Raw genomic sequence first — 72,089 nt, forward strand, 5'->3', positions numbered from 1 at the left:
ATGTATAGCTAGAGAGTACAGGATGTGTTGAATCAGAAGAGATGATATCCACACACACACAAAAGAATAAACAAATAAAATAAAAATTAAGGGGTGAAGGAGGAAAATACCGAGAAGAGAAAGGGAGAAATGGAATGGGGCAGGCTATAACTCATAAAAGAGATAATAAAAGTCTTGTTCAATGGAGGAGAAAAGGGAGAAGAGGAGAGGGGAAAAGAAGAGCAATGGGAATTTTTTTTTAAGTCCTTGCATTGCTACTAAGTTCCAAGTCTACCAGAAAAAACTGTTGCACACAGTAGTCATTGCTGCACACAAAGTTCTCCTGGTTCTGCTCTTTTCACTCAGCATCAGATCATATAAGTCTTTCCAGGCCTCTCTGAAGTCTTCCTGTTCATCATTTCTTACAGTGCAATAGTATTCCAGCAATGATTTCTTAATTGCCAAATTCAGTGGCCTTATTTCATCCCCAGATTAAATGATGAAATCCCCATAGAAGTTGATTTTTCACTGAGAAGTATCTGATACTATTGAACATCCTCTCCTCCTAGATACTCTTTGTTTTCTGTTTTTATTTGTTTGTCTATTTGTGACACTTCTTTTTCCTGGTTCTTCTACCTCTCCAGCCAGTCCTCAGATTCCTTTACCGGATTATCAATGATCCATTTTCTAAATGGGTATCTATCTGAAGGTCCTCTTCTCTTCTATCCTTATATATTTCCCATTCTATTGACTTCAACTAGTATTTCTATAAAGATGATTACCAATTCTATATGTCCAGCCATAGTCTCTTTCTTGAGTTCCAATCTTCGATCAGCAGTTGAGCATTTCAAACTGAGTATCTAAGAAGCAATTCCTACTCAACATGTTCAATACATCATCTTTCTACCCAAAATTACTCTCCTCCTAACTTCTCTATCTTTGTTACTAAACTTCAAGTTTGTCATCTTAGAGTCATCATCAACTCTATACTTAACCCTCATCCTTCTTATCCAGTCAAGATCTAAGTCTTGTAGATTTTATATCCACAACATCTTTTATATTTGTCCCCTTCTGTTTACTTACACAGTCACCACTCTAGTTAGGACTATTGCAATAACCTGGTTGTTTTCTCTAGCTTTGTTTGCTCCACTCTCTAATCAGCTCTCCATAAAGCTGGCAAATTAAATGTGCCTTAAACACATTTCTTACCAAATTGTTTTTGTCCTTCATTTGCAAAATGGAGATGATAAGAGCTCCTATCTCCAAGATTGTTATGAGGCTACAATGAGATAATATTCACAAAGTGCTTTCAAAGACGTCATAGGGTGAAGTGTTGACTGGCAAGTGAATTGAATTTAAGTGAGTAGAGCCCCAGGTGAGAGTTGAGGGACAAGTGGGCACCGAAGGTGGATGAACAGCCCTAAAGAGGGGCTGGCAAGCCCTCACATCAGAGTCCCTTAAACAAAAAGTTCCAGTTGCTTCTTCTTGACTCTAAAATGAAATATAAATGCCCAAGTTTGTCAAAAGCACTTCATAATCCAGATCCAGTCTACCTTTCCAAGTTTAATGTGCACAGGTCTCTTTATCACATTCTATGGTCCAACCAAAATGTCACCTTGCTGTTCCCTATATATGAGCATCTAGCTCTCAGCTCTCTGCCTTTGTACAGACTGTATTCAGACCTTAAATGCACTTTTCCTTCAATCCTGCTTCTTAGAATCTCCAGCATCCTTCAAGGCTCAAATCAAGCTCCATCTCCTGTTCAAAGTCTACCCTGATACTTGTCAGTGCTCTCTCTCCCCAAAACTGTTTTGTATTTATTTTTTATTATGTTTTTCATTTACTTATTTATGTTTGTGTTGCGGGGTTTCTCCTCGACTCTCCCTGCAAGGTTAGCTCCTTGATGGTAAGGGTGAGAAGAGAGAGGAAGTTCACATAGGGAATTCACAGTTTTTATTTTGTAAAATTGATCTTTTGAACTCAAAGATGAGGCTTTACATTTATACCTACTAAATTTATAATTAATTTAATTTATATCTATTTATAATTTTACTGAATTTGGCCCATCCTTCTAGACTGTCCAGATCTTTGTATATAAATAAATTCTCTTTCTCCCTATGTGTATGTATGTAGGTAGGTATGTAGGTATACACACACACATATATGTATATACATATGTATATGCACATATATGTATGTGTACATATGCATGCATAGATGTATGTATAGCATAACTTTCTAATCACATGTATTAACTATTCCTCCCAGCTTCACATCATCTACAAACAAAATAAACATTCCATCTATGTTTCATCTAAAAGATTGCTTTTAGAAAAAAGTGTTGAAAGTATATATCTGTGGGGCAGCTAGGTGGCACAGTGAATAGAGCACCAGCTCTGGATTTAGGAGGACCTGAGTTCAGATTTGACCTCAGATGCTTTCTGTGTGAACCTAATTGTCACCAAAAAAAAAAAAAGCATAGATCCAAGGACAGATCCCTGTGGCACTCCACTAGAAACCTCCCTTCAAGTTCATCTTGATCTGTTAATGACTATTTTTCATGTTCTACAAATTCAAAAATAACTCATTATCTTATGATCTAATTTACATCTCTCTACCTGATCTTTTAAAATAGCAGGGGAGGCAGAATACAAGGAAACAACCTGAATTGTTTTGTATTGTCCTAATGAATTGCTGTATGATATTGGAAGAGGTGTGCAGACCTCTCTGCTTTATTCCGCTTTTCCTTCTGAAGACCAAGAACAACGTTTAGCCCCTGCCTGTCTGGTACAATTGGTACAGGTGTATGAGATGTTAGAATTTGCAAATTGTAGAACTTGAAATGTTCTCAGAATTATAAGAAGTGATATGACATAATGAATGTAGTTGGTTTGGGTTGGTTTCTAGTTCTGGTTCTACCACTAACTTTCTGGATAATTCGGGGCAAGTTATTTTGCTCTTCTGGACATCCCTTTCCTAATTTGTAAAATTAAGAGTTTGGACAAGATGGTTAGTCGATCAACAAGTTTTCTTTTATATTAGAGAAGCTAGGTGGTAGCTAGCTAAAGAGCTGGAGCTGGGGAGAACTGAGGTTCTCTTTGGCCTCAGATACTATCAGTGTGACCTTGAACAAGTCACTTAACATTTGTCTGCCTCAATTTCCTTATGTGTAAAGTGGAGATGATAAAAACACCTGCCTCCAAGGATTGTTATGAAAATAAAACAAGATAATATTCACAAAGTGCTTTGTAAAACCTTAAAATGCTATAGACATACTAGCTATTATTATAGTTCCTATAGTTCTCTCTCATATATAATATAACAACATATATATTATATACAATTTGGATTTATAAATTTACCTACCCAAAAATTTACATGTGCAATGGATGTCTTAGGGTTGGAATCAAAAGATTCTGATCTTGCCTATGCCACTTACTTGGGCTCAGATGGCTCAGAATGAATATAAATAGCAATTGTTTCTGTTTCAGTCAAAAATCCTGAGGGCCTTTCCCCTCCTCCCCATTTATTTTTTTTAAAAGAGCTATTCTTTGCTTCATTTCTTATTAAACTTAAATCAGTGAATTGGTGTTGCCTCAGTCAAATGGAAACCTGTTAAAGACCCTAGCACAAAAAGGCCAAGGTTCCCCATTGCATCCTGGGTCATCTCCAGTTGTCCTGATCTGTATGTTGTCTGTATGTTGCCACTGGACCCAGATGGCTCTGGAGGTGAAAGTGAGGCTGGTGATTTTGCACAGCCCCCTCCCTCACTTAAATCCAATTCACTTTGTATGTCATGGAATGACATCCCTGATGTCATAGTCCTCTTCAAGAACAAAGGATAAACAGCAACAATATATACATATGTATATACATTTATGTATACAGACAGACAGGCAGACAGATAGACTGGAAGATAGGTGGGTTGATAGGCAGAGCGATAGAACAATAGAGAGAGTGATAGACAGACAGACAGATAGATGATAGATAGATAGATAGATAGATAGATAGATAGATAGATAGATAGATAGATAGATAGATGAGAAAGAGAGACAGGCAGAAAGAGAGAGAGTGAGAGCACCTGTATGGCATACATGGTGCTAGGCACTGGGGATACAAAGACAAAAGACTCTTCTCTCATGTAGTTCACATTTTTAGATAATCTCTAAGGTCCCAATCAGGTTAAAAATCCTACATGGAAATTGATCAAGATATGTTATGTGACTGGCTATTTGAGTGATAGAGTGAGAACTAGGAGTGAGTTGTCTGGAGCAGCTCTTTCAGACACCTTAAGCTTCCTCCTTTCCCAAGTGCTATGTGATGGTGGGGAAAGAAATGAGTTGCTGCAAATGCAGTGTGAGTAACCCTGCCCACGCCCACCATTGGGTCCTCTCTCTGCCAGACTCATTGGTCTGTAATTCGTTTTGTTTATGGCGGCTCCTTTTATAGTCTCTCCTTGCAGCTCAGTTGCTAGGGCCATAATAAAATATGGCACAGAAAGGGAGAGATGAGAGTGGGAAGTTAGCAGCATCCACACTACCATTTGCAGTTGATCCTAGTGGTGAGAAGAGAGAGGAAATGCATGTAGGAAATTCACAGTTCTCATTCTGCTATCCCTAAACCATCTAATTGTAAGAGTGGTTACTCTGGCCCTCATAGCCTAAAGGCCAGATATACCTTACATTTCACCTTCCCCCCTCCCCAGGTTCTCAAGTATTCTCAAAGTGGCTGGGAGGTATCTAGGCTTTATCTTAAGTTCAAATCTCAGCTGCGTTCTCCCAGTTATAGGAGGCCATAAGTAACTCAGATGCATTTAACCACTTAATGGTCAGATTTGCTTTTACAAAGGAATATTTACTTCAAAGGTATAGCAAGAAGCACCATACATACACAAACATGCTCTACCCCCAATACTTGGGATCATAACTCTCCCTCAAGATCACAATTAAACTCAGTACTAACATAGCACTGCAAAGACCACTCCCTCATCCACCCCCATCCCTTATTTCTCTGCACTCTGGTTTCTCAGGGGTTCATTGCTGGCTGGCAGCAATATCTGGCCTGGAATCCTGGTTTGAGCTCCTGGGTCTGGAGATTTAACCACCTACACCTAGAATGGAAAATGACAAAAGAAACAGGTCAAACTCCCAAGTCTTGAAGTTTCTCTGGGCCACAAGGCCTAAAGGGAGAGGGGAAAGGTAGTCTCTAACCTTAATTCATGGTACTGGTGCTGTGAGTGAACAAGACCTTCACCCCATGGATGGAGAGAGACAGAGACAGAGGAGACAGACAGAGAGAGACATAGAGGGGAGAGAGAGACAGAAACAGGGGGGAGAGAGAGAGGGAGAGAGAGAAAAGAAGAGAGAGGGGGGACAGAGATGGGATGGGAGAGGGAGAGGAGAGGGAAATATGGAAAAGACAGAGAAAGAGAGAGACAAACAGAGACAGAGAAACAGAGGTACAGAGAATACACAGAGAGAGAAGGAGGCAGAGACAGAGAAGACAGACAGAGACAGAAAGAGACATAGAGGGAGAGAAACAGAAAGGGGAGGGAGAGAGATGGGAGAGACAGAGTGTGAGGGAGAGAGGAGGAGAGGGAGATGGGGGAGAGAGAGAGAGAGAGAGAGAGAGAGAGAGAGAGAGAGAGAGAGAGAGAGAGAGAGAGAGAGTGTTAGTTCCTAATCTGGCAGTTTTAAATATGCAGCCTTATCAACCCCACAATCAATGGAAAAAGGTGCTCCCACCTATATGACATGGGAGTGCAGGTTGACATCTGTCACATGGGTTTCTCCATCTTAGATGATTTGGACATGGGCAAAGCCCCATTGTACAATACAAATATGGACTACAAAGACTCAAAAGAGTCAACTATTTTTAATAAGGAGGGGAGGAGCTTAGACTCCAAAAGGAAGCTGAAAATAATGAAATGCTCTGGGTTATAAATAAATACTTGATTTGACCCTTAAGAATTTTTCCACAATGTTAGTCATCTAAAAGGCAATGTTATATGAATGACAGAACTTTGTATCAGGAGTCAGCAAAATCAGAGTCTGGATCCTCCTTCAATCACTTACCAGACTGTGCCACTCTAAGTCAGTTAACCTCGGAATCTCATTTTCTTCATCTGTAAAACAGGGGAAATCATGACGCCTACTTCAAGGCTGCTATGAGATACTTGGTTATCACTCAACCTCCCTCACATGATCATTGTTCATGTTTCAAGAGAGTGAATGTAAAATATTTCATGAACCTTAAAGCCTGTATAAATGTTAATTATTATCATCCTTTCTTCACTGTAGTTTGTTCATCCCTCCCTGACATCTCCCCATAACCACCTCTTTAGAGAAATCTCACAACCTCTTGGCTTCAATAAATGGGTCTCTCCCTGATGGCATGGCCATGGTAACCTTCCTCACTCACCTCTCTCTCCACGTTCCTTGCCTGGCTCTTCAAATATTCCCATGTAGAGATTTCATCTTTTCTCAAGTGCTCTCAGACTCACCTGTCTGTTGTCATGGCAGCCGACTAGCTACTGAACAGTTGAGTTCTGTTAATCCCACATTTCCTTTTCTCTCTGTCAAGTTGTCTGACTCAAGGTTTTCTGGGCAACAGCATGAGGTATGTGAAGTCTGGGTCAAGCTCTCCTCACTCACACTTACCCCTTCACTGGTGATGTTCTGTCCTAGGCCTCCGATGTATTTGTACTTTCTCCACTCTCCCCAATCAGATAATGTTCTAGAGAAAGCTTCTGATAAATTCTTTCTTCACACTAAGGTATAAATGACTCACTAGGAGGTTTTCCCAAATCGAGAGTCTGACTGACTCTTCACCCAACCCTGACTCAATAAACTTTATTATAAACCCTGTTGGCTATAGGATCAAATAGAAAATGTTGACCCCTTACTACTTAAACTGTTCTCCTTAAATTTCACCAACCCTCCACATGCTCTATGAGCCAACTAGTCTTCCTTGCCATTCCTTGACCATAAAATTCCATCTCTTGTCTCTTTCCCTTTGCATTGACTGAATGTCATGCCTGGGCAGCTCTCCCTTCTCACCTCCATTTTCTGACTCCCCTGGACTCATTCAAGACTCAATTCAAATCATTCTGGAAGAAGCCTTTCCTGATCTCTCCCACTGCTGGTGCCTTTCCTCTGAGAGCTCAGTTGTGTCCAACTCTTCATAACCCAATTTGGGGCTTTCTTGGCAAAGATACTGGAGTGGTTTGCCATTTCCTTCTCTAGCTCATTTGATAGATGAAGAAACTGAGGCAAACAGGGTTAAGTGACTTGCCCAGGATCACTCAGCTAGTAAATATCTGAGGTTATATTTGAACTCAGGAAGGTGAGTCTTCCTGACTCTAGGTCCAGCATGCTAGCTACTGCACCACCTGACTGCCCTTAAAACACTTTACATGTTACGTAATTATTTGCATGTTCGCTCCCCAATTAGTATGGGATCTCCCTGAGCACAGCGACCATGTCCTTTCATTGTATTCTCAGCTGTACACTGTACTGTACACAGTGCTGGCACATGATAAGGGTTTGATAAATGTTAGTTAAATGGCTGATTGGCTGAAAATGACACAACCCAGGAGTTTTTGCATTTTAAAGGGAGACAAGTCAAAAAAAGGAAGATCATAGAGTTTCAAGTATGGGAGTTGTTGTAGAGAGAATTGCTTATTGTGAGGCTCAAGAGAGTGAAGTAAAACGTTTCAAAAACTTTAAATCTCTATATGCTTTTATAATGGCCTCTCTCCCCCTCCCTCTCTGACATCCATTTATAACACCTCTTCAAGGAAACATGCTTACAGTCTCTTGGCTTCAGTAAAGTAGTCCATCCTTGTTGATGTGGCTATTGGACCTTCCTCACTCACTTCGCTGGGACGGGTAGTGAAGCCTTTTTTATGCTGCTAAAATAATACCCAGAGTAGGAAGTATCTACTTCAATTTCTGACAAAGCCAAGTCTAATCTGCCCAGAATCCTCTGTAAGCAAATTCAATTAAATTAGCCTTTATCCAGGCACTGTGTGGAGTTATGAAGATACAAAGTCTAAAATGAAACTGTTCCTGCCCTCAAAGGGCTTACATTCTACTGGGAAAAAAAAGTACATAAGTATATTTAAAAAAATATAGAATATATACAAAGTAATTTGGGAGAAGGGAAGGTAATTACTAAATAGTAACTGTTCCTCTTTTACCCAGGAACCCTGAAGGTCTTCCCCGCCCAGTTTGATTTTTGGTTATTTTTTTTCTTTTATTAAAAGGGGCCTTCCTGTGAGAAACTACTTAAAGAGGCCTATTCATGGAATGAGTATTTCTGAATTGTATGATAAAACTCTTCATTAATATATATGAACCTCTCTATAATATTCTTTGGTCTAGACTGAGGGAAGACCCATAGGCTAAGTCATCTGTGACTAACAAAGTTAACAAATTATCAATTAAATAATTATTAAATTGTTAATTAAATAAGCAGCAAAGGTTAACTGAGTAACAAACACTCCTTGGCTGTGGTCTAGACCCTGTATTCAATTCTAAAATATACAGAGCCTAAATGCGTAATGCTTGAAACTCAATTCTTGGCCAAAGGGGCAGCTAGGTGGTGCAGTGGCTAGAGCCCCAGTGCAGGAGTCGGGAGGACCTGAGTTCAAATCTCACCTCAGACACTTGACACTCACTAGCTGTGTGACCTTGGGCAAGTCACTTAACCCCAATTGCCTCATCCTGAGTCATCTCCAGTCATCCTGATGAATATCTAAAATGAGGCTGGTAACCTTGCACAGCCTTCCCTCACTCAAGTCAAAGTCAAAGGTAAGTCATGTCATCATCCTGATGTCATGGTCCTCTTTGACAACGAAGGACCAACACAAAAAACTCCCAAAAGAGTGGGGAGTAGACCTATGATATCATTGCCATAGGGAACTTTCAGGTGGGGACACTCCCTTTAATAACACAGATCAACACCTCCGCAATTAAAGTGTTGTTTAGAATACTTAGAAGTTAAGTGACTTGCCCAGGGTTATATAACCTTTATGTATCAGAGGCAAATCTTCCTGGCTTTCTAGCCAGTCCAACATAACTGCCTCTCTGTTGATAAAGGAGGCAAATGAGCAAGAAATTTGAGGGTGGTTTTTTGACATGCAAGATTAACAGTAGGAGTTGTAGCACCTCACATACCCGCCTTTTTTTAAATTTTCTTTTACTTTTAGCCTCCAATGAGTATGACCCTACCACCTTTTACTCCTCTACCTCTCCAGTTGTAGAATAAGGTCATGAACTCCAAACATTTAAGGTTTAAGGAGAGAGTTCAGCTCTGACTGACTTCTCCATCATACCCCTAAGCCTGGTACCTTCTCTCTCCTCTTCTTTTTATCTTCCTTCTGTGTGTTTTCTTCATTGATTAGATTATAAGCTTCTTGAGGACAGGGACTGTCTTTTTTGTATTTGTATCCCAAGCACTTAGCAAAGTGCCTGGAACATAGTAAGTGCTTAAATGTTTATTGATTGGTCTACTGACCACTCCCTTTTGGTCACCTATCTCCATACTGTATGATTTTTCAACAGTCTTTTCCTTTCATGTGTAACAACAGGGAAAAGCACACTGTTTAGAATCATAAGACTTCAGCTGGAGTGCCAGCTGCATCATTTCATACCTGTCACTTGGGGAGAGTCATTTCATTTCTCTAAGACTTGGTCTCCTAATCCATAAAATAAGACTAATGCCACTTGTACTGACTTAGTCATCAGGTGGTTGTAAAAAAAAATATGTTTTGTAAACCTTAAAGCCTCAAAAAATGAGTTATTTTTAGCACATGCATGTGAACTACTGCTATTTTTTGTTATGGTTTAAAACTATTTCCCTTGTCCTTTTCTGGAAAACAAACCATTATTATCATCTGCATAATAATCTTTAACCCATTTGGAGACTACAGTCAGATACAGTCCTTCCTCCTTGACTGGACCTTTGCAAAATGATAAAAACAAGGTTAATGATGATGATTTTTTAAAAAATTAGCATTTATATAACTCTTTAAGGTTTGCAAAGTCCTGTGAAGTAGGTGTTATTATCATCCCTATTTTACAGATAAGGAAGCTGAGACTGAGAGAGGTTAAATGAGGGTCATGCAACTAGTAAATGTCTGAGACAGGATTTGAACTCATGCCTTCTTGAAACCCATTCTTGTCAGTATCTCCTCATAGGTAATGTGACCACATTTCAATTACAGTGATGCCTGTATCCCTGAGTTCTGATTCTAGAAGTATTCTCACACCAATAGTTACTAATCAAGGGCTGGTGGGTGTGGATGGGAAGGAGGCACAAGCTTGTATCCCCCAAGCTTGTATTTGCAAATCTGGTCTCAGAGAAGAAAATGACACCTAAGTTTAAGGTACTCTGTGGCTCTGCTCCAAAGATGATAGCTCAAAAACGCCTACTGGTATACTTCCCATTAATAGTCAGCCAGTAGATATAATTAGCTCAGCTAAGTTCCATGGATCTTCATTTCTCCATACTTCTGGATGACCAAAACTGATGCCCTTGACTCCATAGCTGACTTTCTCTTTATGCTGCCCAGGTATCTCCACTAAGAGATTCCAGGGTGGAGTGGCAAAGGCGAGAAGAGAAAAAGCTGCCCCTCTGATAGAGGTGAAGGGAGTAGGAGAGAATTGAAGGAGTAGGAAATCCTGAAGGGCAAAGGGTAATCTCTCAAGAACTGGATTTTCCTCCATAGTTCATTCTCATCTCTGCTGCCAAGGTCACACTTTTCAGAGCTCCTTTCCTTAACTACCATTTTTTTTAAAGGACAGATTCTTCTGCCTTCTAAATCAATCAAACATTGTCGAGGACTTCTTCAAATCTCACATAAGTCACCCTTAGTTATCAAACCTATTGCTTTTTCATACTTTAATATTTAAAACCATTTTGTCTCCTTTATATGTTTCTTACATTCTGTGATTTTTATCTGCTGGGACTGAGAGTAAATCAATTGATCAACTCTCCTCAATACAAGAATAAGGAACAAAACATGAGAATGAGGATTATTTGAGGGAAGTAGACTGTCAGGAATAAATCCAATATTTCAATACTGCCAATGGATCTGTAATCTCAGTGACCTAAGTCAATAAAAATTAAGCATCTACTGTGTGCCAGGCACTGTGCTAAGTGCTTGGGATACAAAGAAATGTAAAAGACAGTCCCTGTACTCAAGGCACTACCATTCTAATGGGAGTGATGACATTTAAATGATTATGTCCAAACAAAATATATAAATATATGTGTGTGTGCATATACACATACATACATATACATTATACACCCAATCTATAGATATTTAATATATATATATCTATATACATAAAATATATATGGTAAATTAGGGAAAATCAACAGAGGGAAGGCACCAGCAATTAAGGGGAATTGGGAAAGACTTCTTATAGATTTTAACTGGGAATTGAAAAAAGTCAGAGGTACCAGACAGTACCAGACAGTAGAGAAGAGAAGAAAGTATTCCAGATATGAAGAAAAACTGTGAAAATGCATATAGTGAGGAGATGGAGTATCTGGCAGAAGGAACACCAAGGAGGCCAAGATCACTAGATTTCAGAGTAGGTGCGGGGGAGGATGAAATGAGTACAGGATTGGAAAATGTTATGGGGAGGCAGGTAGGTAGGTTAAGAAGGCTTTAAATGTGAAAGAGAGGTTATTATGTTTGATCCTCAAAGTGATAGAGAACCATTGAAGTTTATTGATTAGAGAAACATGGTCAGACCTGAGCTTTAGGAAGATCACTTTGACAGATGAGTGGAGAATAGACTGGAAAGTGAAGAGCTGTGTAACAAGGAGAAAAATTAGTAATGTATTGTGATAGTCTAAATGTCAGGTAGTAAGGGACCAAACTGGGGTGGTATCAGTCAGAGGAGAGGAGAGGACATATAGGAGCACTGTTACAAAGGTAAGATTGACAGGCCTTGACAACAGATTGGTTATTGGGGGTGAGAGAGAGCAAGGAGCCAAGGATGATACCTAGGTTTTAAGTATGAGGGCTTTGGAGAATGGTGATATCCTCAACAGTAATAGGAAAATTGGGAAGAGGAGGGAGTTTGGGGAGAAAGGTGATGATTTCAATTTGAGACTAAGTGAGTTTAAGAAGTTTGTGGGACATCCAGGTGGTGATGTGAAGCTGGCAATCAGGAGAAGAGATCAGCTGGATAAAGAGGCATAAGAATCATCTGCATAGAAATGATACATGAATGCATTGGAACAGATGAGATCACCAAGTGAAATAGGATAGAAAAAGAACCCAGGATAGGGTGCTGTGAAACATCCATAGTTAGAAGGTTTGACCTATATGACAGCTAGAAGATACAGCAAATGAGAATGAAAAGCAATCTGATACATAGGAGGAGAACTAGGAAAATGTAACGTCCCAAAAATGCAGGGGCAAAAAGGGGAGTATCAAAGAGAATAGGATGATATTTTTCGTGCCAAAGACTACAGAGAGATAAAAAGGATAAGGATTAAGAAAAGGCCATTGTATTTGTCAGTTAAGAGATCAGCAGTGAATTTGAAGAGGGTCATTTTGGCTAAATGACTAAGAAGAGTTAGAAAGGAAAGGAAATAGAAGTAATTACTGTAAATGGCCTTCTCAAAGGATTTAGCCACAAAAGGGAGGAGAAATAAGGGATGATAACCAGTAAAGATGGATGGATAGATCAAGGAAGGGTTTTTGTTTTGTTTTGTTTTGTTTTGTTTTTTTTGAGGATGGAGAAGATATGAGCAAGTTTGTTGGCTGTAGGAAGGCAGCCCATCAACAAGAAGAAATGAAAGAAAAGTGAGAATGAGAGGGAGTAATCTGCTGAAGAAGACAGGATGGAATGGGATCACTTGTGCATGTAGATGAGTTAAGAAAGGGAAAGAAGAAAGGAAATGAAGGGACCTATTGTAGATGTCCTCAAGGAGTTTAGCCACAAAAGGGAGACATAGAAGATGGTGATAGCTAATGGGATTAGATGGATAAATCAAAGGAGGGTCTCCATTGGGAGAGACATGAGTAAATTTGGAGGCAGTAAATAAGTAGCCAGTAGACAGGGAGACATTGGAGATAAATGAGAATAGGATGATGGATGATGGCAATAACTGGGCTATGACCATCTCCGTGTGTGGTTGGGTAGGGTGAAAGAGTAAGTAATAGGAAATTAGTAAGTTGAGTAACTTGGAAGGGAGGAGGTTTAAGGTGGTGTTAAGAAGTATGAGGGCAGGAGTTAAGAAGAAAAGAGAAAGACTGTAAGACAGACACTGAACTCATTGAGGAATGATCTGGAATGTCCTGAGGGTCAGTAGACAGTAGTCAGCAGAATTTTGACTAGATGGTAAAAGGTTTGAGGTACTCAAAGACGTTAAGGTTACTGAGTCATGTGGTAGAGGGTGAGCTTAAAAGTAGCAATGGAAAGTAAGGGATATTCTAACTCCCCTTCTCTGATCAGTAAATCTAGGGAATCGGGGAAAGTACAATCAGTGTTACAAAGGACTATTTGTTACTCAGAGTTCACAGTCTTTTGTATTTCAGGAAGAGGCAGTGAGGGATGGAGAACAGAGTTTGAATAATGACAGTCAGAGGTTCAGAATCACTGGGATGGAGAGAGTATGACCATGTGGGAGTAGCAATTTGTTAATCATTGATGAATTATTTCAGAAGGGTTATTAATGTCACAAGGGGCTCATTCTCAGGGTGGAGTCCTTTCATAGTGTTAGGCCACACAAGTGAGGAGGCCAGACAAGTGAGGGGACCGGTGGGGAGATCTGATGGACTGGTCTTTCTCTTTTATCTCTTCAGGCAGGCCAGGTTAGGAGTTAGGCTGAGTGACCTGAAAAGAATGGAGTTTCTTTGTGCCTAGCAAACAGAAACAGGCCAGATTAGGGATCAATCTATAATGTAATGCTCTCTCTCTCTCTCTCTCTCTCTCTCTCTCTCCCTCATTCCCCTATTAGCAGGAAGAAGTCCTCTTGGGAGAGCAGCCCCTGATGGAATATGATGACTTTTGAAGTTATACAGTTACCCAGATTGAGACATATATGTGCCCACTATAAAGTGAAACTATCATCCATGTCTTCCCATAAATCCTTGACAAGGAATCTACTACACCATGGCTTTTCTTTTTCTTGTTTCTTTTTTTTTTTTTTTTTTGGCTATATGTTTTTCAGTGACTTTCTTACCCCACCTATTTACAAAGTTACTCCTTCAAAATAAATCACTACTTGATCTTATCCATCATGTTCTTTTTCCCTCTGAGTTATCCTCAATTTCAATTCTTTGGAGACTATGGAGCTTCATGTAATCATATAACATCACCAAAAAGAAAATTGCTATTAAAGTCAGGAGGGCCCAAAATTCAAAATTCAGGCCTGCCTTTTGTCATTAAGAAAGTTTAGTCATTTTACTCAGAGTTAACACTGTCTGGATCCATCCTTATTACATTTGCAGCCTCTTAAAGCCAACTACAAAGAGGTAGGATTACTTCCTGCAGTTTCCATCTTGTTCCAAAATGTAGTAGACCTTATTGGCAACTACCATAGTAAATGAAGCTAATCTTTTATATGAGAACTATTATTTAGCCCCAAGACCTGAGAGGTCTTGGGAAAAAGCCTCTATGCCTAGATGTTTAATTTCCAAATTTAATTTCTGCCTCCTAATTAGTCATTCCCAAGGGAAAGGAAGGAGGTTAATCTAATACAGGCCTGAAACAAAGCAGATTAAAGTGAGAATTTCAGCTAGAGGGGATTTCGAGGGCAACACAAAAAGGAATGAAGGCAAAAAAAGGAAAGAAAGAAAATGGATAATTGATGTTATCCAAGAGATGACAGGAACATGCTTCCACAGTTTTTAAAGGGAATAATTCTATCTACTAATCTCCTCTCTGTGTATTTTAAGTGTGAGGATGGAGGTGCATGTGTGGGTGTGGGTGTTAAACGTGGGTAGGAGACCCGATTGCTTTCTCTTACCAAAAACATCAAGCCAGTTATCATTTCACTGCCAAATCCCTCTAATGTGATTATTTGTCTTTTAAAAAGGCAGTAAGAGGATGTTTCCTGAATGGCATAAGACTGTAAAAATGCAAATGACTGTGCCTAATTTAGAAAGACAGAATGAACCAGCAGGATGTGAGTATGGAGGAGGAGGGAGCCATAAGTTCATTAGTTAATTTTCCCAGCGTGGGGGCAAAAAAGCATCTGACATTTTCCTCATGCAGGTAACTATCTCACAAAGAAAATAGAGAGGCTGAGTCTCTTAAATCTTGGAGGTCATGTTAAGGAAGTCCCATGCTGAATGCTATAAACAAGTTAGGCAACAGCTCCTGAAGGGGAAATTCTAATTCCTGGAACTAAGCAGAAAAATAGCCAACACACAGCTGTATGTCTAGTCACCATATTTGGGGAAGAAATTTATTATGGACATTAAAGTAAATGAGGTGGATCATCCCAGTTAGAAAGGACGAGGCCTTTGATGTTTTATGTTCTTGCCCTAGTGATGTATTTTTTTTTCTGGGAAATAACACAAGAGGGTCATAAGCAAAAGTGTTCATTTATAACTAACTCAGGCAGGAAACTCAAGCAGAAAAAAAGCAAGCCTAGGTAATAATAATAAAAACGATGAAGATATCATCTTCATTTTCATCATCATCATCATCACTGACATTTGTATAGCACTTACTACGTGCCTGGCACTATACTAAAACCTTTACAATTATTATCCCAGTCAGTCCTTACAACAACCCTAGGAGGAAGTTGCTGTAATTAAACCCATTTTACAGATGAAGAAACTGAGACAAAAAGGTTAAGTAACTGCCCACGGTCATACAACTGATAAGTACCTGAGGTTAGAGCAGAACTGAGGTCTTCCTCACTCCAGATGTTTATGCCACCTACAGCCACTGATCAAAAACGCTATCAGACTAATATTGGCCTCAGTGAAGAGTTGAATGTAGTACTCCCTGGGCTTGCTCTGTCAACCTCTATTCACAGGATGGCTAGGGCCTTTGAGGGCAGTCTACCATGTCTCAGTGTTCTAAGAGTAATCCTGAGGGTTTCTAAAACACTTGCACATGAGCCTCTGTACAGTATGTTCCCTGTTGATTACCAGCCAGTAAGACTTAATTAGGTTTCAGTAAAGGGTATTTACTAAGGTGTTAAAGTAAAAACTATTGATATAATGGCAATCTTCTCTCCAAATTTGGGACACACTCTCACAATTGTATACAGAGTCTGTGAGAAAGTAGGCTCAAGTTTGTAGATTACATGTGCCAAAAGGGTAACTCACAATTCTTGGTTGTATGGAACTCTTTTTTTTTTTTTCATTTGTAGATTTCTGGGAGTCAAGATGATGGAATAACAGAAAGAAACAGGAGGATCCCAGTACCTCTTCCACACTTCTTCCACAAAGATATAGAAAACATACCTGAGTCCTGATCAGCCAATTCAAAAAAAAAAAAAAAAATCACAGTGAATCATTATTCTAGCCCAGGTCAGCATAGAAAAACAGAGAAAAAAAGTCTGTGAACACAAAGAATGGGGGTTTGGCTAGGGGCACATTGTGAAGAACATTTCCACACTCAAGGACTGAAAGTAGATCAAGTCATGCTGTGAATGACTTAGCTATTCTCAGCAATACAATGACCCAAGAAAACTCTGAAAGGCTTATGATGAAAAATGTTATCCATCCCCAGACAAAGAATTGATGGTGTCTGAATACAGATTGAAGCACTTTATTTTACTTTCTTAATTTTTCTTGAGTTTTTTCTTGTCTGTGTTTTCTTTCACAACATGACTGTTATGGAAATGTTTTGCATGACTACACATGTATAACCTATATCTAATTTCTTGCCTTCTCAATGAAGGGAGGGGATAGGAAGGGAGGGAGGAAGATAATTTGGAACTCAAAGCTTCAAAAATGAATGTTAAAAATCTTTTTTATTTGTAACTGGGGAAAAATAAAATACTGAATAAATTTTTTTAAAAAGAAGAAAAAGTGGATCAAGGCTGGGCATAGGGCAAGAAAAATTCCAGGGGAACCTAGAACTTGAGCATGCAGAAGTGAGATAAGTGGCCACTCTGTAGCTCAGCACTAGTTCAAGGTCACAGATCCATGGCAGACTAAGAAAAAGACCTTCTCCTAGTAAATGAGGAACTGTCAAGGGTCTCAGACTGTGTAATGAGCTAGCAGCAGGTGTAGATCTGACCCCAGAAGGGGAATCAAGGACTCATTTCTATCTTCCAGCCCAATCTGAAACCTAGAGTGGAATAACCAGAGCAGGTATCTCAGACAAAGGAGAACCTGCAGAGCTTTCCACCTGGATGTTACTGACTAAGCTGTGCAGCAATTTACTGGAACTTTCAACCAGGTACAAGGCCACCAACATGTTGCTCAGATCCTAACCTGAGTCAGAAACTTGCAGAACTAAGCTCAAGAGATCAGTGAACAGACTTTGTCTCAAATAAAACCACTTTGGCGAGTTGAAAGCTTGTAAGTTCCCAGCCTGAGCTATCCCTGAGATTTTGGGATATTTTGAGAATAACAACACTCAATACTCCCAGGAAAGCAGTAACTTACCTCAGATATTACATTTAAAAGTATACAGAGCCTGTTCCTAATATAAAATATAAAGTTAGGAAGTAAGCTTAAAGAATGAGAAAATTAAAAAAAAAAAAAGAATCTCACCATAAAGAGTTGCTATGATGACAGAGATGCTCAACACACAAACCCAAAAGAGAATGACTCCAAAACATCTATAAGTAAAGCCTCAAAAAAATACAGATTGAACGTAAGTCCAACCAAAATTCCTAGAAGAGATAAAGCAAGCATTTAGAAGAATTTAAAGTGATTTGTAAAAATTAAATAACAGTGCTAGAAGAAAAAAGAATGAGGGAAATAAGAGCTATAGAAGAAAGATATGTAAAGAGAATTAGTCATTTGAAACAAAAGGTACAAAATCTTATCCAATAAAAAACTCCCTGATAATTAGAATTGAATAAATAGAAGCCAACAGTTCCATGAGATATAGAGAAATATTTTTAAAAAGTTAAAAAACAGTGGAAAATGGCAGAAAATGTGTGGTATTTCACATTAAAAATAGCTCACCTGAAAAACAATTCGAGTAGAGGTAATTTAAAAACCAACGGACTACCTGAAAGCCACGACCACAAAAAAGAGCCTAGATATTATATTTAAAGAAACCAAGAAAGAAAAACTGCTCAGACCTCTTAGAACCGGAAGGCAAGGTAAAAATTAGAAAGGAGCCACTGCTTACCTTATGAAAGAAACCTCAAAATGGAAAATCTAGGAATCCCAAATCCAGAATTTCCAAATAAAAGAAAAAAATGCTGCAATCAGCTAGAAAGGATTCATATGTCAAGAAACCAGAATTAGGATCACACACAACTTAGCAGCCACCTCAGTAAAGAAAAGGAGAGGTTGGAATATGATATTCCAGAAGGCAAAATATCTAAACTTATAACCAAAAGTAACTTACCCAGAAAAATACTATAATTCTGTAGGATGAAAAAAAGGATCTTTAATGAACAGATGACTTCTAAGTATTCCTGATGAAAAGACCAAAGCTGCGTAGAAACTTTGAAATACAAACCTAGGACTCAAGAGAAGTATAAAAAAGGCAGACTTCAGCAAAGAATCATAAAGTACTAAAAAGGATAAATGGCTTAAATTCTAATATGGGGAGATAGTGCATGTTTGCTCAGAGCTCTGTCATCATCAGGGGTCATGGAGGGGGTCTAATTAGACAGAGTACATAGATGTATTTCTATTATGTTTTGATTATCTTAAAAGAAGAATGAAAAGATGGGGAAATCATACACTTGTGACAGGGTTGGGGGAAGGCAAAATAAAGAAAATTAATTCACATAATTTGGGTGAGTAAGTAGAGCTTTAGATAAACAAAGATGAAGTGGGGAGAGGGCAACAAGTTTGTGGAATCTTCATGAAATTATCCTTAAATGTAGCTCCATGTTGGGGGGACAGGATATGATTGAGGACCAGAAAAAGCTTTCTCATTCAATTCAATTTATTCTAAAATATTTAACAATTTGTGTGCCTAGTAAGTACAAGGTACTGTGCTTGGTACCGAGGCAGGATAAGGCATGGTCCCCCTTGTTCTTCATGATCTTATTATTGGGTTCACAGGACACATATAAAAGAAGAAGAATGATATTGGGTAGAAAGTTGGCCTTAGAATCTTGGGATTCCCTCTCACTTTACTATTGGTCTCCATTAAAGGATTCTGATGGTCAGATAACATGGAAGGAAACAGAAAGATGGTGGAATTAGATTTTGGTTGGAAGAAAGGCAAACGGAGAAGAGGAACAAACAGGGAGAATTGGTTAGGGAAAATCGAAAAGAAATAAAAATAATATGAAAGGAAAATATGAAGATTATAAAGTGAAAAGGGAGCTTTGGAATATAATCAGACGGCAACAAAATTCCTTGAGAAAAAAATAACGAATGACTTTCATTAATGAGGTTACACTATCCTTTAGGTAGAGAACTGAGTGAAACTGTCAGTGAGTATATCTAGATATTTTTACAAAATTTTATATATTTACAAGAAATGTCAGAAATATCCAGATATATTTATAAAAACTGATATATTTATTTCACTAAACTCAGAGGATTTAACTGCCTTAGGTCAATGAAACAACTATTTTATCCTATCTAATCAGCTGCTTTCTTCCTGATTGGCTAGTAGTAACTGTAGTTTCATAGGCAGGGTAATGCAAACACTGTGCATACTCTATTGTGTATCTGGCATGGTAAATAGAACAAGAACACTGAACACTGTACTTAGGCCTTATGTACTTAAGATTAAGTGCTTGTTGAATGGCCCCCACTTTTCTCTTGACTCCTCTTATTTATCCAGCTTCTGTGGAAGCAGGATCATTCATCTATATTTCAACATGGACATGGTTCCACCTACAAGGCCATTCATTTACAGACCTTCAGATCAAACTGTTTGATTTGATGCTCTCATGCAGATGTGGTATAATCTGCAATAAATATAAACAGTAATCAGAGGATTGCAAAATCTCAGAGTTGAAAGTAACCTCAGCAACAACCTAGTCCAATTCATATGCTCCCCAAACCAGAAAATATTAATTCCTTCACAGATGTTCTTAACCTATGATGTGTGAATTTATGTTTTCATTTATTTTTGATAATCATATTTCAATATAATTGGTTCCTATTATAATCCTATTGATCTAATTTTATATATTTTAAAATAGTATTCTGAGATATAGTTAATAGCTTTCACCAGATTGCCAAAGGAGTTCTGACACTAAAAAGTTAAGGAATATGCCATCTGTCTATCTGTCTATCTATCTATCTATCTATCTATCTATCTATCTATCTATCTATCTATCTATCTATCTATCTATCTACCTATCTGTCTATCTGTCTATCTGTCTATCTGTCTATCTGTCTATCTATCTGTCTATCTGTCTGTCTATCTGTCTGTCTGTCTGTCTATCTATCCATCTATCTACCTATCTATGGTATTCTATATGTGTGTATTTGCATATTTATGGGCACACAATCTTCCTTATAACAAATATATACATATGTACGTGTACATATATATGTATGTATACCCAAAGATAAATATATACATCAAAAGGAAGATCCATGTATCCAGATATATTTTTATGAAAACTGATATATTTATTTCCACTAAAACCAGAGAATTTAGTCACCCTGATTCAGTGAAACAACTATTTTGTCTAATTTAGTCCGTTTCATGTTTTCCCCCTGATGGGCCAGAATTAACATTCACTGACAGTTTCACCAAGCTCTTTACTAACAGATAGTGTCTTCTTCTCTTTAATAAATGTAATCTAGGAATCCTGTTCCTGTCAGACTACATTTCAGAGCTCCCCTTTCTCTTTTTGTTTTAATACATTTATATATGAATAGGGAACATATGTTAGTATACAATTAATATATTAATAGATCTTTTACTATTAATATCTTCTCCATCACCTTTTCAGGTCTAGACAATCAACAAAACAATAAATGAAGGCCTGACATTATAGCATTTGCCAATTTCTGAGATGTGAATACTCACAATGAAAATTTAACCATCAGCTGTCACAAGGGAGCTTGAACTGGATCCAGCACATCTTTGTCTATAACACTGAGGTCATTACAACCTTTTTCCAATGCATAATAATCCCAAGGTATGCAATTCCACTTTTGGAAAACTGTAATTTTTAGGAACATGTTTCCTAATATCAAGTCAAGAGGTACTTGCCTCTCTGTAGCTTCACCCCAGTATTCCATGTTCTGCCCTCTGGGGCCAAGGTGAATAAATGTAATCCCCCTTCCCCAAAACAGCCCTTCAGACACTTGGAGACAGCTGTTGTATAACCTAAGAGTCTTCTATTCTCTAGTCTAAACACTTACAATTCTTCCAAATTATCTTGATATGGCAGGAATTCAAGGCTCTTTCTTGTCTTGGTTGCTTGCCTCTATACAATCAGTGTCATGTCCAGAACTAAACATATCCAGAGCAGAGTTCGATGAGATTATCCTGTTCTTATTCCTGGAAACTCTGCCTTCCTTGCTGCAGCCTAAGACCGCATTATCTCCCTTGACTGCCAAAGAACCCTGGTAACTTTTTACTGTTGTCATTTATACCCGCAATTCCTTTATCCACTTAACCCTATATTCCCCCCACCCCCAAAATAGTATCTCTCTACCAAAACAGATCAAGAGTTATTCTACAATTTATAGCCCTAAAAAGCTGCCTGATCCCTGAAAGGCTAAGTAACTTGCCAAAGGTCACACAGACAATATGTATCTAGGTCAACCAGTTCTTCCTGACTTTGAGGCTGGCTTTCCAATTATTATGCCAGTTATTGAGCTTAGAATCCACTAAAATCCCACCATCACCCCAATCACTTTTCAGACAAACTGCTGTCTAACCATGCCTCACCATCTTGTACTTGTGAAGTTGATTTCTTGAACCTGTCAGACTTTTTACATTTATCCTTTTTAAATGTCATCTTATTTAACTTGACCAACTGATCTAGACTGTCATGAGTTGTTCTGAATCCTTATCATCATCCAGTGAGTTAGCTGTTGCTCAGTGCGTTTCATATACATATATATGTGTGTGTGCATGTGTGTATATGTGTCCATATATGCACATACATATGTGCATGCATATGTATATACACACACAATATATATACACATGCATATATACACACATACACACAATCATGTGTGTATGTGCGCATGTGTGTGCATATGTGTGTAAATTACATGTGTATATATGCATGCATACATACATAGAAATAGATAGATAGATGGATAGATAGATAGATAGATAGATAATCATACCATTTATTCCTTTGTCCAAACCATTAAATAATCAATATTCCTTCTTGTGATATTTTGGTCCTGTTACTGGCAGCAAGGCAGCTGGGTGCCATGACATATAGAATGCTAGACTTGGAGTCAGGAAAACCTGGGTTCAAATCCCATCTTACTAGCTATATGACTCCATGCATTTCATGTAACTTCTTGCTTGCCTCAGTTTCTTCCATTGCAATGTGGAAATAGTAATTGTACCTAATTCCCAAGATTGTTGGGAGGCTCAAATGAGATAACATGTATAGAACACACTACAAACTTTAAAGTGCTACATAGATGTTGCTGTTGCTGTAGCCACATATTTAATTCAGAAGGACTCCAGAAGGGACTTTGCTTAAACTTTGGGCAAACTGCTGCTTGGTGTACAATGGTACCAGTCTTTGATCTAATGAACAGCTGTTGATTGTTTCCCACAGGTGTACTTAAGTGAGCCAAAAAGTATCCAGAATGCTTCTCCCCTCTCCAAATAATGCTTTTATTATAAAAATGGAACTCTTTGCTAAAGCAACAAAGCCAATAGCTATTAACTATTAACAAAATTTGAGAATTTAATTTGTATCTCAACTGAGTAGACAGCCATTTCATTTCTCATGAGAAATAAGTAAGGGATACACTTTCCTCAGTTTCTGAATTTTCTTAAGCACGTAGACAAGTACTCAGATTAGATCCTGCAGTTCAATATACTAGAATATAGAAGAGACAATACGAGCCTGAAAAAATTTAAGGGGAGGTATTATCAATATCTTTGATTGCAAAAAAAAAAAAAAACTTCATTAGAGTCACATTAAGCATTTGATTTTACTAATCCAGATCTTAGCTGTGAAAGGCATTCTTTCTGAATGAAAATAACATGTTGAATGGGATTGTTTAGTGCCATCTGTTTAAACGTTACAGAGTTTGTTTAACTGATACAGCTATGAGAGACACAGAGACAGAGAGACAGAAAAAAGATGATAGATGGATTATATGTGTAAATGCCTAAAAAAATAAGTAATTACTTAAGTACTTTACCTAAAATGGCTACCTATGATGTAATTCAAGGTTTAAATATAGAATCACAAAATAGTTGGAATAGAGCTCAGCTGCCTTTTAGTCCAAACAATATGTAAAAGGAATCTGCACTAATAATAAACCTTCTCAAACATTTCCACAGTTACTTAGCTCACTTCGGATCTTCTGAATGTTCCTGGTCATTATTTCATCTCACTCTTATCTTCTCCCTGGCTGGAGCAAAATGCAATTTTCCAACTTATCCTGAACCTAAAATATCTCTGTTTTGCAGATGAGGATACTGAGACTCAGTGAATTAAGTGATTTGCTTATGATCCTATCAGAAAAATGGTGGGGAAGAGGCTGGGTGTTGGTGCTATAAATTTGATTACTCAGGATTAGAACAATACATTAATAAAATGCTATTCCTGTTCCTTCATTTTCAGAGGACCAATGATATTACTCGGGTGATATCTTGTCATTCTCATAAATTAGATTTAAGTGAGGCAGAGCTGTGCAAAGTCAACATTCTCACTCTCTCCTCCAGAGTCATCAAAGCCCAGCGATAAGACATTGGGCAAGAAACTTCTACCTGGGCCTCACAGCTTCCTCATCCATAAATTGGGAGGGTAGAATAAGATGATAACCAAGATTCATTCCATCTCTACTAGTCAATGATTCTTTGACTTTATTATACCAATAAAGGTAAGTATTGCAATGCAGATCATATAATTAAGAGGGGCTAAAGTAGAGATGAAAACCCCAAAGTAGAGAGAGGTCTTGCATGTTGAAAATACCATGACAGATGATATCTGAGATAGTATACAATGCACCATTTTGTGCTTCAAAGATTCCACACACTTCAACAGATCAGATCCTTAACAGGAATAAAGAACTAATGAAAAAACATTTATTAAGTATGTGCTATGAGCCAAGAATCTTATTAAGCTCTAGGGATAAAAATACTAAAGCAAAGACAGTCTCTGCCCTCAAGGAACTCACATTCTAACTCACACATAAAAAATGGTGGTCAGGGAGAGACATTTACTCAATAAAGTTAAAGGGATGGTGTTAGTGATTTTGCTAAAAACATCCTCATTATAAGTTTCTTCCCTGTCTCCTCAAAATTCATCACCTGCTGGCCAGCCTTCTAGTAATGATCCTTTTCTAGTATACTTCCCTATACTAATCCTTAGATGAGAGATGTATTCTAGCTTGATAGCACCCAGACCCTTAGTGACAGTGAGGAAGTAAAGGGTGAGGAGATTAGCTAACATACCTGAACCAAACTATCTTCACACTGCTTCCCTTGTTATGATGCCTATACCCTCCCCTCCCACCTTCGGCTTTGGGTAAACCTCAAGACCTCATGTATGACTCTTATTTAGGCCTGTCCATTTATTTACCCTGTGGACTTTAGTTTGACCTAGCTTAGCCTAGCTTTCTATTTTCCCTATCAGATCTCAATTTAGATTACTCTCTTTCTCCCCCAGTGTAATTCTCTCCCTCAGGCCCTGTTAATTGTCTTGAAAATGGTAATTCATATTTACATAACACCTTAAGGTTTTCAGTGCAGTTTCCTTGTGTTGCAATTATTGCTGGGAAACCCACTTGGATGAGTTCACAGAGTGGCTAGAACATTGGGATTTTTTTTAACTAGCACAGTGGTACAAATAGCACCCACATCATTAACCCCGCTGTATAGATAACAAAACAACAGCATGGAAAAGTTAAATGAAATGCCCATGATTCACCACTATGTTGCTATGTTGTTATTGTTCAATTTTCATTCTCCAACAGGACCAATGATATCAGGAGGGTGATGTCTTGACATGCAAGTGAATTGGATTTAAGTGCAGCAGAGCTGTGCAAAGTCATCAGCCTCACTCCCACCTCCAGAGTCATCTGAGTCCAGTGACAAGACATAGGTCAAGACAACTGATGATGGTCCCTAAAGCAGTTGGAGACCTTAGCTTTATATATTATGTATATGAAGTCTCATCCTGGCGATTATGTTCTCCGTCCCTCCCTAGAAGGAGTACAAGAGAAATACTAAGCTCTCAGAGAATGGGATACCTTCAATCCCTTAATGCCATCTCCTTGGGTAGTTGTGCTTATCTCATTAGCCTAAAATATGTGGTTAACATGTATACTATTCCTCTTTGCTATATTCCTAATCTGAAAACCCAATTATAGGTTCTATCTAATCTGTTGTCAAGGTCTGTCAATTTTAACTTAGTAACTCTTTCAAATGGATCCTCTTCTCACCTCTGACACTGCCACCAACCTGGTGAAAGCCCTAATCACCTCACAAATGAACTATTGCAATATCCTGCTGGTTAGTCTTCCTGCCCCAATTCTCTCCCCACACCAATCCATTCTACACTCAAGTGATCTGGTCTGACCCTGTCCCTCCTTTACTCAATTCTAAAGGCTCCTTATGACTTCAAGATCAAATCCCTAGAGGATGGCTACTCCCCAATTCTGTGGGTTGTACATCTAAAATTCTAACTAATAAGCCCCTATCAGTGTACTTTCACTTAATAATCAACCAATGAATACAATTAGCTCAAAGTAAAACATTTATTAATTTTGCGTATTTAAAACAATAGCTCAAAACATCCTTCTGCCATTCCATAAATCTAGGGTGTACTCTTCTACAAATGCATACAGCATTTTCAGTAAGAGTAAATGCAAAATTAGGGTACAGTGGGAGTGAGGCATCCAGATAGGGAACATGTGTCTAAGACTACTCATTCTTCCAGTACAGCTAGACCCTAAACTTTCAAAGACCAAATTCCTGGAATGTGAATTTACTCCAAAGATAGCTCTGAGACCTCACATACTAGAAAACATCACCTTCTCCCTGAATCTGATTTGTTTGATTGAATTCCAGTGAAGTGATTTTGACATAATGATCAGTCATCCATACAAGCAAACATGCTTAATTCTATGCAATAGTTTTACCCTTTGCATAGAATCAATAATAAAAATAAGATATCAAAAAAATCTGTTGCCTAGTTTCAAATCTATATCTTCCCGACTACAAAAACAGACATTTTAGAATACAGTTCTAGGTGCCTAACTCTACTTGCTCTTCCTGACCAGAAAAATTCTAGGACACAGATCAAGGTCTTTAGGCTAAGCCAGCTAAACCAGAATGGCAAATACTCCCAATCCATGAGTTAATAAAACCTTTCTAATATAGGAATTAGCAAATCTTGACAATGTAGCAAATGGTACTCTAGATTCATTCATCAGTTCCTCTGCAACTCCAGTTCAGAGTGTCTGGATACTGTTTGGATTCTAGGTGGCTCAGTAGATAGAGTGCCAGACCAAGATTCAGGAAGACTCATCTTCCTGAGTTCAAATCTGGTCTCAGACACCAGCTGTATGATCCTAAGCAAGTCACTTACTCTTATTTGCCTTACCCTTATTTCCTTATCTACAAAATGAGCAGGATAAGGAAGAAGCAAACCACTCCAGTATCCTTGTCAAGAAAACCCCAAATGGGGTCATGAAGAGTTGGACAGAGTTGAAACAATTAAACAACAGCAGTAGCTCCTAATGTTAGTGACTTTCTATTTGGCTTCCTGACATTGACCAAATTAATTGCTTCTAATCACCTATATATCACAACTCATGGAACCAGGGAAGTGTGGACTTGAGTACCATCAAGGGGAACCTGCTACTATTTTGTCCTCCTGTCTATGATCTCAAACCCAAGTTCCCCAGTAACCAAGAACTCTATCACTTCCCGCTTGGTGTCTTCCAATCACCACCCAAGTTTGATCACTCCCCACTGAAGAGGAAGGTCCTAAAATCTAGAGAATCTAGTGCCACAGAAGACTCCTTAATGAGGTCCTATAACTACTAACTGTAGCCTAAGGTTTATGACAAAGCAGTGAAATCCATTAACCATCCTTACCTCTACTATATCTCTCTGTGACCTCTAGATATTCAACCATCATTCAAAACCTGAAATGGATTGAATTACAAAGATTCTGCATTTCAGAGTGCTTAATAGTTTTTGCTTTCTTGCATTGAGTTTATAGGATCATAAATTTAAAGGTGTAAAGGACCTTAGAAATCACTGAGGCTAAGACCAAAAACAATGAACTCTTGAGGCAAAATGCCATCCACATCCAGATAAAGAACTATGGAATCAGAATGCAGGATGAAGTAGAATATTTTCTCTTGTGTTTGTTTTGTTTTTTCTCATGGTTTCTCCCATTCATTTTAATTCTTCTATGCAACATGACTAATGAGAAACTGTGGTTAATAAGAATGTATGTGTAGAACCTATATAAGATGGCATGCCATCTCAGGGAGAGAGGGGGAAGGAGAAGGAGAAAAATATAAGACTTATGGAAGTAATTGTAGAAAACAAATAAATTAATTTTAAAAATATATAAAAAAAGAAGTCATTGAAGCTAACAATTTTTTCAATGTTATGCAAACGAGGAACAGGGAGATTACACAGTTTCAATAACTTGGCTGTGGTCATGCAACCGGTACATGTCAAAAATAGAATTTTAGGTCTTTTTTGCTAACTACTAAAACATCAAAATAAGGTCCTCCCCCTAAGAACCCTCAAATGATACTTTGTGCATTCTTCAGGGATTTCAAAAATTTTAGATCATCGATAAAAAGGGCCCTCAACATTTGCAATGAAATCCATTATTGCATTTGAATCTCACAATGTTTGTGATGTGGATAAGGCAGTGATTATCCCATTTTACAGATGGGTCTGAAGAGGTTAAGTAGCCTAAAGTGTCCTAAAGTTATAGATCAAGCAGAAGAGAAAGGACATGGTACCTATTTGTCATTTTCTTTAAGTGACAACATGGCACCAGGCAGAGTCCACAATTGTGGACACAGTGACAGCACTCACCCGATATACTACACTAAAATTTGGGACTAAATCCCCAAACAAAACTACACTTACTTTTCGTATATAATATTAGAGATCCGGGGATGAGTGGAATATGTCAGATAGACAGAGAAATGGAATTAAAAAAGGAATCGTAGAAAGTGTAGTCATAAGGAAACTTCAAGGCAGTCTATCTACTCCATTTCCTCAGTTTATATACATGAAAACTGAAGTTCAGAGAGGGGACATGATTTGCCCAAGGTCACAGAGATGTGGTGGAAGCTCAGGCTTGGACTCTTGTCCCATCTAGTACTCTTTCTATAAATGCACTCTTGCTAGGGAAAAGAAATGCCAACCATGACTTTAATCAGTAAAAAAATCTCACACATTTAGCCCCAAGGGATTTTGTCCTTGTTTCTCTTCTCACAGAAAAATGACTCCTGGTTGTATAATCTTAGCAGCCTCTTTATTTATATGGTTACCAAAGGAAGGAGAAGCAAAATATATTTGCTTTTCATTAAACAGGCATCACAAAGTGGGGTGTAGGGTGTTCTTTCTCCTTTTTTCTGAGGAACATAACCTTTTCCTTGGTGCAAGTTATATGGAGGAGGCTTTTTCCTAAGTATGCATCTATTTTGCACAAGGCTTAAATAACAGGGCATCTGAAGCTCAGAACCTTTTTGCAAAGCATATTATAAATCTTTATGTAGGTAGAGAAAGTGGAGAACAGTCTGGAGCTCCCCTCAGTTGAAACTGAATTGTTTCATGAAAGCAGCCAACTGGCAGCCTCCACCCAACCTCAAGAGGCTGGTCAGTTCACCACAGCTCTTCCCTCAAAGAAGCATAATATTAACTTTGAGGTTAAATTTGTCACATCAACATTAATGAAAATCAATATGGCTTTTGTGTCCAAGGGTGGAGCCCTGTGTGGCTGACCAGCAGCTCTCTGTCGCAGTCCAGGAAGTGCTTCCCCTACTGCCTGGTCCAGAGTTCTCTTTGTTGCCAGCTTGGCAGGTTCTCTGTCCCCTCTTCCTTCATGAGGGACCTTCACAGAGTGCCCTCTGTGTGTGTGTGTCTCTCTCTTTCTCCATCTCTTCTCTCTCTGAGTCTGTGTGTTTCTCTCTCTCTGTCTCTGTCTGTCTTTTTTGTCTTTGTCTCTGTCTCTGTCTTTGTCTCTGTTTCTCTCTCTCTCTCTCTCTCTCTCTCTCTCTCTCTCTCTCTCTCTCTCTCTTTCTCTCTCTCTCTGTCTCTGTCAATCTGTGTCTCTGTCTCTATGTGTGTCTTGTCTGTCTCTCTGTCTCTGTGTGTCTCTCTCTGTCTCTCTCCCTCCTTCTTCTCTGTCTCTGTCTGTCTCTGTCTTTGTCTTTCCGTCTCTCTGTCTCTCTCTCTCTTTCTCCCCTATCTCCTGCTGCACAATAACTCTTTCTGTCCTTTGCCAACAGAATATTTTAACACTTGGCTATGTAGTTTTATCATGTTCTAAGTGTTTCATGTGGATATGTTTAATCACCTCACCCCACCCCCAACATGTCTTAAACTTTTTAAAGGCAGGGACTGAGTTAAGGTAGCACAATAGGAACAAATAGCATTTCAGGGCTATCTTTCCAAATCTCAACATTTTTAAACTGGCAAAGACCAGTAAAAAATGGCAGTCTTAAAGTCAAGTCAGCAACCATTTATTTAGCAATATCATGTGCCAGGCACTGTGTTAAGCTCTGGGGAGACAAATATAAGCAAAGAAAAATATAATCCCTATTCTCAAGGAGGTCACATTCTAAAAAGGAATCTGAAAAGCAGTGAGGTAGGGAAGGAAAGTATTTATATGGAGGCATGGGGCAAAGTCCACAGAGTCAGAAGCAAAGTCAATAGGGAAATGAGGGATGACTGTCATAGATGCTTCCTCAAACTGGAGATTGTAGGAGGAACTCATCAATGGGAGAAAGGGGACATGGGAGTAGCAAGAGATATTTCTGGGCAAGAAGTCACAAAGATACAGTGGGAAAAGGCCAGAGAGTCAGAAACAGATGTGGGAGAGGAAGAACATGGAACTTAAAGTTATACGATTATAGATTTTGAGCTGGAACAGATGTTAGAGGTTATCTGGTCCAGGAGGTCTTCACCCTCTTCATATCACTGGCTCCTTTGGCAGACTGGTGAAGCCTGTGTAAATTCTATTACCAAGGAAATCAATTATATTGAAATTCAGTTATAAAATACTTTGAAAAAAATCATAGATTATAGGTTAAGAATCTTGTTCTAGTCCAAATATCCTCAGTTTACAAATGAGGAGCCAGAAGCACAGAAAAGTTAAGTGACTTATCCAAGGTCATACAGGGAGGAAAGTGACAGAGACAGCATATGAATCCAGGTCCTCTGGCTCCAAAGACAGTGGTTTTTCTATCATGTTGTTATTCAGTTATTCAGTCACGTCTAAATCTAAGGGACTACGTGAATTTTTGTCCATGGAGTTTCCTTGACAAAGACACTAGACTGGTTCACCTTTTCCTTCTCCAATGTGTCCCCATTTTACAGAAGAGGAACTGAGGCAAATAGGGAATTAAGTGACTTGAGCAGGGTCACACAGCTAGTAAATGTCTAAGACTAGATTTGAACTTAACAGACTCTAAGACCTGTGCTCTATCCATTGAAGCACCTAGCTGCCTTCCCCACTCCCCATCCCCATCCCCACTCCCTCTCTGTATGACTGCTTCTGGAATCTGCCTTAAAATCCTAACTGCTACTTACTTTCTCCAAGACATTGAGTTGCCTGAAGGCCTGTTTCCTCATTGATTAAATGAGGAAGTTGGACTATGTGACTGCTATGGTAGTCAAGAGCAATTCTAAATCCCATGAATTCCTTAAGAGTAGACATCTTTACTCTTTCTTGTTTTACTACATAACAATTTATTCTTATTCAGTCTTTTTCAGTCAAGTCCAACTCTTTGTGACACCATTTGGGGTTGTCTTGGAAAAGATAATGGAGTGATTTGCCATTTCCTTTTCCAACTCATTTTTTACAGATGATGAAACTGAGGGAAACAGGGTTAAGTGACTTGCCCAGGGTCACACAGCTAGCAAGTATCTGAGGCCAGATTTGAACTCAGGAAGATGAGTCTTCCTGACTCTGGGCCTAGCACTCCATCCACTTTCACCACCTAGCTGCCCCTAAATAAAGCATTGTCCACAGATAATTATGATCTGGTCAAAATTTGACAGGGAGTCAGCAGGACAGGGTTTGAATCCCTACTCCAGTCTTCTGTTTTCAAAGCCAGCATTCATAGCATCAGATCATTGCTTTTGAGCAGAAAGGGACTTATAGAGTCTTCAAGACCAACTCTTTCCTTTTTGATAGTTGAGAAAACTGAGGCCCAGATTGCTACATGACTTTTCCAAAACTCCTCTGACTCCAGACCTAGGACCCATTCCATAGCAACGTTGCCTTCCTTACAATTCTTTCCACCATTTTTCAAGTTAATCTGCAAAGATATAAGCACACAAATTTTCTCCTTTTCATATATTTTCTTTTCCTTAGAGGAGGTTGTTTAACTTTAGGGTAGGTATTTTTAAAACTTAAATGTTACTTCTCTGTCTTTCTTAAAGTATTTTATTCCATTCTATTTACTTACTCAAAAAAAGAAAAGAAAAAACAAATGCCATACCGGTTGGCTGAAGAACCAGAGGGTGTGGACGCAGCTTAAACCTCATTAATTTGTGTAGTGGAAATGAATGACAGCTCTAGTATTATACACCAAGAAAACAACATTAAATTTCAAATTGGAAGCAAAAAAGGAGAAACACTATTCTTACCCTGTCAGCTCTACTTGCAGAGGCAAGGTTTTTTTTTCAAGGCATGCACTACCCCGTGGCCCCCCAAAATTGAACAAGTTAGGAAAGTCCAACGTCAGAATCTGAAGAATTCCAGATCCCTGCACAGAAGATTCCCTGCCACTGCTAGGAACTTTAAATAAATTGAATCAAATCCAAAAATCAAGGAAACGAGTTAAGAGGAAGATTGTTGTTAACTAGGTTCCATAGATCCCCAAAACTTATGGTCCTCAGAATGTGAAAAAGATAATTCCTCTCTGCAAGGCATCTTCTCTTTAAGGTCCTTTCTAATGCTAAGTCTACCTTTTTCCCTCCCTAGATTGATTCTTTTTTTTTTCTTAGAATTGTAAAAGGTTCTTGATATTTGCTTTCCATCCATATTTATTTAGATATTTTGTTTATCTTCTAAGTCCAAGCAAAGCCTCTCTGTAAAAGCCACTTCTTGGACATCAGAGGGGAATTTTGAGATCAAATTTGTGAAATGTTCGGCTGTTCCAATGGATCTATAATCTTCTAGTGCAGATGGCAACCCTTGCAGGCTTTCTAATCCTTCATTGTGTCCATGGATTTATTCTCTCTCTCTCTCTCTCTGGGCTTCCATTTCCTCATCAACACGAAGGGCTAGAAGCATCACCGGAGAGTCTGGAGAGTCTAAGTGGAGCACCAGGAATGAACGCTGATTGGACCCCTTTTGGCTAACTCTATGTCTGGGAATCCTGCTTTTGTTCAAATCTCAGATCAAGCACCACCTTCTGTAAGACACATTTCCTCATCTCTCCAAGCTGCTTGTGTTTCTCCCTCTGCTTTGAGACCAAAAGAAAGCGATTGATTCTTTTGTGAAGGCAAAACTAGGCTATCTTTTGCCTCAGTTCTTACCTACCCTGAATGGGAGTTGCCTCAGACAAACTAAGCCCTGGGAAAGACCTTAGCCTAAAAGGCCAAGGATGCCACTGTATTCAGGGCTATCACCAGTCACCAAGACCTGTCTTGTCACTGAACTCCAGTGACTCTGGAGGAGAGAGTGAGGCTGATGACTTTGCACAACTCTGCCTCACTTAAATCCAATTCACTTGCAAGTCAAGACATTGTCCTTCTGGTGTCATGGTCCTCTTTGAGAATGAAGGATGAATAATGAATGACAAGTCTATGATTGAATGATATAGTCATTTCTTCACTTTGTGGCCACAACCAAAAAACAGAGTTAGGGATGAATTAGTCTGATCATAGTACCTTTGGAAAGGAAAATGAAATTAAACTGAAGACATGTCAATTTTTGTTGAGAGGAAAATGAGGATGGGAAACTTGAACCCAAGTGATCAGGACTTCAGAGGTTGGATAATTTTCTTTTGCCAGATCTAGCAGATCCAAAGGAAGAGAATTTCTCATCTGAATACTATTCCTCTGGTATTTATGACCCTTCTATGTTTCTTTATTTAGTATTTAAAATATAAATCTAACCATGTCAACTTGCCCCTCACCCAAAAAAAGCTTTCAGTGGCTCCCTATTACCTCTAAATTAAAATACAAATTCTTCTTTTTGCTATTTAAGGCCCTTCACAACCTGACTTCAAACAACCTTTCGGGCCCCTCATATTACTCCCCTCTTGGTCCAGCCTTCTTGTCAGTCCTCACACAGAACACTTGACCTCCCATCTCTGGGCCTTTCCATTGGATTACACACGTTCCTGAAATGTACTCTTTCTCTACTTTCCCTTCTTAGAATTCCTTAGAAGCCCTCTCCAAACTGTCTGGCATTTATATGATACATATTCATTCATTCTCTCTCTCTCTCTCTCTCTCTCTCTGTATACATATGTATATACACACACATGTACATATACACATATATACATGTATGTATATATATATAATACACACATGTAAATATGTGTGCATGTATGTACATATTGCCTCCTCCCTTCCTCCAAGCCCCACAGAATAGCAGAACCTTGAGGACAAACACTGTTTCACTTTTCTATCCCCATCAACAAATGCTTGTTCATTAATGAATTATTATTCAATTGATTTTCCTATGGCAGCAAAGCAAATACATTCAAGGGGGAACAACAAATCTTAATCTTCATTAGGAGGAAATTTTAAATTGTGATGAAGTACTACTGTGTTTTAAGAAATGATGAGTTCAATGATCGTAGAAAGGCATGGAAAGGCTTGCAGAAAATGATGAAGAGCCAAGTGTGCAGAACCAAGAGAGCATTGTATATAGTAACAGTATTATTATTTTAAGAACAACTTTGATCAACCAAGTCATTTTGAGTACTATAAATACACAAATTAAAAATAAAGGATATAACAAGAAAGATATTATCTGCACTGATAAATAGATGTGTGTATAGAATAATTTTACATATATATGTATATGTGTATATATATGCATATATATGTATATGTTTGTAATGTAAACATCTCTAGGGTGGGATGGGGGGGAGAAGGGAAAAACAGAAGTATCAAAAAAGAAATTTACATGATAACTTTACATATTTAAAAGGAATAGAAAGTTATCCATAATAGATTTACAGTCTCATATGCAATCATCTTTTTTTATTATACTGTGTTATAGAAATGCTTGTTTTATTCCATAAATCAAAACTAAAATAATTTTTTTAAAAAACTCTGTAATGTTTACTTGAGTAACAAATATGCAGATTTCCTTGGTTTGACACTTGCATAAAGCATTAAGCTGTATTAATGGATCCCTGATCTTTGTATCTTTTCTTTTTTGCTAATTATCTTAATTCTACCTCCAAGCCCACCTGAAATGTCTGGAGATCTGGGGTCCTTTATTATTTGGGCCCCAGATCCACACTCCTTGGCCTAACTTCAAAACAATTCTCTTCACAGTTACTTAAACCAGTGGTTCAATGTATAGGTCTTTTACTACCCCTTTCCCTTGGTTCTGGATAGTCAGTACCTTTCCTCAATGTCCCTGAGATAAGTTTTGATCAGTTTCTGGGTTCTTCTCATTTTACTATTTTTCCCCTATTCCCTTCCATCCTGGCTTTTACTGTTTTGTTATAGGAGTGGTTAGCCTGGCTCCTGCATTCTGGACATATCCTTCTGGGTTCCCTCCATCTCACTCTCTTTCCTCTGGAAATCAGAGTTGAGAACCTAAAAGAATTACAATTCCTTCATTTTGAAAAATGAAGCCCTGAGAAACAAAAATGGTTTGTCCATGGGAACACAGGTAGTTCTCTTTTGGAACTCAATAGACCTCTGAAAATCCTCCTATTATGTTTTTTAAAAACTAGATCTTCTTATCTCTCCAATGCTGGTACTCACAGGCCTAATTCACTACAGAGCAATCCCACTGTATCTCAGAACTCCCCAGCTCAAGAGATCTCCCAGTCTTTTCCTATGCAGACAGACAGAAAGAGAAAGAGAGAGAGAGAGAGAGAGAGAGAGAGAGAGAGATTACAAACATGTGCCAACACATTGAGCTAAAAATCCTCATATTCTATACAACAGTTTCCACCATAAATAGGCCACGAGAATGGATGGTGGATCTTCCAGACATGAATCTGTTGAACCTACATTCAGTTTATACAAACTTCACTGCTTGTCCAAGCACTGTTCTTTCCCTCAAGGCATTTATATGCAGAAAAGCTCATGTTTATGTTTTACTGTTAATCCCACCCCAGCACTGCCAACAGTCTAGAATTTCCCATCCATCCATAATGATTTGGGGGATGGATCAGGTTTCACAGGCCTACGTTGCACAGGTAGATTGGTGACAGTGGGGAATGGGTGAAGGTGGTAGGAGAATGAGGTGGAAAGAAATCTAGGGTTTTTAAAATAACTGTAGTTCCAAAAAGAACAAAGAGGCTGGATCATCTAAACAGGCTGCATAGTGGTGTGGTGCAGCCAGTTTGGAATTATTAGAACAGGTAATAACTTAGAGAAGTGGACTTGAGGGGTAGAGGACAACTCAAAGACGAGAGTGTTTAGATCAGGGAAATTCTGTGAGAAATATACACTATAGCCAATGGGTCACAGTTTAAGGAAAATAGGATTGTAAAATCACAGGTTATAACACTGGAAAGTATTCGAGATCAAATAGTCTGACTCCTTCATTTTATAGATGAGGAAACTGAAGCCTACTTGCATTTCCCTCAACTTGGCATTTCACAGTCTATTAGGAATACTTACAGTCTGTTAGGAATACTTACTCCCACTTCTTGTCATCTTTAACTTCTTTCAAGTGGAACTCAGATCCCATCTACTACCGGAAAACATTTCTGAACCCCTAGTGGGTACTCAGTGCTTTCTCCCTACTCTTGCCTTTATCTATCTATTTAAATGCCATAATCTCCACTACCTGAAGGCAGGCACTTTTTCATTTTGTCTTTGTCTCTCTAGTGCCTAGTATAGTATTAGACACAAAGTTGGGTGCAAAATGGGTGAACAACAACGACAAGGCACTTAAATACATTCTTATTAAATGAATTATATTTGCCACAATGACAATCTTGAATTGAGACAGAAGGGCAGGCAAGTCACTTGACCTTTTGGGGCCTCATCTAAAAAGTGAAGTTGGATTAGATGACCTCTATAATCTTTTCTAGCTCTAAATTTATCATTTTATAGTGAAAATATGAGACTCAACCATGTCATAAGATCATAGATTTAAAGTTAGAAAGGACCTTAGAGGTCACTCAGTCCAACCTCAATGTACAGATGGGGAAACTGAGACCCAGAGAGGGCAAGTGACTCACCCAAGGCCAACCTTCTAAGAAAGGAAGAAACAGAGATCCAGTGAAATTGTGACTTGACCCCAGGCACACCACTAATACATATGATCCAATGTGGCAACACAGGGAGCATTTTGCAAACCTTAAAGTGCTATATAAATGATTTTGGCTATGATCAATATCTAATGGGGAATGAATTCCCAGGTCTTCCTGACTCTTCGAAGGATGTTCTATCCACTTCATCACACTGCCTTTCCCTTTAAATCAACCCCAACTTCTGTATTCTACATAGTTTCTAGCATAATATCTTGCACATAATATAATGAGTGTTCAGGAAAAGTGTTTTGTTGACTGATTCTTCCATGACCCAGGAAACAGAGAAATAGTTTTACTCTTGAACTGGTGCTGGAGGCAAGGGTGAGTTGGAAATGCGTAGGGAAGACTTAGTATCTGAACAGGTAACTTACCCAACCTGTTTGGGTCCTGAATTTCCCTCCCATTGTTTGTGGCCCTTAAACAGAAGTCTGAGTGTTTCCAAAAGAGATTCCTTTCAGATAGCAGTGGGCAAACAGTTACTGCAGATGTGTGGGGGCATAGCTGATGTCCCAGGAGCAACATCTTACAAGTAGAAACCTCTGATTTCCTAGGAGACAGCATCAGACCACCTAAGGGACTGCTGTCTCTGGGGCAGTGGAAAATCTGGAGTTTTCTGCCCTGGGTCACAGCAGCAGTAGCTCCGTTCTCTGGTTATACATAAACTTACCCACCCAAGAAACAAGGAATTTTCGGCAGAACTTTCTCCCAGTCAACTTCACACTTACGTCTCTACCAAGTGCAACACATAGTTCCTCCCCGCTAAACAAGATCTCTCTAAATCATTAACATGCCTTTCCCTACAGGAGTTACTTTCTAATGCACTGCTTTCAAACTATTATTTTGGTGGGAATCTGTTGTTTATTTTACTTGTTCTGCTAAGGCAGTCCTCTCTGTAGGTCAGCTTTTAAAAAAAATTAACTTGGCACTGTTAGGAGAGTATTTTCACATAATTTGTCCTTTTAGATCCTTAATTCCAGATTAGAGAATCAAACAATTAAAGGCACCTAAGAAGCATAGTGGTATAGGATAGTCCTCAAAGCTGCTTTAGGAAGACCCGAGTTCAAATTCTACCCCACACAATTATCAGCTTATGTGACCTTGGTCAAGTTGCTTCTCCTCTCTGGACATCAGTTGCATCTATAAAATGAGGAAATTGAACTAGTTAATAACTGAAGTCTCTTCCAGCTCTAAATTTTTGCACCAATGTCAGATTTTTTTAAAGAAGAAAATATACGAGAAGTCATAGGTCACAGACTAGACTGGAGCTATTTGGTGGGTTGAGCAGGAAGGAGGAACATTGCTTGTCTATCAAGGGACCCTTCTTGAGACATTGCCTTTGAGGTATGAAAGGAATGGATGGATCTTTGTTCTTCTTGTAGCAACTGAGGAACCTATGTTGGCAAGAGAAAAAAAAAGAGGAATGTGCCAGTTAATTTAGTAACTGTTCCCCAAGCAAGTCCACCCCTTTATCTTCAAATATATCTCTAAATTAAGTCCTGGGAGCTCTAACATCCTGTCCTACCCCAGTTCTTTGGTTAGGTGATCCTAGACTTCCTTATATGAAGGATGAGAGTCCAACAGAGGAGCAGGGTACATTGAAAAAGATGGAAAGGGGAGATGGAGGGGAGGGGAGCAAGGCACATCCTTTCAAACATAATGCAATTGCCATTTCTTCAAGGAATCCTGTTCCACATTCGGACTGCATGTAACACTTTGCTTTGGAAAGAGGATAGGAACACACATTTATTAAGCATCTGCTATGTGCCAGGCACTATGCTAAGTGCTTCAGAAATATCATCTAATTAGATAATGACCCTGACAACAACTCTGCATGGTAGATGTTATTATTACTTCCATTTTCAGGAAACTGAGACAGACAGAGGTTATGTGATTGGCCAGATTTGATCTCAGGCCTTCCTGACCCTAGGTCCAACACTTCATTCTCTGCTCTACCCAGCTGCCTTTCACTTTAGCTCTAGCTACTTTATGACTCTAATTAGAGATGTGCAGTAAAGAAATGGATTGGAGGACATGCGTTCAAGTCCTATTGTGTGATCTAGGGCAACTTACTGCATGTTTTTGGGCTTAAAAATCCCTTCCCACTCGAAGTCTATGATCCTCTGTAATATTATCTGTGCTGGTGGGGTTTTTTTTTAATTTCTTTTGTCCCTCTATTGGACTAGAAAATAATGGGGGGAGGGCAGAAAACATCCTTCACAATCACACTTTCACTGACTACTCTCCACCTATTGGAATGATCTGCTCTCTGCGTTTTCTCACCTCCATGCACTTTTCTCCTGCTGGATTCTGTGCCTTCAGTGTCCTCATCCTTACTTTGTCAGATTCCTTAAAGCCTCTCTGATACCACTTTCTCCATGAAGCCTTCTGTGACTGAGTTAGTAACAATGGTTTCACTATCTGACAGCTTACAGCATTCTTCCTTTGCATGCCTCTAATTCACATATCATGTACCACTTTGTATTACAGTTTTGTTTTTTAGACTTCAAACTTTAGACTTTCTAGACTCTAAGTTCGTGCAGCACTCCATGGACACAATAAACCTTTGTTGAATTATCCACTACATCCTGCTGCTGTTCAGCTGTGTCTAATTCTTCTTCTTATGTATATGCATGTATATGCCTATATACACATAAATATGTGCATATATTAATGTGTGTGTATAGAGAGAGACAGAGAAAGAGAAAGGAATGTCCTCTGTCACAGCATGGGTACATGACCCTGAGCAAGTGACCCCATGTCGTTTCTAAGACTATAAACTGCAGACAAATGACTCGTTTGTATTTGTGCCCACTGAAGGAAAAATTAAATCATACATATGACCACATTTACAATGGGATTCAGCCTAAGCTCCTCCTTGTAGTTATTGTTCAGTTTTCCCAGTTGCGTCCCACTCTTTGTGACCCCATCAGAGATTTTCTTGTGGTTTACCATTTTCTTCTCCGGCTCATTTTACAGATGAGGAAAATGAGGCAAACAGGGTTAAATGACTCACACAGCTAATAAGTCATACAGCTAGTAATCTAAGGCTGGATTTGAACTCAGGTCCTCCAACTCCAAGACTGGGTGCTCTAACCAACCTAACTGCCCACTATAAATAGGTGTGCTCGCAGTCAACAGGCATGTGTATGCGTGTATGTTGTAGCTGTAGGTTCATAAATTTAGCAGTGAAAGAGACCTTAAGGGTTCTTTACAGAAAAAAGAAATCGATGTTCAGAGGTGGTTTCTTTTCTGAGATCACACAGATAGTAAGTATCAAAAAAGGAGTCACACAAAAGTCCTTGGACTCCACATCTTTTGCCCTTTTTAGTGCTCCAACTAACACACATTAGTACATGGCCCCAAGCTGGAGGATGACATTAAGAATAAGGTTTGAATTTGTCCAGTGAAATGTTCCTGAAAAAGCCCAGAACACATCTCTTAGAAAAAGGATATATCATAGATAAGAGCCAGGCCTCTGATTTTCCTGCTATAAGGAATTCCCTCTGCCGGAGCAGGTAAGCAGCTTCTGGGAAACTCAACAGTGTTAGAGAGTTGCCTAGAGCTTTGAGAGGTTAACTGATGTCCAGGGTCACAGAGCCAGGGGAGAAAAAAGAAAGAAAAGAAGGTCTTTTGCTCTTAAAGCCCAGCCTTAAACCCAAATCACTCTGGTCCCAGACCAAGCCTACTTGGTTACTCTTTGGTTCCTGATTGGTTCAGAATGAATTTAAATAAAAATTGTTTCTGTTTTCGACAGAAATGCCAAGTAACAGTAACATCTTCCCCTTCCAGATCTATCTTTTTTTTTTTAAAGAGGCTACTCTTTGCTCCATTTTTATTAAGCCTTAATCTCTGAATGGGGACAGCCTCAGTCAAACTGAGACCGGTTAAAGACCTCAGCTTGAAAAGGCCAAAGTCCCCCACTGCATCCTGGGCTATCTCCAGTTGTCCTGATCCATATCTGGCCACTGGACCCAGATGGCTCTGGAGGAAAAAAGTGAGGTTGGTGACCTTGCACAGCCCTCCCTCACTTAAATCCAATTCACTTGCATGTCATGGCATCTCATGATCCTCTTTGAGAATGAAGGACAAACAGCATGGGCCAGTACATGGCAGAGTTGGGATTTGTACCCAAGTTTTCCTGACTTTGACAACAGCTCTATCCATTAGGCCATGTTGTCTCTTACATCATATAGAAGAGGTTAAAACACATATATGCGCACATGTGCCTACACACATATACACATTCCTCCCCTTCAGAAAGGGGATTGTGAAATACCACAATGCATGACCGGAATTTTTAAGTTCAATTCAGGTATCACACCTGCAGAAACAAACTGAGCTATGCTGTAAATCCGCCTATGTAAGCACAGAGAGCATTGAACTGGGAGACTGAAAATGTGTATCTGCCATTAACTGCCTTCTTGACCATGGGTGGTTCAATTTAATTTTTATTTAACAAACAAATAGTTTCATTACTCTGAAACTCAGTGTTCTCTTCTGCAAAGGGAGGCAGCAGAATAAAATTACTTCTAAGGTCCCTTCCAGCTTTAAGAAAAGTCTATGCTTTTATGACTTGACCATGGCAGAAACTCCCTCCCACTACCTTCCTCACTCCCAGAGTTTTCTATCCCTATTTTTCTTCGATCCTCACCTTAGTCCTAGAACAAAATCTACATTTTATTCTCTGCTGAGTGCTTCCATAGACCATGTTGCTTTTTTAGTCATTCTTCAGTCATACATGACTCTTCATGACCCTATTTGGGTTTTCTTGGCTTTGTTAGTTCCTTTCTCTAGATCATTTCACAAATGAGGAAACTGGGGCAAAAAGGGTGAAGTGACTTGCCCAGGGTTACCGTGCTAGTAAGTATCTGCAATTGAATTTGAACTCAGGAAGATGTGTCTTCCTAACTCTAGGTCCAGCACCATTCATGCTGCCCTTTCCATAGACCATAGGCAACATAATTATCCTGACTCTGATACTAGCTTTATCATCTAGGCCAAATCACTTTAATTCTCTGGGTTTTACAAATTCCTTTAACATTAAAGTAAATTAAAAAAAATTTTTTTTTTAAATCCTTAACTTTAAAATACTGATGCATGCTAAAATGATGGCTAAAGGTCTCTTCCAGCTTCAAACTAGTTTGACTCCTTTGTGTTTGGCATAGATCAAGGCATCTTCAGAACTAAACAAAAATAATCTTCACTTCCCTGTAACACATAAAATCAGAAAGAGAAGAGATCATTCCTTGTCCAAGGTGGTATAACAACTAAGTGGCAAGGTTAGGACTTGAATTCAATTCTTCAGATTCCAAATCCATTACTCTTGACTACTATACTGTACTAATTCACCAGATTAATTTCTTCCTCAGTCTTTGGCCCATTTTTGCTGTTGTATGATCATTTCAATCATGTCCAACTCTTTGTGACCCAATTTGGGATTTTTTTTGGTAAAAATATTGAAATGGTTTGCCATATTTTTCTCCAGCTCATTTTATAGATGAGGAAATTGAGGTAAACAGGATGAAGTGACTTACCCAGGATCACACAGCTAGTAAGTATTTGAGGTCAAATTGTACTCAGGAAGATGATTTCTCCTGACTCCAGATCTGACACTGTATCCACTGCACCACCTAGCTGGACCCTCCCCCCCCACTTTGGTCCATATTGAAGGTTAAGAGGTTGGTATAAGGCAGTAGTGTCAAACTCATACAGAAACAGGTGTCACTACAGTATAACTAAGTATCCCTGCAGGTCAAATACTGACTTGGAAATTCATATATTACTATCAACTATGTTTTATTATATTCTTATATGTTTTGTTAAATATTTCCCAACTACATTTTAATCTGATTCAGGCTTCACAGTATTGTGTTGAGGGTCACATGCAGCCCACAAACCATATGTTTGCTACCTCTAGTGTGTGGAAGAGGAAAAGGAACCTGTGATTTCATTAGTAGAGGGAACTCCCAGATGAGGAAATTCTACCAATGTAGGTCAGCATCTTCTCTGCAATTTATAATCTAGAGTAACTAGGTGGTGCAGTGGACAGCTCCTTGGACCCGGAGTCAAGAAAAATTGAGTTCAAATCTTGCCTTAGATACTTACTGGTCCTATGACCCTGGGAAAATGACTTCATCTCTGCCTGCCTTAGTTTCCTCATATGTCAAGTGGGGATAATAACATCTACCATTTACAGAGTTGTTCTGAGGATCAAATCAGAGTAATATTTGTAAATTACTTTGAAAACTTTAAATCACGATATAAATTCTAGTTATTGTTATTACCTAACATACTATAAAATAAAATCATTTTCCCAGAATAACATTGTTGTTGGTGTTTGTCCTTTTTTTAAGAGGATCAATGACATAATGGGGTGATGTTTTAACTTGTGAGAGAATTGGCTTTAAGTAAGGCAGAGTTGCACAAAGTCGTCAGCCTTGCTCTCTCTTCCAACATCATCAAAGTGCAGATGCAAGACAAAATTTAAGACATCCCTCTAACTCACCAACAGGTTTGAGGCTCATTGGTTAGTTTCATCCTGATTTAGCCTATCTACTGAGACAGTTTTATTGGAGTGTGGCCACTGAGTATGCTATGACTTCTTGGAGTCACAAGCGAAAGGTGGGTGAAAGGTGGACACCAAAGGTTGATGAGTAGCCAGGAAAAAGGTTCAGCAAACCTCACACCAGATAGGCCACAGATTTAACCTTGTAAGGGCCATGAATATGTGTGTGATTATTATTGCACGTAATAAGTATGAAAAATAAATGATCCAAGTGCTATTATCTTAAAAATGGAAAGATATTATTGATGTTGATGATATGTTGATTCCCAGAAAAAGCAAAGTACCTCCAGATCTGTAAAAGGCAATAGAAAAGCCTCAACACTACTTCTAGAAATTTAATTTTGTTTCATTTTTTAAGGTTCTGGTCTCTGTACTGTTGTTTTCTTGCTGGACTTTCTACCACTAGCAGTACAGATGGTAGCTATGTTTAGATTCATACAATACCGGAGCCAGATGGGATCTCAAATGTTAAGTCTAACTCTACCATTCTACAAATAAGAAAACTGAGGCTCAGAGAAAGGAACTGACTTGGTAAAGTCACACAGATGGGTAGTAAAGGAACTGAAACTGAGAGTCACAATTAGGACAGAGTGATGTGACCTTGCCTCGGGGCACTAAAATCTAGGAGGAAGCTTCATCTCTATGGCACCTCTAAGCCAACTCTAATCAGTACCTGAAGCTAGCCCATCAACCCTGCCATCTTCTGGGGAATGTAGCACCCTCCCTCTCCTATCTGCTCTCTTACATTGAACTAATTCAATTAAGTGAATAGTGGCATAAGTCCAAGACAGAGAAAAATATGTAGTTTTGTTTTTTTTTATGGTGGCAAAAAAACTGGAAACTAAAGGAATCTCCACCAGATAAGGAATGACTGAACAAGATGTGATAAATGAAAGTAATCATACTCTATCACATTCATTTACCACAATTTGTTCTGCTGTAAGAAATGAGGAAAACAATAGTTGCAAAGAGCCATGGAGAGATTTATATGAACTGATGTAGAAAAAAGAAGCAGAAACAGAAAGACAATTTATAATACAACATCAGTGTTTTAAAACAAATAATTTTGGTAACTTCTATAAACTGACAAAAAGATGAAATGGACAGAACTAGAAGAACAACTGATAACATAATGACAATGCTATAGGGACAAATAACTTGGAAAGCTGTAAGATCAATACAGGTGCCGTCCATGATTCCAGAGAACTAATGACGTAACATATTATCCAGACAGAAAAGTGATGGATTTAGGGTGCAAAATGAGTCATTTATATTGCTCTATACCACCAATGAATTTGTTGTTCTTGACTGTACATATTTGTTTCAAGGAATTTGTTTTTTCTTTTCTCTTTTTTCCCAATGGCAAAAGAAAAAACACATTTCTGTTCATTTAAAACAAATTTTAAAAGAGAAGCAAGAGGCAAACTATAGATGTGGAATTTTCACATTTCACTTTCAATTTTCAACTTGCACTTTCAGTTGAACTCACTGTATAGTTCATTTTCCTTCACTGTTTTACTTTGTTATAAGAGAACTATCACAGACTGGGGGTAATCCATCAAAGTTTGTAACATAAAAACAAAACAGGTCAATAGAACTTATAAAAAGAAGGTTAAGGTAAAAGCATGCATCTCACCTTTTTGGGAGATTAAAATATAATCTGAGTTCCTAATTTGGGAACTGTGACTTTTTAAAACATATTTTGATAACTCTGTTTCAATATAATTTCTTTCCTTTGCAATCCTATATATTTTATGCCTTTAAAAACATTATTCAGAGAAGAGGTCCCTAGGCTTCACCAGACTTCCAGAAAAGTCTGTGATATCAAAAAAAGGTTAGGAAACTGTGGTGCATAAGATTCTGTCTCTGTACAAACAACTACATTCAGAAGATGCCCAAGGGCCAACACAGAATTTTCTCATGGTTGGCTTTTGGGGGTAAAATGGAAGCTTTATTGACAGAAACACCGAACTACAAGATAGAAGACTCTAGAGAGTACCAAGAAGCATCAGCAGCTTTCAAGTAATCCCCTGCCCAGGTCTGTCCTGAAGCCCAAAGTTGCCCAACAGTCCTACCCTTGAAGTCTGCTCCTTACCCTCACCCCTATTCCCACTGTGGAGAACTTATAGTTTTAAATAGAACTTCAAATCAAAGGAATGAAAAGGAACAAGGCATTTATAAAGCACCTATTATGTTCTAGGTACTTTGTCTCATTTGAAACTAAGGAGTCTAAGAAATGGAGACTTCACTTGAGGTCAGGGATCTCCTACAGAGATCCCTCCTCAACCATTTTTGCATGCTTACTTATGAGTCAATTTGTACTTAACAACTTGGGGTGTATGGAGTGTTCAGGGAAGACTAGCACCTCTGGGGTGAGGGATTGCCAAGCCCATTTCAGTGTTGTTCATTCATCTTTGGTGTTCACCTTTCACCCAACTCTTACCTGTGGCTCCAAAAAGCTGTAACCTGCACAGTGACTACATCCTGGTAAAATGATCTGGGCAGACCGGCTAAACTAGGTTGAGAGTAACTGGCAGGTCTCAAACCTATCAAGAGTAAGTTTACCCCAAGTATGTGAGGACTTCCCTGAGTAGAAAGATAGGAACAATTTGTTCCAATAGCCATGGAGGCAGCTAAAGCACTGAAGTAGGCACTGTGGAATGCTTAGAGCTTGGTTAGACATCAAAGACACCAAGTTCAACCACTACATCTTGAGCAGTTTCCAGTCCTCTTAACTTCTGTTCTGCCACTGGATTTTGATGACTTTGGAACAAAGAGTGAGGCTAATGATTTTGTACAACTCTGCCTCACTTAAATTGAATTCCTGTGCAAATCAAGACATCACTCCATCATGTCACTGGTCCTCTTCAAAAACAAGGAACAACTTGGAGTCCTTCAACACCCCAAATTTAAGCAAGGGCATTTCCTAAGCTTGTATGATCATCTTTGCAGGCTTGGGAAAGCTATGTATAATGTATCCTGGCCTGAACCTGCTTAAACACAACTTCTCATCAGATGGAGAGTCTGTATAGAACTCTGTAACTACCTGTGCTCCTTTCTCCAATATCTAAGGAATTAAATAGTGCACTGTTTGGATTCTTGTCATGATTCCCTCCTCTGCAAAATGCGACTGGATGGATTTGAGCTTGTAAGGTCCTGCCTCTTCTCCCCACCTTCCACCAAAAAAAAGACAATAATTCAAACTTATTCCTGGTGGCAAGAATTCCTAGTCCTGCTGAGGACTAGAAAATATGTCTTGTCTTTTTGTCAGACCAATGTTTTGTCTACTGTCTTTACAAAAACAATGTAGCACTATAGGAAATGATAAATATAACAAAAAACCTAAGGGGATGTGTATGGACTAATGCAGACTAAAATGAGCAAATATTACAAATATTACCTCATATCATCCTCACAATAACCCTGGAAGGTAGGTACTATAATCACTGCGATTTTACAGATCAGGAAACAGTCACACAGAGGTTTAGTGGCATGCCCTGGAGCATATAGCTACTAAGTGTCTGAGGTCAGATTTGAACTTAGTTCTTTATAATTCCAGATCCCGTGCTCTATCCAATGGACCACCTAGCTGCCAAAGTATTTTACCATGCTAAATTTAATATGGACTTTTTAAAAAAACAAATCACATAAAAAAATTCATGGTTTCATATACAATCCTTTTTGTCATGTGCTAAAATATTCATATTTTTAAGTTTATACAAAAGAATATTTTAAAAATAATGTGTATTAATATCCCAGGTCATAGTCTATGCTTTCTCACCTTGATCCCTTTCAGCTAGGGCTCATAAGAGCAAAGCATTTGGCAGGAACAGAGTCCCTTTTGGTAGCAAAGCCTCTCCAGGAGTTCTGCTTATCAGCAATAGTCATCATGCTGGGGAACAGGACAACATTCTATTGGTTCAGTAACTGGTTAGCACTGGGAGCAGTAATGGAGAGAAGTGGAATGGATGGAGAAGAGAAATTGGAGAAAACCAATCAAATCACGGGTCACAAATTCAGACACAATGCATTAGAATCCCAGAGTGCCAGAGCCAGCAGTGATCTGAGTCCAACCGCTCCATTTCATAAGAGGAAGGTGTAGCAATATGCCCAAGGTTGAATACCTAGTTAGCAGCAAGCAAGGAGAACAATCTGTGTCCCCTGGCTCCAGGACACTTTCCACTACATCAGGTTTCTTCTCCATTAAAAGGCCTGGTGCTGTCAATTAGGTCTCTGGGGAAGAATGCAGAAGGGAGATTTGAGACGGTTCACAGAGTCTATTAAGGTTTGTTGTCCATGTTGTTGTTCAGATTTGTCTGACTCTTCATGACCCTATTTGGGGTTTTCTTGGCAAAGATGCTGGAGGGGTTTGCCATTTCCTTCTCCAGCTCATTTTGCAGATGAGGAAACTGAGGGAAATAGGGTGAAGTGACTTGCTCAGGATCACACAGCTAAGAAGTATCTGAGGCCAGATTTGAACTCACAAAGATGAGTTTTCCTGACTTCAGGCCCAGCACGCTTTACTGTACCACCTAGTAGGTCTATTGAGGTTTATAGGATCCCAAAAAGCTAACTCTTTTCTTCAGTATCTACATTTTAGGTACTGATGAAAATTGTATTTGCCAGATTTTTTTTGGCCTTTGGAGTTTCATCATTTTGAAGAGCCCTTCAGCAAAACAAAAGCACAAAAGGGTTGCCAAGGCAGAACTGAAAACCTCAGTGCCCACCTAGAATGAAATGATCCTTTCTGAATATCTGACTCTGAATAGATAGAGGCTGAGAATTACACAGTGTCCTAAAGGTCTTCAAGCTATTAAAGTCTTAAGCTGAACTAAGACTTTTGGGACACCCCTATTTGAGATGTGTATTTGACATTTGTTTGAGAGGAAAGGACGGGAGTTCTTGGGTAAGAGCATAGGAGAAGTATAGGAGGAGAAGAACCAGGAAATGAAGATTGTTAAGGAGAATATAGAAATAAAGATTCATATAGCCCCCTACTACATTCCAGGCATAGTGTTAAATCCTTTTTTCTTTTTCCTTTGCTTTTCTTTTTTAAATAAATATGATCTCATTTGATCCTCACAACAACTCTGGAAGGTAGGTGCTAGTATTATTCTCATTTTTCAGCTGAGGAAACTGAGGTAAACAGAGGTTAAATAATTTGCCCACAGTCATACTATTAGGAAGCACCTGAGACTGAATTATGAACTCAGGTCTTCCTGACTCTAGGCCCCAAATGCTAAGAACAAAACTAGAAATAATAGAAAAGCTTAAGGAATGGGTAAGGCTGGAATATCTAAAAAAAAAAAAAAGGTGACCCAAATCTAGAATCTTAGAATAAAATTCTTAGAGAATCACCTTAATACCAGCATGAACAAAAGAAGAATCTTCCAGTCTTTACACAAATATTTCAGCAAGGGTGAAAAGAAAAGAACACAAGGTCAAGAAATAATCAAGAAATCCAAGAAGATATTACAGTTAGTACTTTTTCTCAGTCCAGGTCCACACCAAGAGATTGAAAGAAGCCTGGAGGCTCTAGGGAAAGAGTCTAGACAGAAAAATCCATACGAGGAGGTCAGCTCACCCATTCCTACATTAAAAAGCACAGGAACCAGGATCAAGCTGCAGAAATTTGGATCTCTCCACTGCTTCTACCACCTACAGCTTTGAATCAGAGGAAGAGTGATGGAAGTCAAGACCAAGGTGTAGCCAAGGACTTCAGGAGCCTGCAGCTGTGTCATTCTGACTTCGAACTAGGTCTCAGGAGACTATGGAGCTCACACTGGGAGGGTAATGATTAGGGCACACTCTGGACCACAGCACCCTGGTGCAGCACATTGTCTGGAGCCACTCCTGAGGACCTTGAAAAGCACAGTGCTCATTACTCGGTCCAGGACCAAATAAGGCCTCATCATTGCTTTCAGAAATGGCCCCAACACAAAGTCCTAATTCAGTAGGTTTGGCTGGAAAAGGAGTACACAGAAAAAAAAATGGCAATAGTTCTCCCTGCCATATTATGACTTCCCCTCTTGCAGTTTTGCTACATTGTGGCCTAAGAAATTAAATGGGAATCTTTGGGGAGTTTTGTGGGAGATGCAGATGACACACAAAGATCAGCAGACAACACAGAAAAGGTTTACAAACTCGGGAATGCGTAAAATATATGTATAGTATTGTATAATATCAACATGTTTTAGCTTTTAGCACCAAGATAATTCAGATTTTGCTCCTCTGGTATGATGGGAAGACCAACAAATTTTATGCAGATTTTCCAGATCACAGGGGCACCATGTCCCTAACCCCCTTGATATGGAAGGGATAACTAATGAAATATTATGGAGCCAAGGAAAATAATAATTCTACATCATCTACAAGTAAAACCTCCAAGAAAACCACCAATATACCACAAACTGTCCTGGACACAATGGCACAAGAGTTTAAAATGATATTATAAAAATAATAGAGCTCTAAAGAAAAGAATAGGAAAGGAAACTGGGGTCCTACGGGAAAGAATTAGATGGAGAATAAACAGCTAAGTGTAGAAGGTACAAAATCTTATTCGTTTAATTTACTCAAAATTGCAGTGACCAACTATCATTTGAGAGTACTGATGAGAGTAGTGCTGATGACAGAACCTCCAGAGAGAAGAATGCACTCAAGGTGCAAAATGAGACTCATTTTTGGACACAATAAATACATGGATTTATTTTGCTTGATTAGTCCTATTTGTTAGACAGATTGGTTTCTGGCTGTTGTTTCCATTAAGGGAATAGGATTTGTAAGGAGAGGAGAGATTGCAATAATGATGATCAAAAAAAGAGGAGGAAGAGGAGGAGATATATTTTTTTAAAGACTTGGTTTCCCTGTCTTGCACCTAGAGTCAGGAAGATTCATCTTCCTGAGTTCAAATCCAGCCTCAGACATTTCCTAGTTGTATGACACTGGTCAAGTCACTTAATCCTGTTTGTTTCCTCATTTGTAAAATGAGCTGGAGAAGAAAGAAAATGAAAAAAAAAACCCAAATGCGGTCACAAAAGAGTCAGACATGACTGAAAATGAATGAACGATGCCTATCTTGCACAGGCTGAAAGTCTAAAGGTTACTCATGGGCCTGATGCCACTGTTGGCACAGATTTATCCCACTCCCTTTCTGACCTGGACTGCTTCTCCCCTCATTAGGTAATCTGGTGCTTATCTCCTCTCTCCTGTAGGCTCAATACATGAATGTTATATTTAGTGCAGGCACCTGATCAGTATAGCCCACCACAGTTCAGAACTTCCAAGTTCAAGAAATCTGTTGGCCACAACCTCCCCAGTAACTGGGATCACAGGCATGCACCACCACACTTTGATAAGAGAATAATTTAAACATTTTTCAATGCACAGAAGAGAACAAAAGAAATTCAAAAAGAATCACAGAAAAAGAGAAAACTTTTAAAACAATGTTGAATTTATTATAGATGTTATAAAAGCAAACTGTATGTAATAGATAGTCTCCTTTTCAATATGTAATCATCTTTTTTCCCCTATTCTACCTTCTGTAGGGAAATTTTTCTCTGTGCATGAAATGGAAAATTTTTAAATTTTTTTTTAAATTTCTCAAATTTAATTGACAACCAACAACAAGGTTGACCAAAAGGTCAATAGAAATATGGTTAATATTAACCTTACCTGACCAATGTACAGACCAGCATTTAAATCATCTCCAGGGGCTCCTGCATTCCTTCCTCTGAGTATTTCCAGGGTGAAAGGTATCCACAAAACTTAAACTGTAATGGTCATTACTCTTTCTCATTCTTCCCACTCCCTACCTTAGGACCAGAAGACATCAGGAAAATAAAAATTATTTCTTCTTCAGAAAAAAACTGGGACCCATGATCTAGATCAAAGCAATCAAATTGGTGGGGAAGACTGAAAATAAAAAAAAAAATAGAAGAGAAGAAAAGTAAGCATATTCTAACGAATATTTTATATTTTAAAAAAATTTTTAGTTGAGATCTTTTTTTACTTTATCAAATATGTCCTAACCTGATGCTCCACATTGAACCCTTCCTTATAATAATGAAAAATAATTAATTAAAACTGAGTAGTTAGTCAAGGAACATTTATTGGACATCACTATATGCTCGGCACTGTGCTAACGTAAGAGACAAATTGAACTTTTGTTTCCACAGAAATCATGTAATACCAGAAAGTCTCTTATTTGCTGCCAAATGGAGGAAAATATATTGATTTAGAGAGAAAATCTTGGGGATGTTGAGTAATACTTCACTCAACAGGATGTGGGCACCTGTTGTTTAGATCAGCATATTTAAAGGTGAACATCTCCTCCCTTGTTCATTGGGTAAATCCAGGAATTGTCTCTTTTGTGTCCACTACTCCAAAGGAAAACTTCATATCACAACACTGTCTTGAACATTGGGACTCTTCTTATGTTAATGGTGAAGGAAACCCAGATGCCCTGGGCTCAGCTCTCATCAATTGAGAAAATTCCTTTAAAAATATTTATGATTTGTCATTCCTTTACTAAATAAAATATAGAAGAAATGAGAATAGGGGAGGGGAGCTTGAAATGTGAAACATAATCAAGAGCAGAGACCCACGTGGCGGGGGAGGGGGGGGGCGGGGTGGTTAGGCGTTTTCGGATAGGCTGTGAACACTGAAGCTCCCAGCCAATAGAAGAAGGGGAGGGAAATGCGAATCATTATATATTTGCCTTGAACAAATGTGCCTGTGATGTGTAGGTCACCCGCTCTTGCAAGAACGAAATAAATGCTTTCCTTGGTTCATTAGTTAATGTCTTATTCTTTGGTGAGCACGGTTCTCATACTAAGTTCTGGAGATAGAAAGAATGGTAAAAGATGTTCCCCGCCATTAAGAAGTTCACAGTCTCATAACAAAGACATCATGAAAACAATTATGTATAAACAAGGTATATCCAGGGTAATCACCAGAAAGAAGGCCCTAGCTTTAAGGGGAATCGGGAGAGGATTTTATAAAAAATGAAATTTTAGTTAAGTCCTTAAGGAAACCAGGAAAGTTCCTGCTCCCAAGCAGTTGGTATTCTAATGGAGGAAGACAACACACAAAATGGACCAGAAAAGCAGAAGGTTATGAGAGAAGGTACCTGCAGCTAGGCATGCATGGTTTTGAAGTCCAGAGAAAGTCAAAAACAAAAGCTGCACAGAAAGATAGACCTGTCTGGGTCTTTACACAAAAAGGAGTCTCTACGAGGAACTCATCAATGGGAGAATGAGAGGAGAACTTGTGGAGGGATGCAGCAGAATGAGAAGACCACGGAGATGGCAGTCTGTTCCAGAGTAAGGAGGCCGGGCTGCTGAAAGTAGTTCCAGGATAAGCTAGCGCCAGAGGAGGCATGGTGTTGAAATCCAGAGAAAGTCAGAAATGGGGCCGACAAGATTTGCTAACAAGGAGCATATGGAGAATCATTTCTATAGTACCAGGTGATATGAAGTTGCCTGGTACCAGATGGAAATTTTATCTATGAGATAATTATTAAGAAAAGAGCAAAGAGACTCTCTTGGCTAATTTTCAGGGTAAAAGCAAAAAGCAAAGAAAATTAACCCTTAAGGGATACATGCCAATTATCTAGCAACTGTTGCAATGGTTTCCATGTCTGGTATCCACAATTCTGTATATATTCTTTCTTTTTTGCTTATAAGCAACAAGCAAATCACACAACCGCAAACCTCATCACCTCCAGTCCCTAATGGAGATGACCCAAGACGCTGAATCCAAGAGCCTTGGCAATGGTGCCCACAAGATCACCATCCCTCCTTCCAGCACAGGACTTATAGACAGCAATCAGGGGAGCAATAATTTTTGGAGAAGGGGCCATATTTTTTGTCACCATCAACACCAACAGCTGATCAACTACCACAACGAGGCTGGTGAGTCTAAGAATCCTGGGAATGACAACATCTCTCTCAACACCAACAGCCATGCTACAGGAAGCAGCTTCAGTGGAGATGCGCCCTGACAATTGTAGATTCAGTAGCCACAGCTACTGAAAAGCCAAAAAAGACAGTGGTCAGTACCAAGTTCTCAATGCTCTCAAATGATTCAGCACCAGACATTGATATGCTTTTAGTAGTGGAAAATGCATTGCCATCTGCTTTGCATACTGTACCCTAAGAGCCATGGTACCTTTCTATTTGACTTATAATTGAAACCTCTATGTGTTATCTCTCCCCTATAAAAATGTAAGCTCCTTGAGATTAAGGAATATCTTACTTCTCTATTTCCATCCCCAGAACTTAGTACAGGGTTTCTATATAGTAAGTGCTTAATAAATATCTTTTCATTAATTCATTCATATGGTTTTGCTTCTTAGAATTTTGTAACTGAAAGTGTTATCCTACCTCACTCCAAGCAATATAAATGAAGCAATAATGTTTATTATAGATTTTATATATATATGTATACAAATATGGAAAACTAGGTGGCCCATGGATAGAGTTAGAGTCAGGCAGATCTGAGTTTAAATCTTGCCTCAAACATTTATTAGCTGTGTGTGATCCCTGAGAAATTTCTTAGCCTCAATATCCCCATCTGTAAGAAGAGGATAAAAGTAGCACCTACCTTGCAGAATTGTTGTGAGGATGAAATAAAATAAAACATGTAAAGCATTTTGCAAACTTTAAAAACTATATGTTAGCTATTATTATCATATGCACATTAGCATGTGGTATCATATTAATAAGTAAGTCTAGGCATCTTAGTATAATAAATACTTATTCTCTCTCCCTTATAGAATATAAGACTTATACATATGGGAAAGTGCATCCCAAGTTTATGGAGGAAATGTTTTGTTGTTACATTTTTACTGTTATTTCATTAAATGCCTTTGCTTTGAGCCAGCTTTGTCTTTTGGCCAATCAGGAAAACAAAGCTAACACATCAAGTAGGAGTGATGCGGTGCTTGGCGCATGTGCTTGGGCCCCAATTCTAAAATCACATTTCTCCCTAGCCTCAAAGCACTGTCCTAGGCAGTTTCTCCCCAACCCAAGGACACAGCCTGCCCCAGTACCAACTGTTATCTCCCTTCCTACTCCAGTAGCCAGCTGCACCTATAGAATTTATTAGTCTGAACCAGCTGGGTACTGGTTGAATGGGCTGTGTACTGGGTCATAACGACATTTACTACTCATTGACCAATCATATGTATCCTAGACTTAGATATGTGCATACTCCCATATATTTATCTTATCTAACAATACATTGATGAGAGCAGTCTGATATTCCTTAGTCAGCCCTGACCACTAGTTGACTTGGTGATGTTTCAAGTCTAAAATCACACCTCCATGTAACCCCACCTTGGACTATTTCCTGAAGAACTCTGGATAAAATACTTGCGCAGTAGATATTAAAAGTGCATGTTCCTTTAAGAACTAATCACTCCTTAACCATTCCCTCATGGATCGTGTTCATCCTTTGTTGCACAAGAAGACTGTGTCATCAGAGAAATAATGATGTGACTTGCACTTGACTTTGTTTTGAGTGAAGGAGGCATCCCACCCTGAATCACCTAGTAAGCATATTTTGTACATGCTTTACTGTGGAATATCCTATATAAACTTCACCTCAATGCTGTCAAATGATTCAGCACCAGACATTGATATGCTGTACCCCTCTAAGGTTGCAGGTTCCCTAAGAACTCTTGCTCACTGAAAAGCATAATAAATCTTTGCCTTGACCTCAAGAATACTTGAGTCCATGAATTATTTCCCAGACAGCCCATAAAAGAACTCCAGTCTTGGAGTTCCTATACCTCTATCTCTCCAGCCCTTATCAGGGGATCATGGGCTATGATTTAGAATGGATGCACATCCAGGGAGAGCTCTGAACCTGGGTGATCAGCCCATGCAAAGTGATATCACAGTTTATAGAGGAAAATGGTGAAAGATTATGAGCAGCATGGCCTTATAAAAGCAAAAAAGTTTAAAAACTCAACAAGGAAAAAGAACCACCCAGAAATTTCTTGCATGTTTCCTCGCTCAGAGAAAAGATATATACTTTTTTCATAGGAGACTTCTGGGGATACCATTCCTTCTTTGTCATCAATAGCTCTAAAAATGAAAATTTTAGATCAGATATTAAGGGAAGATGGTCTCTTGGAAGGCTATGGTGAGTCACCTAGACCAAACAGGATCTTCCAGCAAATGATAAGGTCTAAAGCAGTTTGCTTTAAGATTTTAGGGGACTTATGGTGAACATTGTAGCAAGGAGGAGCAAAGGACAGAATGCTTGGCCCAAAGTCAGGGCAACTCAAGTTTAAATTCAACCTTAGACACTTTCTAGTCTTGTGATCCTGGGCAAATCAGTTAAACTCTATTTGCCTTGGTTTCCTTATCTGTGAAAAGGAGTTAATAGTGCTTACCTTCCAGGGTTGTTGTGAGGACCATGAGATAATATTTGCAAAGTACTTAGCTCACAATACCTGACCCATGGCAAGTACCATATAAATGTTAACTATTACCATTTATTATTAGTATTAGTATTGCAGGATTGTCATGAAGCTCAAATGAGATAATACTTGTAAAGCTCCTGACACATAGTAAGTAGGTTCTATATGAACACTTGCTCCTTCCCCTGTCTTCCTGGGGGCTGACTGTATTGTGTCAAGATAACACTTGCTCTTACCTGCGAAAGCATGACAAAGCATCAAGCTAACAGGAAGCACCTCCTCTTGGGCCAATGTCTAGAGTCAATCAAGAGGTCAGAAGATGGATTACCTCAGTCACAAGAAGCTAGAAAGGGGATTTTTCAACCACTAGACACCAAAGGCCTGTACAAAGATTCTGGCAGGCACTACACTGGGCAGATCCATTATCTCCCTACCTAAAAGAATTCATTAGATCGTTTGTATGTACAAGAAAAGATTCAAAAGTTAAAAACAACTCTGATAGGCTGGTGGTCATGGTGAAGTAGGAGAAGGGTTACTTAGGAGAGGAAGATCTGGAAAAACAATGTCCCTAATAAAAGGACCACTGGAGTTTCGTCAAACTGGTTCAGCGAGTTACTGGGCCATCTGCTTTCCTTAATTGTGGGGGCTTACGTGAGCAATGAAGTGTCTTAAGATTATACTTAAAAAGTTTTTATCTCTACATAACTCTGTCCCTTTACCATACATGGCAGAGGAAGGTCATGCCTGGAGCATTTCTGTTCTATTTTGCTGATAGGGATGGCCTCAGTAGGAAAACATCTGAAGAGCCTAACTTGTTTTGGCTAGTGGAGACAGTCTATTTGCTTTCTTTCCCTCTCCTGACGTGATGCACTTTGTGATGACCACAATACAGTAGCGTTAAATGGACAGGGTGCTAGATCTGAAGTCAGAGGAAATGGGCTCAAATTCTGTCCCTGACACATAGATAGAGGATAGATAGACAGACAGACAGACACTCAGACAGACAGACAGATAGATAGATAGATGGATAGATAGATAGATAGATGATAGATAAATAGAAAGGTGCATAGACAGACAGATACATCTAGATGGTAGATAATAGACATATACAAAGATAAATGTATAGATACGAACTAGATGATAGACAATAGGTAGATAAAATAGACAATAAGACAGACAGAACTAGATGATAGATAATGGAAAAGTGATAGTCAATAGACAGATGCAAAGATAGATGGATAGATAGAAGTAGATGATAGAAGATAGATAGATAGATGATAAATAGATAATATTACATGTATGTACTGACTCACTGCCTTGAGGCAAATCAAGTTACATCTCTCCTCAGGGTTCCAGGGTACCTGGAGGGATTTGAGGTACTTTTTTTCTACTGCCATCAGATCAAGCTCCCATCAACTAGCTTTGTCCCCTTTGTCCGGGAGCCATTGACTAGCATCTGATTCCACTTAATCATTTCACATCATTTAGCTTTTACACAAAGACATTTACTTCAAAGATACATCCAAAAACAAACAAAATTTTCCCCAACACCTCTAGGGCATATACTCTGCTTTACCTTGTCACTCTCTGTGGGAGTGTAAGCTCAGCTTAGGTCAGGTCCTACATAGCATTGACACCATTAAGTTCACATCCAAAGGGTACAGTAGCTAGTTCTGCCAGGTAAATCCTCATGTCAGCTTCCTCTGAGTGGGGAACCCAAAGCTCCTAATGAAATTGTCTCCTAGTTTCTTACAGTATTAAATCTGGGCTAGTTGCATTGATTGAGAGCCCCTCAACCAGGGCTCTGACTCCCAGATTCCTGTGGATTGTTCTCCTAACCTTTCAAAAGGTCAGAGATATCCTTCATTCCCTTCATGTGACACTGAGCAAAGGAGTCACTAAGATTCTCCCAGAAACAAATTAGGCAAAGAAACAGTAGCTAAAGCTGATGAACTTTTTGGAACACATATGAAGCTAGTCAAAAGATACCGAGGAATGTCCACTGCTCCACAGTCTATCTCTCCAAGGTATCACTCACATGTCATCATGATTCCTTCAGGAGCAGGATTCTTAGGTTCTACATGTGGAGATGCTACCCATCCCAGGGGATGTGCACACCTGCCAGACTCCCATTATGCTTAAATCCATTGATAGATAATTATTAAGCATTTTACTATGTGCCAGTCACAGTGTAAAGCACTGGAGATCTAAATATAAGTCAAGTAAGACAGTCCCTACCCACAAGGGACTAATGGCGGAAGACATTGCATAAAGAAGAGTTGAACGGTGTGGGGAGAACAGATTATGGGTTTGGAGCTGGTGGTCAGGAATTGAGGTGAAGTTGTGATATCTGACAATGCAGACTGAAGCCTGGGAAAGAACTTAATTTAGAAAGGCCAAGGTCATCCACTGCATCTCAGACCATCACCAGTTGTCTTGACTTATGTCTTGCTATGGGACTTTGATGACTCTGGAGGAGTGAGGTTGATGACTGCACAGCTCTGCCTCACTTAAATCCAATTCATTCAAGTCAAAACATTACCCTTGTGATGTCATTAGTCCTCTTGGAGAACAAAGGGCTACCACCAACAACAACAGGGTAAGAACTCATCTCTAAAAGCCCAGGAGGATTCCAAGGGTAGAGTCTAAGGTTTCAGTGGGTAGGAAGCAGAGACCTGGAGGTGTGACCTTGGACAAATTCATTTCTCTGATCTCTTGTTTCCTCACCTGTAAAATAAGAGAATCTAAGATAACTTCTTAGATCCTTTTAAGCTCTAAATACGTGATCCTGTGTAAGAAAGAAAAGTATAGCTACTGATGCTACTTCCTAGTATTCAGCTGTTCTAGTGTTCATTTCTCAAAGAGAGCTCCCCTCCCCAGCTCCTGCTGACTAGTTCTACTGAGAAGAGTAATAACTGATGCGAACACTTGCATAGGACTGTCCCTTCCTATCAGGCTGTTCTCTGCTTCTCAAGAAGCTATAGGCAGACTTGGATTGGCCTTCATTGTCAAAAGAGAAGACCAAATAATCTCTGGGCCTCTTGTCCATAATTCCCAGCTTACATGCCCACCTTCATCTTGTAGGTCGTACCACCCAAGGGCCAACCCTAAGCTCCCTGACGGAATCTCCAGCCGCTCCCCCTGCCCCTCCTGGAACAAACATGCCAGTACTTGGTGCTCAAAATCAGAGTCTTGAGGCACCCGCTGGCACAAATACTGGTCTGAAAAGAAAAAAGGAGTTGGCCTGAATCTGAAGGGCTAGGAATGTGGTAGCAGAGATGAGTAATTCAGAAGGGAAAAAAATGCCTTTGTTCGCCTTTCCCCTTTAGTGGTGCAGATTGCAAAATATGGGAGGAAAGGTCATAGAATCCTGTACAGTAATTATCATAATACCCTAATAACTGTATAGACTGTTCTGCTCTGGACTTGGATGTCCTCAAGGATTGAATTTCTCCTGCCCTACATCTTCTGCTACAACCCATGGAGATCATCTCTCTTCCCTGCCCATACCCTCTGCCCTCCTATCTCTTCCCACTTTCCCTATCATTGAAGAAATAAAGAAATAGACATGTTGTCTCTTTAGTCTTCTTTTTAATCATAAAATACATCAGTTTTTGCAATAGTCTTTTATAGTAGAACTCTGCTTTGCTAACTTAGACTTGTGATCTTGGGTAAGTCACTTCATCCTGACTTGGATCTCAGTTTCCTTTTCTTTGAAGTAGATCTAGTAAAGCTAACACTGTTTCATCACAGGGATGTTGAGAGAACAGCACTTTGCAAATGGTTATAGAAAAGTGAGTTATTGCCTTATGTATATTTACACTAAAATGCTCTCTTTTACCCCCTGAGATGTACACCTTCTCAGGAATACTGAAAGGGAGAAAGGGTTACACTTTAATCGATGTGACCAATGGGGAAACTGAGGCACAGAGAAAGAAAGGAATGTGGTCAAAATCACCCAGGCCCTCCCACTCAACACTTAGCCTCTATAGAACTAATGTTCCACAAGTTGTTACTGATTGAATGCAGCAAAGGATATAGATGCTGTGGGTTTGGACAGTAATCGAGAAGGAGAGGTAGAGGAAAGTATAGTGATCAGAGAAGTGTCTCTCCATGCCTGGTCTGTTCTTGATTATACTGGACCGCTTCACTATCTATGGGGAAAAAAAACAAAAGCAAACTCTGAAGGGCTATAGGAATCCTATGCAATCCAGTTGATGACTAGTCATTCTAGGACACAGCAGGAGAGTAAGGTCAGAGGTTACTGCTTGTGCTAGAATAGTGAGAGGAAAAGGGGGGCGGAGCCAAGATGGCGTAGTAGAAAGACGCACATACACATAGCTCCGAACCCACAACCCATAGAACAACTACAAAGAAGTAACTCACGGCGAATTCTGCACCCAGAGGCCACAGAACATTGGAGCGAGGGAGATTTCTGTTCCGGAGAGACCTGCAAACCTCTCGTAAAAGGTCCCTCGTGCTGCGGACTGGGCGCCGGGACTGGGAGCTGAGTACAGTCCTGCCATGGCCACGGCACCGAGAGGAACAGATCCGAGCGGGCTTCAGGGACGGGATCTCCAGCGGCCGCACAAGTACCTCCACCCACAGGTGACGGGGGTCTGTGAGAGAGTCCCTTTGGCGGGTCGAGGGGGGAGTGGGGTGCCCCCATGGCTCTGGCCCCCTCGGGAGACAGAAGCTGAGGGGCAGCGGCAGACCAGGGCTCTCCAAGCAGGCAGGAGCCTGGATCCATTGTTGAAGGTCTGTGCATAAACTCCCTGAGGGAACTGAGCCTGAGAGGCAGCCCTGCCCTCACCTGAGCATCTGAATTTAATCTCACACTGAATAGCAGCCCTGCCCCCGCCCAAAGCCCTGAGGCTGGAAGCAGCATTTGAATCTCAGACCCCAAACACTGGCTGGGAGGATCAGGAGGTGAGGTGGGTGTGAGGAAAATATTCAGAGGTCAAGTCACTGGCTGGGAAAATGCCCAGAAAAGGGAAAAGAAATAAGACTATAGAAGGTTACTTTCTTGGTGAACAGGCATTTCCTCCCTTCCTTTCTGATGAGGAAGAACAATGCTTACCATCAGGCAAAGACACAGAAATCAAGGCTTCTGTGTCCCAGCCCACTCAATGGGCACAGGCCATGGAAGAGCTCAAAAAGAATTTTGAAAATCAAGTTAGAGAGGTGGAGGAAAAGCTGGGAAGAGAAATGAGAGACATGAAGTCAAAGCATGAACAGCAAATCAGCTCCCTGCTAAAGGAGACCCAAAAAAATGTTGAAGAAAATAACACCTTGAAAACTAGCCTAACTCAATTGGCAAAAGAGGTTCAAAAAGCCAATGAGGAGAAGAATGCTTTCAAAAGCAGAATTAGCCAAATGGAAAAGGAGATTCAAAAGCTCACTGAAGAAAATAGTTCTTTCAAAATTAGAATGGAACAGATGGAGGCTAATGACTTTATGAGAAACCAAGAAATCACAAAACAAAACCAAAAGAATGAAAAAATGGAAGATAATGTGAAATATCTCATTGGAAAAACAACTGACATGGAAAATAGATCCAGGAGAGACAATTTAAAAATGATGGGACTACCTGAAAGCCATGATCAGAAAAAGAGCCTAAACATCATCTTTCATGAAATTATCAAGGAAAACTGCCCTGAGATTCTAGAACCAGAGGGCAAAATAAATATTCAAGGAATCCACAGAACACCGCATGAAAGAGATCCAAAAAGAGAAACTCCTAGGAACATTGTGGCCAAATTCCAGAGTTCCCAGGTCAAGGAGAAAATATTGCAAGCAGCTAGAAAGAAACAATTCAAGTATTGTGGAAATACAATCAGGATAACACAAGATCTAGCAGCTTCTACATTAAGGGATCGAAGGGCATGGAATAGGATATTCCAGAAGTCAAAGGAACTAGGACTAAAACCAAGAATCACCTATCCAGCAAAACTGAGTATAATACTTCAGGGGAAAAATTGGTCTTTCAATGAAATAGAGGATTTTCAAGCATTCTTGATGAAAAGACCAGAGCTGAAAAGAAAATTTGACTTCCAAACACAAGAATGAAGAGAACCATGAAAAGGTGAACAGCAAAGAGAAGTCATAAGGGACTTACTAAAGTTGAACTGTTTACATTCCTACATGGAAAGACAATATTTGTAACTCTTGAAACATTTCAGTATCTGGGTACTGGGTGGGATTACACACACACACATGCACACACGCACACACACATAGAGACAGAGTGCACAGAGTGAATTGAAGAGGATGGGATCATATCTTAAAAAAAAATGAAATCAAGCAGTGAGAGAGAAATATATTGGGAGGAGAAAGGGAGAATTGAATGGGGCAAATTATCTCTCATAAAAGAGGCAAGCAAAAGACTCATTAGTGGAGGGATAAAGAGGGGAGGTGAGAGAAAAACATGAAGTCTACTCTCATCACATTCCACTAAAGGAAAGAATAAAATGCCTACTCATTTTGGTATGAAAACCTATCTTACAATACAGGAAAGTGGAGGATAAGGGGATAAGCAGAGTGGGGGGGGATGATAGAAGGGAGGGCATGGGGAGGAGAGTGCAATTTGAGGTCAACACTCATGGGGAGGGATAGGATCAAAAGAGAATAGAAGTAATGGGGGACAGGATAGGATGGAGGGAAATATAGTTAGTCCTATACAACACAACTATTATGGAAGTCATTTGCAAAACTACACAGATTTGGCCTATATTGAATTGCTTGCCTTCCAAAGGGAAGGGGTGGAGAGGGAGGGAGCTAAAGAAGTTGGAACTCAAAGTGTTAGGATCAACTGTAATGTTCTTACCACTAGGAAATAAGAAATACAGGTAAAGGGGTATAGAAAGCTATCTGGCCCTACAGGACAAAAGAGAAGACAGAGACAAGGGCAGAGAGGGATGATAGAAGAGAGAGCAGATTGGTCATAGGGGCAATTAGAATGCTTGGCGTTTGGGGGGGGAGGGGAGAAAAGGGGAAAAATTTGTAACCCAAAATTTTGTGAAAATGAATGTTAAAAGCTAAATAAAAAAAAAACAAACAAAAAAAAAAATAGTGAGAGGAAAAGCAGTGGAACAGGAAGCCACTTCCTACTTCCCTCTTCTTTAATCCATTTGACTCCTCTTAAAGTTAGTGCTTGGAAAAGCCTAGGGGAATGGCTAGGCTGTGAAAATAGCATTTGAGGAAATTTAATGGCTTCCATTTGGCCATATATATAATTATATATAATATACATATATATAACTAATATATAATATATTGATATATAATATACATAATTATAAAAATAATTTATAAAATGTATAAATAAATTTTTATTAAGCACTGAGAGTGTGCAGAAAACTGTGCTAAGTGCTGCGGATATAAAAAAAGGCAAAAACCAAACAAATAAATAGACAAAATGGTCCCTGCCCCCAAGGAGTTCCCATTCTACTGATGGAGACAAGGTGAAAATAGCTACACATATGCAATATATACACAAAGTTAGTAGAAGGTAACCTCAAAGTGAAGTCTCTCAATGACAGCAGCTTGTAGGATGTTGTTAAGGCACTTGGAATGAAGAGGAAGTGAGGTTTAGTGAGTAGGATGCCCGATCTAGAGCCAGGAAACTTGGGCTCAAATCCCAGCTCTGACACTGACCAGCTGCATGAGTATGGACAAGTCATTTAAACTGAGACTCAGTTTCTTCATCTGTAAAACAAAGGAACTGGACTCAGTGACTTCGAGTCCTTTCCATCTACAGAACTATAATAGTATGAAGTTCGTTGGTCTAATCTCATGCTTATAGGCTAGTTGTGGGCAGACTGAGTGAGGAAGAAGCCTAAGGTACGCAACCCCATGGGTTGGTTTTTCTGTTAGACAATGATTTGATTCCTTCTTTAAAAAAAAATTTCTTTTAGTAATTTGATAAGTTACTGCATACATTCAAACTCAATGTTTCTATTATTGACTTAATTTTTGCCATTTTCATGAATCCAGACTCATTGAGTTAGAGCTAACAGTGTAGGTAGGGGCAAGAGCCAAGATTTTGATTGGATTAATTGACACTAGTAACAACCTCTAGGTAATGAAGGAAGTAGCTTCTATCTTCTAAGATATAGAGCTGGAGGAGAGAGGTTCTCTGAGAGCCTTAGCAGCCTTCCTCTCCACAACACTTAATGTTGAGTGGAGTGCACAGGGATAAATGTGGGATTTTCTAGGGCTAGTTCTTATTTTGAACGTGATCAAATTAATGTTTGGTAGCAGCGTCCCCTTCCTTCTTTAACAGCTGAACATATATTCCAAGTCTATTGCTGTGTATTCCTCTATCCTATAGACTTCCAATTTTCCCAGGGACATTATTTAAGGTGAGTGTCCCCTTCCTAACTGCTTCCCCTTTTGGTAGCCTGTCTTCCTGAAAGGTCAATCCACCTGACACAAACCTGGTCTATTGTGAGAAGGAAGCCATAGAAGCAATGCGCTGGGACCAAAGGTTAGTCAAAGGGTCATCACCAATTTGTTTCTCCATATTTTCCCTAGCCCCCAGAGAAGAGTATGGTTCAATTTCTTCATCCATAAAATGGGAAGATTGGACTGGATGATTTCAGAGATTGTTTTTAGGTTTAAATCATATGATACTATCTGTCAGTGAGCAGTAATCAGTCCATGGAAAAAAAATCCATTTCCTACACTCCTGCCACTGTGTAAAACTTATCATTCTATAAGGTATGAGGTCTTAAAAAGTATTCTTTGCAACATTACAATATCACTGTATAGTAAGTATTACTCCTCCTCCATGAATTCCCTGATTGGGAGGTGGCATGTTACAATGGTACAGTCATCTCCTTAACTATTATACTGATACGGTGCTAGCTGTGGAGTAAGTTGTTGTCCATCCTTCATTTTTGAAGAAGACCAGGAGCATTATGGGGTGACTTGCTTGTGAGCTGTATTTAAGTGAGTCAGAGTTACACAAAATCATCAACCTCACCCTCTCTTTTAGAGTCATCTAAGTCTAGAGGCAGGGCAAAAGTCAAGACAACTGGTGATGATTCAGGAGACGGTGGATGACCTTGACATCTTCAATACCTAACCTAGCTCTAAGTGCTCCACAGCACCTGCTTCAGCTGCCTTCATGACTGTTGGAATAAATTGTTCTCATCCATCCATTTCACCATGGTAAGTCTTCACATGCTTGGAGCAGACATCCCCCTACTCACTAATATATTTGAAGCCTGTCAGTTACCCCCAACCTGGTTTAGCCCATCTGCCAAGATGGTTTTCACTGAGATGTGGCTACTGTGCATGCTTCAGCTTCTTGGAGATGGGTGACAAGACACCAAAGGTTGATGAGCAGACCTGAAAAGGACTCAACAGGCCCTCACACCAGAGGTACTGGTCTTCCCTGAATACTCCATACATCCTAAATGTGGAATAAGTACCTTAGGTTCAAACTCAGTGATATGCTGATAAATGTTTAACAACCACTTTTCCAAAAAAACAAAACAAAAAAAAGTATGCATGACAAATTTTTAAGTTTAATTTTCATTAACATTTTATCCATCTCTTTATTAAGTCTAGACAATCACCAAAGCAATAAATCAAGCCTTGACTTGTAGTGTTTGCTCTATTCCAAAGTGTAAATGCTCACACCAGAAACTTAACAATCAACTCTCCAGAACCAGTTTGAACTGGCTCCAACATACTCTTGAGCTCAAACCCTAGCTTTGACACTTTCCTGGGTTACCTTAGGCAAGTCATTTAATCTCCCTGGGTATCAGTTTTCTCATTTGTAAAATGAAAGGATTGCACTGTATGGATTCGAGGTCTTACCTAGGGCTATGATTTTATGATCCTGATCCATCTGTCTTTGTAATTAACATGGAATTTAGAACCTCTTTTTTTTTTTAAACAGTTTTGTGACTATTTTACTTCAGTATGCACAAGCCTGCTTTCCCCTACTAGAACAAGTGGTATTAACTATACATTGTACATAGAATAGATATTTTATATATAGATAGAAGAAATAGAGATAGACATAGATCTAGATAAAGACAGATAGATAAGAACTGTTCTCCATTTTGGGCACATAACTTGCGTCCTAATTCAGTGTCTTAGCCCACCTGATCTACAGTCTTTTCCTGGTTGTCCTTTCCAAGCTCAAATGGCAATCTAATTAATTTCTCCAAAATAGCTTCCTTTTTACTGTCCAGGCTATACTTCCTGACTTCTAGCTCCCAGTGTTTCATGTATCCAGAACCCTTGTCCTCTAACATGCAGTACCCATCCAGGATTTTAGGATTTAGAGTTAAAAGGAACCTTAGAAATTAGTCTTAGTCTAATCTTCATTTTACACATGAAGAATTGAGACTCAGAGAAATAAAGTGACTTATCACATGTCACTCTGGCAGTAAGTGGCAGAGCCAGAATTTGAACCCAGATCCTCTGAATCCAAAGCCAAGGGTCTTTTCATTACATCAGGACTGTCTTTTTCCCCTTAATCTCTTCTTCACAGATTCACAAGTTTGGACTTTCCAGTCTTCCCTTCTCAATCATCATTTGCCCTCTATCTGACCTCAAATATCTTTTCAGCACCACTCTGAACATTTTTAGAGCTCCTTTCCCATCTCCTGTTCCCTCAGGTACATCAGTCCATCCAGAGATACAGATATGCGCTGGGAATTAATCAATTAAACAATCAGCAAGAATAAATTAAGTGGACATTGTGTGGTGATAAAGAGTAACCTACTTTAAAAGATAGGTTTTGTATATCTTGTCCTTTTCCCTACACCTAGGGTCCTGTTATTTAGCTCCTTTACCACAAAAGACCTGGATGACATTAAAATTCTTTTGTTTCTATTTGTATGCATATGCCAGGCTATGTACTAAGTGCTGAAGGTACAAGGACAAAGGCAAAATAACCCCTGTCCTCAAGAAACTTACCTGGATGGAAGGAAAGAAGGAAAGAGAAAAGGAGGGAGAAAGGAAGGAAGGAAGGAAGGAAGGAAGGAAGGAAGGAAGGAAGGAAGGAAGGAAGGAAGGAAGGAAGGAAGGAAGGAAGGAAGGAAGGAAGAAAGGAAGGAAGGCGGAAACGATTTGGTAAAAGCCTACTTTACATCGGGCACTGTATGAAGTACAAATGTATCTCATTTGTTCCTTACAACTACCCAGGGAGGTAGGTGCCATTATTATCATTCCTATTTTACAGTTGCAGAAACTGAGGCAGACAATGTTAAATAACTTGCTCTGGGTACACAATTAGAAAGCATCTGAGGCCAGTGTAAACTCAGATCTTCCTGACTTCAGGCCTAGCACTCTGTGCGCTATTCCACTTACACCTGTTTCTAGGTATATACTTACATATTCATAACTATTTTCATAATATATACGAAGTGAATAGAAAGTCTATGGGGTGTGGGGGGATGAAAAACAGGTCACTAGCAATTGTGTGAGCAGGAGAAAATGTCATGTAGTAGTGCTTGAGCTAAAGCTTAAAGGAAACCAGGGCTCCTAAGAGGTCAAGGTAAAGAGAAAATGCTTCCAGGCATGGAGAACAGCTAGAGCCAAGGCAAAGAGAATGACACCTGGAACAACAGGGAGGCCCATACTGCTAGATTGCAGAGTGTGAGAAAGACAGTAAACTGCTAGGTTGTGAAGTGATTTAAATGTCAGAAAAAGTTGATCCTGGAGGCAATAAGCAGTCATTTGAATTACAAGATCAGACTCGTGCTTTAGGAAAACCACTTTGGTGACTTCTTGGAGGATGGATCAGGGTGAGAAGAGAAGGAGGTGGGCCAACCAAATGGGAGTCTATGATAGTCCAAGTGAGAGGTGATGAGGGATTGAATTAGACTGGTAGCTGTGTGAAATGCAGAAGAGAGGCTATGGGAGAGATGTTGTAGAGAAAGAAATGACAAGAATTAACAACTGATTGGATATGTGAGGTAAGTGCAAGGGAGGCACTGAGAATAATACCAAGGTTGCTAACTTCACGTGATCAGTCTGAGGCCCATTTGCTCTTCCACACATCAGACACTCCAATCTCCATCTTTTGTTATGAATTATATAGAAAGGTTTCATGGTTCAATGGAAAGTGTGTTACATTTGAAGTCAGAGATATCTAGGTTTTGTCATTTACTTTCTATGTGACTATGTATGTCATCTTACCTGTCTATGTCTCAATTTCTCTCTTTCTTTCTTCCTTTCTTTTTTTTTCTTTCTTGAAGGTAGTCAGGGTTAAGTGACTTACCCAGGTTCTAATTAGAACTGTATGGCCAGTGCTCTATCCATTGTGCCACTTAGCTGCCCCTCTACATCTCAGTTTCATCTGTAAATTGAGGGAGTTGGACCTAGACAACTTTTAAGGTCCCTTCCAACTCTAATTCTATGAGCCTATTACAGGAAGTGACCTTAAAGACGACCTGGTCTAACCTCTTCATTTGATAGATGAAGAAACTGAAGTCAAGAAATCTTAAATAAGCCAATGTCACACAGCAAGTTACTGGCAGACCTGGGACTAGAGCACAAATCTCCTAATTCCCTGATCTATGACTCCTAACCCATGCTTCTTCCACTTTCTTGTTCTGCTCCTGATAGCCATCCCTTCTTCTACTTTCTTGAGCTCATTTCCTTCATAACCTTTATCAGAGATTAGTCGTTAACTGAACAAAGGTGATCACTCAGCAATTCCCCTTAGTGAATAGTCTCTAAATGGGTCTTCCCTCCTGCAAGATTTAAGAGCCCCATTTTCCTCCACAATATCTACCCAACAACTCTGCCTGAAATTCTAAATATTCGAATCACTCCTTAAGATAACTGTTCCAGAAGTTCCTAGTTAGAATGCTGAGTGGCCTAATAATATAAATCACCACATTTTACTGTCCACCCATTAACTATCATATTCATTCCCACACCACCAGAAACTTGGACTCTACCCGTTGGTCCCCTGGTTCCAGTGAGTGAGCTTTTGCTCATATAATGTATAGAGGATGGGAGTTGAATAAGATGTCTGGCAATATGTGAAGACGACCAGGAAATGTCATGAATGTTCTGGGCCCTGGAAAGATAAAGCAAATGAGCTGATTTCAGCACACCCCTGACCTTACCTACTTGATGACCTCATCTAGGCATCTTCCCTGGGCCTGAGTTTTTTGTTTTGCCACACACCTTTCTCTCCTCTTGCTCATTCGATCTTTTCCCTCAATTTCAATGCCCAAGGTTTCCTGGTTAAACCAGTTCACAATGTTGACATCCACCATGTCTACAGGATGTTACCTTTTCTGCAAATAAAGAGGGAAAATGTTCTGTGATGGTTTCTGTAACTGATGTGTACATGAGCTAATGCTGATAAGATGGCCCCTTCTTTCCAGATGTTGGATCCCAGATGTACAATTTTCACTCATTATCCCTCTCCCCCTTCTGGCAGAAGATACTTCCTATATCCTGTCTCTGGTGAGCACTGGGATTTCCAAACTTGTAACATGAGAAAAGAAGTCTTTGGAATTGTAAAAATTCTTACTTCTTATTCAGTCTCCTCAAAAATCCAAACCCTAACATTAAAAAAAAAAAAAAACCAAATAATCCATGTAAAAAAAATGCCCTTTTCACAGGGCACAGGGCATGTTCACCTTTGGTCACAATATTTCAATCACCCAAGCAACAAAACTCAGTCAGCAAACGTTTACTGAGTGCTGGGACAGTTGGGTGGTGCAGTGATTAGAGTGCCAAACCTGGAGCCAAGAAGACTCATCTTCCTTCAAATCTGGCCTCAGACACTGTGTGACCCTGGGCAAGTCACTTAACCCTGTTTGCCTCAATTTCTTCTTCTGCAAAATGAGCTAGAGAAGGAAATGGAATACCACTTTAATATCTTTGCCAACAAATCCCAAATGGGGTCATGAAGAGTCAGGCACAACTGAAACAACTCAACAATTCAACAACAATAAAAAAAAATGATTGTTGAATATCAAGGCAGAGGCTCCCTAAGTCCATGCTCATGGAGGTATAAACACTGACTAAAAAAAAAATTGTTTGCTTTTAAAAGCAATCAGGCAGGTGGCCTAAAAGGAATTTAATGTGTTCTGTTTTTCATTCCCGGTCCCTTTTGTTTAGTGCTTCTGGCACTTTGCTTTCAAGCTATAGAGTGGAGCTCTAGCAAACTCCCAGTGAAATGGCAGTAGAAGCTGAGTTTCCTGGTAGGGTGAGAAACTGGACTGAATGGTTACAGAAAACAACATAGGGTCTCCCAAGAGCCTTAGACTTTAAGCTATTAAAGGTTAAAACTCATTGAAACTTTTGGATCCCCAAACTTTTGTATTACAAGCTTAGCTACCATGTATTTGTGACATTGACTTTACAAAACATTTCCTACTCTGAAGTCAATAGTCACTAGCTGTATGACCATGACCTTTCTGAGATTGTTTCCTTATCTATAAAGGAGGATACAAGATCATCTCTAAGGTCCCTTGCTCCCTACATCCTATGATGTTACAAGGTATTGATTTATCCAGGAATCTTATAAAATAAGTAAAGAGGGAAAAGTAGAGTTCCAATTTGAATCTAGGTTTTTAACCCCAGGTATCCTCATTTGAGTCAAGTGACAATGATGATAACTATGAAAATAATAATGACTAGCATTTATCTAATGCTTCAAGATATACAAAGTGCTTTCTAAATATTATCTCATTTAATCCTCACAACAACCCTGGGAGGTGGGTGCCATTATTATCCCCATTTTTATAGATAAGGAAACTGACTCTAAAAGAGGCTAAATGGCTTACCCTAGAATCACAAACTTACTATGTGTTTGAGGCAAGGTTTGATCTCATCTTCCTAACTTCAAGTACAGGACTTTAACGACTACACTGCCCATTAGATTATTCATTAGTCCCACTAAATGTCCCATGCTTTAACATATAAGGGACTGGTACCTACTCAGAGACCAGTGTACTTGGTTGGTACAAATTTCCAGATGGGAAAGGCTAGAAATCCTGCTTCCAGGAGAATCATGATGACATGTAGTGGATTACAGATAATGTCAAAATGTAATTTCTAGATAACTGTGTCCTGCTATCTCAGCATACAGGTTTTGTAGCCAACCCAGCACTGATTCACCAAAGAACAAGGAGTAACCTTAGGAAGTGACCTTTAAGATCCAGCCCAGTAGTAGCTGATATAAGGATTTAGCCTAGTTGTGCCATTTCTGGATGTGACCTTGATGGAACAATATTATATAGAAACTGCTGGTGGACTCCACTCTCCCCAGAGACCAAAGTGGAATAAAGGAGAGTATGTCACCTGGACACTGAGGGAAAATGTTTGTAGTCTGGTTCTTGTCAAAGCTTCAAAATAAATATCCCTTTGTAAAAGCTAATTGATGTTAAGTGGTTATATGGAACTGAGTTCCTAGTCACTTGCTCCTAATAGTAGGGAAATAGTTCATGGGAACTTGAGCTGAAAGTTATTATAGAGAGATACCCCCAAAACTTTGAGGGTAACCCTAGAATCTGGAGGGATTATGTAATTGGGCTGGTTATGAAAGTGAATCAAAGTGTACCTACTACAATTGTTTTAAACAAATTAAGAGGTAGAGGTTACCATAACATGTTTTAAGTCATTATCAATGTCTAAATATGAGTCTTTCGTGTTATAAGTATTTCTTTTTTTTGGAGAGAATAATCTACATTGTGTATCAAGCATCTTTCTTTTCACTTCTGGAGGAAATGCTTAGATGAGGCAAGTCTAAGTTTTAATTTTATTTAAGAGTACTTAAAGGAAGCATAAAGATCCAGAGGTTTTGATTGTATTGAATTAAAAAGGTTTTTTACTGAAATACATCCAATATAAGTTAAGACTAAAGTAGAAATAATTGACTGAGGAAAAAATCTTTGCAGAAAATTTCTTTGATAAAAGTTATATGTAATTCAAATGAATAACAATAAAAGCCATTCCACAAATGATAAATGGTCTAAAGATATGAACTAGTCATTCTCAAGGGAAGAAACCCAGGCTATCTATAGCCATATTTTTATATGCTCCAAATCACTTATAATTAGAGAAATGCAAATGAAAACAATTATGAGGTTCCACCTCACATCCATCAAAATGGAAAAAATGATCCAAAAGCAAATGACAAATATTGGAGGAATTTCAGGAAAACAGGCACACTGGCACTCTATTGGTAGAGTTGTGAA

The 72,089-nt window shown here is 39.2% G+C and overlaps 1 long non-coding RNA gene across 1 annotated transcript; it reads right to left on the reverse strand.

Annotated features, from left to right (window-relative positions):
- Nucleotides 1-4,697: 4,697 nt before the first annotated feature.
- LOC140526277 (uncharacterized) lies at nt 4,698-38,738 on the reverse strand. The gene is made up of 3 exons (XR_011974304.1): nt 37,282-38,738; nt 6,054-6,103; nt 4,698-5,089 (listed from the first exon to the last, which is right to left on the reverse strand). It is a non-coding gene; the product is annotated as an uncharacterized lncRNA (long non-coding RNA).
- Nucleotides 38,739-72,089: the final 33,351 nt, after the last annotated feature.

Source organism: Notamacropus eugenii, chromosome 2 (genome assembly GCF_028372415.1).
Source record: "Notamacropus eugenii isolate mMacEug1 chromosome 2, mMacEug1.pri_v2, whole genome shotgun sequence".
NCBI classification, from domain to species: domain Eukaryota; kingdom Metazoa; phylum Chordata; class Mammalia; order Diprotodontia; family Macropodidae; genus Notamacropus; species Notamacropus eugenii.